The sequence below is a fragment of the Callospermophilus lateralis genome, unplaced genomic scaffold (genome assembly GCF_048772815.1).
Source record: "Callospermophilus lateralis isolate mCalLat2 unplaced genomic scaffold, mCalLat2.hap1 Scaffold_148, whole genome shotgun sequence".
Taxonomy (NCBI): Eukaryota; Metazoa; Chordata; class Mammalia; order Rodentia; family Sciuridae; genus Callospermophilus; species Callospermophilus lateralis.
Genome location: NW_027512614.1, coordinates 144,837 through 203,509, shown reverse-complemented (window position 1 = coordinate 203,509; position 58,673 = coordinate 144,837). Strand labels below are relative to the sequence as shown.

Here is a 58,673-nt window from a genome sequence, read left to right as displayed (position 1 = left end):
GTGTTCAAAAAATGTTTTTAACCCAATGCCAGTTTTCAACAGGTAAAGGAAAAATGAAGTGGCTAATAAATGGGAATTCATAGAATGAACTTATCCTCGAAGAATCATAATCATTCAGGCCTCAAACTATTTTTAAGTCAGAGTAGTAAAGATTATTCTGCCAGAAAAATTTTCCTTCTATAATCAAAATCACAAATTGATCAGCTATAATTTGAAATTTTTGATTTGTTAACCAAAACTAAAAACTTCTGCCATATCATATATGACACATATCTTAGGGTAAGACAGGTCTTTAATGAAAAATCTTATTTTGATCCAATGTAGAGGCAGCCCATGATGGACTGTTACATATTCTTGATATTTTTCAAAGCTCCCAGTACAAGCAATCACATGATATAGATTGATGTTTTTGATACCAATGTCACATTATAAAGAATAATGCTATTGTCCATTTAAAATACGTTCAATTTCTTCTAGTCTTTTTAAAGCAGCAACTCTCTTCTTCTCAATTTCTTTGATGTCTTTTGTTGTTTTTTGGGGGGTCTCTTTGTCTGCATTTTTTGCTAATTGTTTTTTGGATTTAGATTCAATTGTTTTCATTATCTGTGTTGGTCTGGATTCACTTCTGATTTCTTTTATATTTTCAGCTGGAAGTTTGTCTCCTTCTTCACCTGAAGTCTTATCAGCTGGGAATACTGGCCGTTCTACAAAACCAGATGAGGAAATTTTATCCCTAACTATACTCAAATGGCGTTGAATATATTCTTCATGTGGTGCTAATGCCAATGTTTCAACCAAGCATTTTTCAGCTTTTAATAAATCCTTATCTTCAAAATAAACAACACAAAGATTGTGTTTTCCTTGCACATTGCTTGGATCCATCTCCAAAATCTTTTCAAAACATTTTTTTGCTCCAAGTATATCTTTCTTTTGATTCATCAGAATGTCTCCTTTTAAAATGAGACCCTTGATATGATCAGGGTAGTATCTCAGTAACTCTTCTAAAATTGGCAAAGCCTTTAATTCTTTTGCAGTCTGAGAATACAGGAGAGCCAGATTAAACAAAGCACTTCTGAAATCAGCTTGTAATTTTATAGCTTTCTTCATCCAAATCTCTGCCTCAGTGTCCTTTTTGTCATCCATGGCAAGCATTACCAAATTGAAATAGCCATTAGCATCTTGTGGCTCTTCATTTACGTAGTTTAAAAGTCTTTTTCTAGCTTCAGGTCTGAGTTTAACTTCACCTAGGAATCATTTTTTTTAAAAAAGATAATAAAATATCATCATCAAATGAATTGCATCTAAAGAACACAGTCATTTTCAAATATTTAATTAGATTAAAAAAGATAGCACCAAAGCAACTAATTTCTATACCTTAAATAAAAAACTAAAAGCAAAAAATCTCTCTCTTCATTGGAAAGATAAATATGCTTGAAACACTGACATATTTAATGGTAGATCATTTCCTTTCCTTTAAAGTAGTAAGAGTGCTTCAGAAGCCAAAAGGGAAAAAAATCCTTTCAAAGTTAAGAATCTACAAGGAAATATCAAAGGAAGAATACAGAATTAAGAGGACAAAGGTGTATGAATTCCCAAAAAAAGACATCACTCTTGATTTTCTTAAATTATGATTTTATATACTGAACAAGTTACTTAACGTCTCTGGGTTAACTTACTGAATTTTACAAGAATTACTATGATATATATGTAAAAATGCCCAGCAAAAAGTAACTTATTGTTAAAAATGTTTCAGAATTATTAACTCAGTTTTCTGGCATATTATTTCAAAATTTTTAGGAAATTTCAAGGGCAAAAATAAACAATATCTATTAGGCTTTAAAATTAGGATCTGAAAAACAAATACTTACTGAGATAATTTCTATTGCAAATAAGATTTTTTTCAGTTCTACAACTATACACTTTAGGGTGCAATCTTATATTGTATAATGAGCAGCCTTCATGATCATTATTTTACAAACCATTAGTTTTACTAAAAATTATACATTGATGAATATGGAAAATTTGAAAATAAATCACTAGATTTCAGTTACTAATATAGCTATATGAAGTTGGGAGTAGCTTTATTTATAACTTAGTAAACAGAATCTGTTGGTCAAAGTGAGCATATTAAAAATATTATAATTTTATGATTCTTTCCTTTTTGTAAATGTTTTAAGAAAAACATTTAAGAAATAAACAGCAATTACAAATAAAAAGATCTTTCCAACATAAAGTTTAAAGAGATTATAATCATATATTCTGCCTTGAGAGGGACAACAAACATTTCTATACAACATATGGGTAAAAGATAGAAAATTATTGTGATTAATAATTTAGTTTTGCAGGATTGTAGGAAATATAGGAAATTATAATAATACCTCAAAAATAGCAAAACTAGATATATAAAATATAAGTATTTTATCTTGTAAATCAAAGTAAACTCTAATGTTATTTATGTTAAAGAGGTTATATTGTTAGGATCTGTAAACAAGTCAAGATGGCGCCTGGCATTTTGCCAGAGGGAAGTAATGTGAAGTAATGCCAGCGAGCCATTAAGTGTGGAGATTCCTTATTGGTTGACCGCCGTATCTGGTTTATGTTAATTTAGATAAGCTGTGTGTAATGTATATATACCCCTCCTGTCCTACAATAAATGGCTACACTCCTGCTGTAACAATGCACACAAGTTGCTCCTCACCCCCTGGTTATTTTGCTGCAGCCGGACTGCGGCATTATATTATGCTTACATGAATAAATTAACAAACACATTAATTAGATATTGTTTAACACACTGCCTAAAAATTAGTCTTAACACATACTGGAAAATGAATAATTAGTATTCTCATGTCAGTGCATTTTACTTGAAAAAGAGTCTAAAGTAAAATTCAAGTATTTTAAATATTCTTACTATGCCATTTATATACAATTTTGTTATAAACTACCTCTACAAAATGTTTATTATGGGTAATAAAGTTTAAGTTAATGTTTTACTGTATATCAAATTATAATTATAGAAATATTGAGAAAACATACCTGATTCTTGCATTAGTATAGCAGAATTGAATAATGCTAATTTGTGCTTTGGATTTAGTTCTAAAGCATGATTAAAGTTTCTTAGGGCTTCATTTGGTTCTTTAAGTTCAATATATACAATTGCCAGGTTATACCAAAGATCTACATTATTTCTGTCCAGTTCTAGTGCTTTAAGATATGCTTCCTTTGCTTTGAGAGGTTTATTCATTTTTAAAAGTAATTCTCCCCTATGTAAAAAAATCAAACATGAGGTTTATGTAAAACATTATATGTCAGTTAGTAGACACCATTTATTACAAGTTTGAAGCCTTTCCACATACAGCTTTCATTACTTCTTTTAATTTAGTCTCTTAAAAGTTCTCTTCAAAAACAAAAATAACATTTTGAAGCTGCTCTCAAGTCTGAACTCCATAGTTCGGCAAATTAGGCTGGATATATTTTCAAATATTATTACAGAAAGAAAACATATGCTTGACTTTAGGTTAGATGTGGAGAGGCACTCAAAAAAGGGGAACAGAGAAAATCTATTCTTTGAATATATCTTAAAATGAAACAGACTTGACTACATTAGAAAAATGAGTCTAATCAAGTAATAATAATCAAGTGTGGGAGATCAGTAAATTTTTCAGATAATGAAGAAAGCATTTGAAAAAGAAAAATAAATGTGATTGTAGAAAAAAATAATACAGTTTTCAAATCTATGATACAAATCTCACTATACAAATGAACAGAGCATTTGAAATTTGTAACTCCTTATATTAACTTACTATCCTTAAAAGTACACTATAAAATGAACATTAAAAGAAAAAAGGAATTTCAAAAAAGTTGATCTTGTAGGGTAGAAGGGAAATAGTGCCACCTGCAGATAACTAAGAAACACATCTAGAATTGGGGATCAGTTAGAAAATCATTGCATCAATTTTCTAATCTAGTTTTATTTACTGCTAGAGAACTTAAATTTAGTTTTGCTCAAAAATATTTTTACTAATATTTTCACTGAAACAACTTCTAAGAATTAATCTAAAATGTTATTTTTTAAATGCAGAGATTATTGAATAATTCTTTATGGATGAACACATGACAATGAATACTGGATAAGGCTGAAAAAGAGAACCTCCAATTTAAAAATAAATTATATCTCAAAAAGTTAAATTCTGAATGCACTTTTTCTATAAAAACAGTGGTTAGTTTTCCTAGTCTGGCTGCAAAACAGAGTTTAACAGTCATTTTCCCCAAAGTATACAAATGATAACACCTACATGAGAAAGTACATAAGACTGAACATGTGATGTTAGAAAACTACCAAGGTTTCTTTGTGGTTAAAGAAATCAATAACCAGTTAAATCTCAAAATTTACTTAAGAAAGTTTCTGAGAGTTGAATAACAGAAGGTGCTAATAGAAAATATAAGTTCTAGATATTTTAGATGGGAAAAAAAGAAAAAGATTTCAGTGATGATAAGAAAATGAAACAGAAGGAGCTTTTTCTACCCTTTCCTTCATATAAAACTTAAGTTAGCTATTTCAAAACAAGGGATTCCCTTGTCAATTTCAAATTAATCAAATTTGATTGTCATTCTCAAATAAGCTATAATCTCTCTATGTATTTGGAGTCAAGTAACTAAAAGAAAAACATGCCAAATTTAGTCAAGATGTACATGCAGATACAGCTTCAATCTTCTACATTGATGGCTCTAAAGTGAACTATGATACCTGCTAATGTAGGCCTGTTTGAAGTCTGGTCTCATACTTATTGCTTGTCGATAAAGTTGATCTGCTTCTTCTAACAGGGACTCATTTGCTCAGATAAGGTTGGCCAGATTGATATAAACATTTATGTGGTTAGGAGCAATTCTAGCTGCATACTTTTTACCAGGAATAATCTGTTTAGAAGAAAAGGCATTTTCATTATTTGATATTTCAGTACCAAATAAAGATAAAAAGTAAGTTTTCCTAGGGGCTTATTTAAAGTAATACAGAAAACAGTAACATTATGCTGCCAGTTTTACTAATGTATCAAATTAAATATAAAAATGTGAAAGTGAACATGTGTAATATTCATAAAATGTAAAATTTTGTGGCATTAAAGGACAATTTTTCATTCATGCCAGCTAAATGCAACCATTGATAGCTTTTTATTCATATCTACTTTTTCTTTCTTTTTTTTTTTTTAAAGAAAGAGTGAGAGAGAGTGAGAAAGAGGGAGAGAGAGAGAGAACTTCAACATTTATTTTTTAGTATTTGGCGGACACAACATCTTTGTCTGTACGCGGTGCTGAGGATCGAACCCGGGCCGCACGCATGCCAGGCGAGCGCGCTACCGCTTGAGCCACATTCCCAGCCCCCATATCTACTTTTTCTAAAGTCAGATAAATCAGATATTTTAGAGGACAAAGATTTCTTAAAAAACTGGCATCAGAACAGGAAAAAACCCAGATCTCCTGCCTCTCAGTCCAACTGTACACTTTGTCATTTTTTTTTGTCAGCAAAATATTTCCCGAGGACAGTTCATTTTATTTCAGAGTTATACTAAAAACTAACTTGTTTGATAAATACATGTTCTAGTCAGTTGATTATTCAGGTTAAATAAAGGTCATTACATATAATATAGATGGATCCAATTTTTTAACGAACACAATAAATTATCTGATTAAAAAACCTATAAGTATAAATTTAACATATCATTTCAGAATTGAAATAATCCTCAGGATATGTGGTCCAACTTTATTTTTAGAAAACTTATTAAAGTATCCAATCATTAATATTGCTATTTAATGAGAAATCTGCAGCACAAATTGTTTTCTAAACAGATCTTTCATCTTTGATACTATATTGTTATATCTGATGAATTTTCTGCTTGTATCATTCTAACAAGTGATTAAAACAATTTAGCAACAGAGACATTCTATTTTATCACATTTTCATTTTTTGGATAGGAAAAATGTTGAATTTATTGCTTAAAGTATACAAAATCCTCCTCATATAGATTATAAAAGACTATAAATAGACTATAAAAATAATTAAACATCAAGTTAGCTAGAAAAGTAAATGTAATCATTTATAACACTTTCTATAGAAATAGAAAATTCTGTAAGACACCTTACATTTTATATGAACAAACTGAAGAAAAAGATTTCCCATCCAAATAATACTATTCAACATGGACACAGAGGAGACATGAAACAATAGATTAAATTATGACAACTTACTTGAGGCATTAGTGATTTAGCCATCATGTAAGATTCTTCAGCTTCTCTAGTTCTATTTAAATTTTTGTAAGTTCTTCCAACATTCATGTGGGCTCCAATATCATCTAAAAAGAAAAAAAATCATTCATTGAGAGGTATAATAGTATTCAAGGTTACTGAGAAGACATGCTTCTAGAAATAAATTAGGTAAAAAATACAAAAGAGGGAAACAGATCTTGCTTTTTCTCTGCTCTGAACTTTTTTCTTTTTCTTTTTTTTGGTAGTAGGGATTTAACCCAGGGGCACTAACACTGAGCCATATCCTCAGCCCTTTTTATTTTTACTTTTGAGACATGGGGCTTGCTAAATTGCTTAGGGCCTCACTAAGTTGCTGAGGCTGGCTCACACTTATGATCCTCTTGCCTCAGCCTCCTGAGTAGCTGGGATTATAGGCAGAGGATGCCACCATGCCTGGTTCTCTGAACTTCTTTTAACATAACTTGGTATAACTTATGATGAATGGTATACTAAAAAATCATGTATAGCAATGTGAATGCAGAAAATGTATTTAACATGAAAAATCTATTTCAATCACTCTCTAAAGGGTTAGGACAACATAGGTCATGATGACATTACCTTACTACATTGTTCACTATATTTTACTATCTTATACTAAAGCTTATTTCTATTTCCTTAATCTCATAGTTTTGGAATTCAATAAAAACATATGGTTCAATTCTGCAAGTGAAAAGGATCATCATGAGTCCTAGAATTAGCTCAAGTGTTATAGCTAACAAATATGTATAAAAGTTAGAGACTAAAAGGATTTTGTGATAAGCTTTTTAAAAATTTGTGTGAATGTGACTGTAATGACAGAATAATGGAATACAGGAAAACAGTATTACATAAGATGCTGTGGCCCTTCTCTCTTAAATGATGATACAACACTATATAATTCATTAAAAACTTACAAAAAGATTATGTTAACTTTGGAATGCCAGGAAATTATGCCTCATTTTTCAAAATGGAAAAATAAAATCAATTTTTTTTCAGGAAAAGAAAAATATGAGGACTCAATGCATATTAGTTTTAAAAAGATACACTTCCCAGTAAATACTTCAAAGGTTTGGAACAAAGATAAAAGGAAGAGAGATCTTAAATTAGACAATTTTTATTCAACAAGAATATCTAACAGACATGACAAGGTTTCAATTGGTGAATACTACTTGCCTGTGACACCGACGATTTTGCAATTGTGGAATAATTCTCTGACTGCAACTCCCAGGACACATAGGGGCCAAGGCATATCTATTTTGGGTATTCCCCTAGGAGGAGAGCAACAGTCCTAAGATCTTGCTACATTATGCTTCAGGTTGGCAACTGTGTGTACTGTATAAAAAATGGCAGATGTAGTATAAATTTGGTTTGAGAACTGGGGGATAAAGTTGGAGGTAAGGGAGTTTTTCATTTTAGATGTACTGCCCAGTCTTATGGAGTCAGTAGGGTTAAGAAAGCAAAAACAAAACAAAAAAACTTCAGACTAGTCATTGCAATCCTACTTGCAAACTAGAATACCTGTTTTTAAAAAGTTTCAAAGGGAATTCTGCTTTACAGCCAGGAGTGAAAAATTATCTAATTATCAAGTGTGTATAAAAATACACAGTAGGTAATCTTTGCTTTTATAGAACTGATTTGTTTTTTAATTTTAACATCAATTAAATCCACAGTTTTTGTTATAAAGAAACATGTATAGTAAAAACGAAGGATATATAGAACGTGAAAAAGTTATACAGTAATGAATTTAATCTAACAAAAAGTTAAATGGGAAATGTATAAAAAGAAAATGTAAATAATGAGGTCAGCAGAGTACTTGTACTAAAATAAGTCTCAACCAGGTTTAGAAAAGAAAGAGGTTATTTACTTAAGATAAAAAAAATAAAACAAATTATAACCCACCGGAATTAGGTGGAATACTAAGAAGTTATTGCCATCAATGCAGACTTCAGATATTATAATAAAGTAGCTCCATTTTCTCAAAGAACAAAAGATAGCAATTAGATATCCTTTAGCAATAAAATGGCTACTTAATAAGACTTAAAAAATGACATAATTTGTGAGAAGATTTTATAAGTTATAAAGTTAAAACATCCCAAAGGATTTTGGGAATAGTATTATTTCTAAAGTAAATTTAAATTCAAAAAAAGGTAAGAAGATGAAAAAAATCAAAGATATTTAAATAACTAAGGAGCTATAGAGAAATCAAAGTACAAATTTGTTTATCTGAGTAAATTATTCAAATCAAGCATAGCATAAGTTAGTCTGCTTTTAAATCAATGTAAATGAGGACATTATAAATCTTAAATATACTCTCAGTCTGTCAATAACTGTTTTTCTAATAAACTCATTTTTTTTCAGAACCCTAGTTGGGTAGTATTTCATTCCTTCTTTCTCCTCAAATTTCTAATAACTTATTTTCATCAGGGAAATGAGAACAGAGAGGAATTTATGACTCATCCCATTATCGATGCTCTCAACCAATCTGTGTGAATATACATACTCAGTTTTCCCTTCTATACCTCCTCTCTGATCTAAGACCAACCAATCTACTTACACACTGAATCATGTTCATTTTCTCCATGTGACTCTGCTCATACTATCTTTATACTGCTAAAATCTCTGTTCTTTTATATAGTAAATCTCTTTGAAAGAGTTGTTTGTATAATTATTTGTACTTCTTCATTTCCAAGTGACTCATGGATAGAATTCAGGACATCCAAGAACTTGGAAGAGAATGTAATTACATTTTAATTTTCATTAACATGTATGAGTAAATTAGAATTTCCTTCAATTTGAAACATAGGCAAATCCTAATAAGTAGTAACAATACCTTGACTTTGTCATTTAGAAACCACAGATTTTTTATATGACATTACAATTGTAGATACTGTGAAATTTAATTTTCATTTACCATTCCTCTTAAATGACAAGTTATTAGAAGCACCATGGGCTTGCATGTGATCTCAGTCATCCTGTCTACATGTGATGTAGAAGGCAAATTATCAGGCAACTGTGTATGCCTGCTAATGCTTTAGCCAAAAGAATGCAATCAAGAATTCTCACACTGATGTCCAAACTATTTTGCTTCCCAGTATTCCCTGTCCACAAAATTGTCAATTAAAAATAAAATTTATAAGCAGATGGAAACTCCTAAAACTCTTTTAAAATTATTCCCATCCTGATGATATCAAAGTTAAGGAACAGGTCCACTATCTTTTCTGATTAAACAGTTTCAAAGATTTTTACTTAGATAAAAATGAAACCAATGCTCTCTCGGCAAAACAATACAAAACAAAACAAAAAAATTGGAGGATTCTGATGTATCTTAAGGGTAGATTATTCTTGACTTTTAAAAGGATTTACAAGTAACTGTAACTTTATTTACAAAACTGTGAACTGGGATTGTTAAAAATACACTTGCAATTACCAAAACAAGAAAAATAAATTGGTTATCTAACATGACATGCATGTGAAGACTATCATGTAATTTATTCCCATTGTATGCAACAAAAGCTTTCACATTTTTTTTTAATTGAAAGAGCCTTAGGATGTTATGGATTCCTACTCTGTGTGACTTAATGCTATTTCAGGGCTTAAATGATCATCTCTATACTTGTTACTATTCAGTCATTTGGGACAAAATCTGAGTCATTCTTTTTAGCTCTATCTTGGTTACATTCTCCCAAACTCCAATAACTATTCATAATACAGTGAAATAATGTCACTTCATCTGTCAAAATTTCTATGAACATAGCAAAAAACAAACCAAACCACACAAAGAATAAGAAGCCTCTGAATATCACTTTCAACTTATATTATAAGCTTTTTTTATTCATAAATATTTCTAATAAACTTGATTACCTGTCCTCCCAAGTCTATGACTTATTAAAACAGTAATTGTGAAAGTGTGATACTAATGTCATACATAGAGAGGTTCAGCAAGTATATCTAAAAAAACTATAAAGGTGACAACTGATAATGATGGAGAAAATTATTTAAAACTAAGTGCCCATACTTGCAACATTCTGTGATTAAATACACTGTTTACTAGATTAAACTGCACTTATGCACATTTATCAACATACACATTTAGTCTTCAGAACAATGCTGAGACAAAAATTATTATTCCAATTTAAAAATGAGAAAAACTTTGGCTGAAGGGGTCTAAATAAGAGTCTCAAAGTCTGTGTAACCTGACATCAAAATTTTCTCTAAAAACTCCTAGAATGAATCTAAAAGACTTCAAAAGTAATGAATTAAAACAACCACATTTAGTGATTCTTGATTGTGTATAGGATGCTACAAGATAATGTAGGAGTTAAAAAGATAAATCCAATGTTTTACATGCAATTTAATAAATATTTTGAGCAAATTAACATTTCAATAATAAAATATGGCACTACAGAGAATATATTTAAAAAAAGAGTAGTTGTAAGGGATTTTAAATGAGAAATACTTTCTTTAGGTGGAAAGATGGGAAGGTAATTTAGAATAAGAGCCTATTTTTTTGTAGGGTTATAAAAAATGGGTTATAAAAGATCATTAGTACTCATGTCTAGCAGGGATATGCTGGAAAGTAAATGGGAGGAAAGGGAGAAAGGAGAGAAGGTTCAAGAAGAATCTAAACAGATCATTACCCAAAGTACACGTATGAAGACACAAATTGGTGTGAATATACTTTGTATACAAGCAGAGACATGAAAAATTGTGCTCTATATGTGTAATATGAATTGTAATGCATTCCACAGTCATATATAAAATAAAAAAATAAGAAGAATATAAACAGAGCCAAAGTAGAAGAACAGTATGTGTACCCTATATTTCAAGAAAAACTAATCTTGATGAAAGAGTTATAGGAGATAAAACTGGAGGGAAAGACCAATTGTTCCATTTCTATAATCTTGTGTTAATTTTTCTCTAATTGAAACTTGGCTTTGTCTTGGAGACAAGGTTACCTTGCTTTTACCTATTCCAAGTGTTGACTGAGTTCTTTTTCTTATCCTTTGTAACACTGGGCCTGGAAGAAGATTAGATGTTCTCCTTGATCCCTGATGCCACTTGCAGACAATTATCACTCCTTTTAAAAATCACTCTTGTCTAAACATCAGGCCATTGAACTCTATTGTACATTATCCCTCAGAGTTGCAGTCACTAGTCCCTGTGTGCATATTATAGTGTACATACTAGATACTGGGTTCCTATTGCTCCCTCCAACATCATGACAGTCAAAATTCTTAGCCATTTCAAAATCTATACAGATTTAATATTGTGGCCTTGATGCCTTTCTTCCCATGATTTTCACCTCTTTCTACCAGTTTAGGTTGCTCCAACAGACACAATCATACCTCCTAGAAAAAACTGGGGGCAGTACCCAGCACTCTGTACTTCTGTGAGGACACTTAAGGTGGTGGGTTATTTTTGGTTGTTACTCTGAATTGAAAGTAATGGCATTGGTGGGTACGGATCACATTTGGTACATATACTATAATAAAGTTCTACACTGTTGAACATGTCCCTATTGAAAATATTGCTGCTGTAGCTACACTCTGATACTTAGACCATCCATTCTTCAGAACTGTAATCTGCTGATCCTGTAACTATTTCACTACCACTTACCAACTTTCTCATCTACTCTAAACCAATCTAAATTCTGCAACTCATCATTATAATCACTTCGTTATTCTTTTTTTTTTTTGCTTAGTTATACATGTCTGACAAAATTTTAACTCTTTTGAATCGAATTCTTCATTACCACTGTAGCTAAAAAGTAGTAGGAAAAAAACATGTAACTACACCAACTGGTTTAATTTTAAATTAATACTAATCTAAAGTAGGGTGTCAGAGTTGCCTGGTAATTATACTCTATTTTCCTAATCTACGTAATAGGAAACTATTTTCCTAGTTTCCTTGATCTTTGTTTCTAAGTGTGATTTGTAGACTAACATCAATGGGAACTTATGAGAAATGCAGAATTTTAGGCTCTATCTAACTCTTCATCAGAATATACTTTATAACAAACTCTCTGATTCATACATACATTAAGTTTATGAAGCAAATTCTTGGATCACTATTTCATATCTTTTCCTGTTCTTAAATCCCAAACACTTCTTCCTTTTTATTCTCTACTAATGATTTTACCTTCTATTTCACCGAGAAAACCGAAACAAACAAAAGAAAACTCCAGAAACTTCCTCCTTGTCATCTACTCTCTAGCCTCTTTCCACATCCATATACTGTGCCTTCTGTTACCACATTTACTATCAGTACCAATTTGAATAAATTCCTCATCTTTAGCACCAGATCCTATCTGGATACTGGGTCCCTATTGCTCCTTCCTCTCATCTATTCAATATCATCATCTAGTTATTTGTCTTTCCACGTGGCATTAATACTTTCCCCAACTGTACTGGATTAGCCCCAAAGGTACTTTTTTTCTTCCATTTCCGAATTCTCTCTAATTCTTCTTCTACTCTCTTAAAATCACTTCTACCAAGCTTGTGCATCCTGCACTCCATCAAAAAGCACATTTCACTGTCATCCAACAACTATGTTAACAAAGAAAAAATTCTCAAATATCTAATATAAATGTTTTCCCCCCAAAATGTTGTTTTCCTTCTAAAAAAACCCAAAAAAACAAAAACCATTCATCAGTTTACTAATAATGCTTACCTGGCTGAACATGAGTCGCCTGTAGAAAGTATTTCAAAACTCTCTCAAAGTTCTTTTCATTTTCCAGAGCATGACCCACATTATTCCATAATTTGGCATTATTTTTATTTACCTTAAATACAATTAAAATGAAGTAAATTACATATTAAAAAATGACTCCAAATCACACAGATATTTGAGTGGTGTATTATTAGGAATGGATTGTTTCATAGAGATGTTCCTGGAGATGAAGTCAAATGAAGACTGCTTCACCATATTTACTCTTCTTCCCCTAATGATATACTAAAACCACAAAAGTCTAATTTCACCTATTTTATGTTATTAGAATTGTACATATAATTTTACATAATCAAAACATAGTGCTGTGTGAAAATTTCTACTCTATTCATATTCCTTCAAGAAAGAAGGTATTAGAATATGAGAATGTTCTTAAAACATTGTATTGATGACTATTTTTATTCTTAACATGTTTAAAGCTATTTAAGTACTCTATTATGGTAAAAGGAACCCTAAGTTCTGAGTCAATGTGTGCTTTTAGAGTTCTCAGATGTGCAAGGTATTCTTGCAGGCAAAGGATGATACCCAACCAAGGAATTATCAATTATGACTATAGGTTTTATTTTTTTTAATTTTTTTTTAGTTGTAGAGTGACACAATACCTTTATTTTATTTACTTTTTAAATGTGGTGCTGAATATCGAACCCAGTGTGTCACACATGCTAGACAAGTGCTCTACCACTGATCTATAACCATGACTATAGGTTTTAACCATTGTTCTGAGAGTGAGAATAAAGAAATTTTCAAAAAATATGGGCTCAAGGTTCACTTGTCTGCAGAGCTCAGGGAGAAGGTGGAATTACTGGAACTACTATTGTGGTCCAGAGGACAGTCATCTGTTATGTACAGTCAGCAATTCCATAAAGCTAGGCAAAAGAGAATAAAGAAATAGACAAAATAAAGTAAGAATTATGAGATTTGAAGATGGGCATTGATAAGGAAGAGCTAAAATAATTCTTTGCTGATAACCTTTATAGAAAACAAATTTGTGGTTTTAAAAGAACTTTTTTTAGAAAACAAATTTGTGGTTTTAAAAGAACTTTTTTAAGATATTTATTGTCCATTCTATAAGAAATGCTTTACCACTACTTTCTATCAGTTCTGATCTTTTCCATATTAGTAACCATTGATTATCTTTTAGATAGCAGGATTCTATTTTTGTTTGTTGTGTTATTTTATTTCATTGAGTCTAAGGCACATCAACTATAGAACTCACCACTATTTAATGAACCATTAAGAAAAAAAAAAGTCAATAATTAATTTAGAGATAACTTTCAACGTAAGATTTATGCTTGTTCCAGGTATTCAGGTTAGGAAAAAATGTGTACCCTTAGAACCAATGAAATTCAGTACTACTTATCATGTGGAACTCCAACATGTATGTAGCACTGAAAGAAATATTAACATACTCTTTGAATATACAGCCATGTACTATGTAGATAATTTGTTTATGCCATAAATAATATAAAGAACAAATTATTTTCAATAACTTTTTGGTAAATGACTTAATATTGACAGTTAATGTCTGATTAAAATAAAAACAGCTAAGAAATGGCTAAAAAACAAACAAACAAAAAACCTCTCTCTATATATATCACTGATGACATACTTTCCTGTGATTCTGAACCATACTTTACCTTTAAGGCTGACATGAACAATGTATATTCAGACTCCCAATCCCAATTTCTGTGGAGTGTTTTTAAGGCATGAGTAAGTAATACCATGGATAGACACACCCAGGACAGTTTTTTAAATACACTGTTTAAGAGACCAAAAAAAAAATCATATCATCAAAAGCATTTAACTTTATAGGAAAGGTAAACATATGCTAAATGTTCCTAAAGATAATGTTCCTAAAGATAATTCTAACATTCACCCAACTTTGTAGAGAACCAACACAAAAAAAAGTATTATGAATATGAAATTCAGTGTTAAATTACATGACACAGTTGTTCCTGTGCAGGAATAGTTCTACCTACCCAGCTTTCCAGAGGCATTCAAGTCTTTTATATAAAATGTTTAGTACTTGAATATAACCTATGCTTACCTTGTACTTTAAATCATCACTAGATTACTTATAATACCCTATACAAGGTAAATGCTACATAAAGAGTCAAGAAAAAAGTCCCCACATGTCAATAATGATGTGACTTTTATTTTGAAATATATTAAATCTGTGGTTTGTTGAATCTGAAAATGAAAAACCTAGAGATATAGAGGACCAACTTCATACTGACATTTAACTCTTTCAAAAGCTTTTTTCAGAATGACAGTAAATTGATAAATCTAGTTTTAATTGTGACTTTATATATTTAGCATCCTTGGTACCATTACCTACAACTTGAATACTGGCTGTGTTTATAAAGGGTCAATCTTACCTCCTGGCTATATTTAAAGTATGTTTTGCTTAAAAATTATACCATAGGCCATTACAACATTCTTAGAATAATTTTATACTTTAAAATCTGAACTGTCTATTAAAGGGCATAGTAAAATTAACTCCTAATAAAATAGATACAAATTATTTATACAATATACAACTTCAGGCTATTTGAGACTCAATTCCTCATTTATACAAAGATGGTTATACATCATTAATCTCTATGATTCCATTTAGTATTAATGTTATCTGAGTTTGTGTTTTTGCTCCCATACCATGGTTCAATTTCTTGTATTTTGAAAGATTCACTTAACCAGAGTTAAAAAGTATGAATCATTTAGAAAATGGTCATTGGAAGCAGTAAGATGTAAATCTGAACCAAGACTGTTGTTTACTAGCTATGTGATCTTGGATAATTCAAGTAACTTATATAAGCTTCAATTTGCACTTCTGTAAAATAAAGTTAGGAAGTACTAAGATTAAATGAGAAAATAAATCTAAAGGGTAGACTCTTGGAAGATGGTAGGTAATCAAAAATCAGTAATGAGTATACTTGGATATATGGGTAGAAAGTAAGAGAAAAGGTTTGAAAGATGGTGGTGAAAACTGTAGATATGGGTGAAATTACCTATGAAGGATGTGCAGTAAAATGAAAGTGGCTATCACTCTTAAAAATATAAATATTCAAAGAGCACATACAGCAAGGAGTAACTGGATAGAAGTGAATGGATAGTGAAGATAATCAGAAGACCTTTTAGAGAAACCAGGGAAAATTTTTAAAATAAAAATGTTGACTGGATGTAAGTACTTGGAGATAATTTGCTAGAAAAATAATGAAAAGAGAAATCAGAATTTTTTGGGTTAGGTGACTAGAAAATGAAAGTGAGAGAAGTAAGCATTTCTATTTCAAGTTGCAGATCTAAATTTAATATTGTTAACATTAGTGTTTTTAACCATTAACAATTTGCTTGTTTTGACAATTTTAGTGATACATATAGACAATGGGTTAAAACTTATTACAATAATCATTTCTAAGTATACTGTTCCTTAATAGTTTAAGGCAACTAGGAAACTAAGCTTATGATGAAGATAGTGATAGCAAGAAATTATGAATTGCCTATTATATGCAGTTTATATATATTGAGAACTCAATAAGACTCACTTAAGAAGGATGACTATATGTTCATTGCATATGGAAGTGGAAATGGTCATTTGTGACTTCAGTTTCAATAATATCCTTGTTTTCAATTGGGTCTGACTCAAGTTTGTTCTGCCTCAGGCTGTAAAATAAAATTACATAAATATTGGGAAGAAGACAGAGTGAGTAGGTACTGTGGAGCTTTCCTAACTTGAATCATAGACAATGAGAAGAAAACAGTAAGATGAAAAAACCCAAAAGGTTAAAAAAGTATAATTTACAAAACTGAACAAAATACAGATTTAAAATACTTTAATGTCACATTTAATTCTATATTTAGCAAGCATTAAATGAACAAACATTTTAATTTACCTTTTGTTTAAAATTTTCTGCCACCCATGGACTACCAAAATACAGAATCCCATGCTAGGAACATACAGTACACGCTCAGCAACAACAAATCCAACAGGAAAAAAAAGGTTTGATGCTGGAATAAATGGCAATGCCATTAAACAAAGTGCCTAGAAAGAAAAAGATAGTTTAATTTTATTAAATTAAAAAACTAAACACTCAATACCTAAATCCAAAATTTTATCATTTCATTTGGATGAATGCATTTGTGGACCATTTAAAAATGATAATATGAAGAATACTAATTTAAACAGTACGAAGACAATTTAGGGGTGGTATAAACATCAGGATGTATGTAAGCAAGATGCAATGGAAGTCTTAAATTCTGGAACTTATAACTGGAGGATATCTTTGAAAATAATATTCCTAGGTATATTGTTTAGGAATGATTATTTTCTTGAAATTAAAACCTGAACCTTTAATAGCATTTTAAATTTGAAAAGTATATTTAGCTACACTGTTTTTTCACTGTCTTTTTTCTATGAGAAATATACTTGCCTAGTGAAATATATAAAAAAAAATGATCAATGGTAAATATTTACATCTTTATGTGAAAACTGAATAACTAGGTGTATCCTGTTAATAAAAAAAACTTTTTTGGGGGCTGGGGATGTGGCTCAAGCGGTAGCGCACTTGCCTGGCATGCGTGCAGCCCTGGTTCGATCCTCAGCACCACATACAAAGATGTTGTGCCTGCCGAAAAACTGAAAAAATAAATATTAAAAAATTCTCTCTCACTCTCTCCACTCTCTCTTTAAAAAAAAAACTTTTTTGAAAATATTTCTAAAATGACATATTCAACTCATAGTAAGAAAACAAATAAACCAATTAAAAAATGGGCAAAGGAGTTGAATATATTTTTCAAAAGCAAATATTCATATGGTCAGAGATATATGAAAAAATACTCAAAATAAGAAATGCAGATTAAAATCACAATGAGATATCACCTCAGCCTAGTTAGAATGATTGTTATAAAAAAAAGAAAATACACACAGGTAGGGATGGGAAGGGAAACTTTGCATACTGATGGTGGGCATGTAAAATATAACATAGTCATTATGAAAAAGAGTACAGAGATTATTCAAAACATTTAAAATGGAAATATCATATGATCCAGCAATCCCTTTACTGGGTATATATCTAGATGAAATGAAATTATTATGTTGAAGAGACATATACACTCCCATATTCACTGTGGTATTATTTACAATATGCAAGAAATGGAATCACATTCAATCAAATGAATTGAATGGATAAACAGATTTAAAAAATCAGAGTACTTATGTATAATGGGAATATTATTCAGCCTTAAAAAGAAGGAAATCTTGTTATTTCAACATACACCAGCCTGGAGGAGATTATATTAAATGAAATAAAGACAGGCACAGAAAGACAAATGCTTTCACTTATACATGAGATCTAAAAAAATCTCACAGTCAGAAGAGAGTAGAATGATAATTGCTGGGGGAAGAGGAAATGGTGCAGAACACAAAATTTAATTTAATTTACCAGAATAAAAAACTTTTTAAAAATTAAAAAAATGTTTACACATCTAACTTGTTTTACATATGGCCAAAATAAACTGATAGGAAAATATGTTAAAAAATTTTCAACAAAATTACACAAGTTGATAACATACATGTTTTTGTAACTTTATTACTCTAAGAAACCACATAATACTGGAAACTGAAGACTTTTTATTCTATGCAAGAATTTCTAAAATTATAATACATATACTGAGATAAAATGTCATAAAAATGCTCAGATTTATCGCCCTTGTGAATATGGAATGAAATGTGTTTTTTTTTTAATTATAAAGCCACAAAAATTTGTACAATTGTGAAAAATTAATTAGCAAACTTGTGAAAGGATTTAAGTTTGTCATCAGGACATCTTTCTATGGGCATCTGTTTCTATGTTATTTCCCTGATTTGTTTCACAGTACCTAAATAAATAATAAGTTAATCTCCAGCTTCAGAAGTTTGCATCTTTTCTAATGCAAAGAACTGTCTCTTCCTTATCAAACTTTATTAGTAAAATATAGATATAGAGATGCATATACTTAGAAAAGAATACTTTTTGCATGAATATTCTTTCATATATTATGACTTCACGTAATATTGAATCTGAGGAAAAGTACCATTCTCAAGCTGCTATGTATCACACTAATTTATGTCTGAAATTTCAGTATTATTAAAATAAAAACATAAAGTATTTAGAGTGCACATAATTTTTCACTTCCTAGATATGCTTGACAAAAATAATTTCCCATTAATTCATGGTTGTTCTAAAGCAATTTCATTTGTAGGAATTAAAAGTGTTAAATTCATTCAGAGATGCATCTTAGACTGATTTATAAGTTACAAAAAAAAAAATCTCTCAGGAAAAGTTTATTGGTTCTAGGATAAGAAATGTGTAAATGTTAGTCTAATGACTAAACTTATAAGTTCTATCAAGTTCTATTTAATGCTCTTTTCTAATGTATGCCAATCTAGTTAATTATGAATAATTTTTAATTTTCTTCTAATAACATACACTGTCTTGAAAAGGAAGGACAACAGAAAGAGCTACGAGTTTGAAATCAACCTATCACTTATTTCTTATGTAATAGAAAGTAAACTACTCTATCACCTTGAGACTATTTTTTCATAAGTGAAAAAAGACTAACTACTTAAATTGTTGTGACACACATGATATCTTATTTAATAAGAGTTAACATGGTATCTGTTGTTGAAATTATATCTTTGCTCTATTGTTCCTTTGTAGAGATTTTCAGAAAATACCATTTAAAAAATAGCACATTTAAAGCAGTTATACTTAAGGTCACAACTGTTCTTTTTAAATGTACATAATATATAATTTAGATAAATCTATTTCATTGGCATTATTCTCTTTTTAAAAAAAATAGCATATTACATATACCATCATTTTATTTGTCAAGCTTTAATTCAATCTCTCCTTTTTGTTTCAATCTTTCTTTTATCAGAACCCCAATTTTGAATAATTCTGACATTTATCTATGCTGTTTGTATTTGAGCAGCTTGAGTAAGTCCCAAAGCTGACTAGATTAACATCCTCATAAATTCATGACCACCAACTTCAAATTGATTCTTTTTTTTTTTTTTTTTCGGTATCAGGGATTGAACCCAGGGCCCTTAACCACTGAGCTACATCCCCAGGCCTTTTTATTTTTTGAGACAGGGTCTTTCTAAATTGCTAAGTTGCTGAGGCCGGATCCTTCTGCCTCAGCCTACTGAGTCACTGAGATTATAGGGTGTGCTACCAGGCCCAGCCTCAAATTGATTCTTAAGACTGCTTAGAATTTCTAGGTTTCTGACAGGTGTTATTCTATTCTCTCTGAATGTTTGAATCTTGATTGCTCTTCTCAATCTTTTGACCCATTTTACTTTCAGCAGGCAACCATACTAATTTACAGAGAGGGGTAAAGCCATAAGAGAAAAGTTCCTTTAATTTCTTGCTATTAAACCTACTAACATCCATATTCATTCCCATTTCCCTTTTTCCTGTGAGTTTCCTCCTCCTATTTCAGGTCAAACTTTTGCTTGGTATTTCCCTGCTTTTCCCTTCTACCATTTGTTTCAACCTTTTCTAATCACCTATATCCTCTGTAGCAAAATTTAAACATGCTCTTTCTTATCCAACCTTAAAAATTTTCTCAGTGACAATATATCTTTTAAGCTCCACCTTTGGAGCCACAGTAACATGTAGCTAGTATAAACTGATTTAATCAACATTTCAACTTTATTTTTAAGCCAACTCATTAGTGATATCTCCTAACTTCTAAAAGATAGCTGAGTACTCAAATGAAAATGTTTCTAAGTATCAACCAATCAAGTTTTTCACCAATATTATTTTTACTTTTGTATTTCCAAATCAAGTCACTCCACAGAAATAAATTTCATTTAATTAACTAATGGATCTATAAGAGGTCAAATCCAAGAGACATCACTTTTCAAACAGAGCTCACTTTTGTATTCAACAGTGTCTGTTAAGAGTTAAACATTCTGTCTTTTCTAATATACTTTCCTACTTTTCTGTTCCCTTGGTCTGTCTCCTATTCAAAATATGAATATGGGAGTTGCTTAAGATCTAGTTGTAGGCTTCTCTTTTCACTCTACTCAGTCACCTTAACTATTCTAGGGGTGAAATGAGATCAGATACTTTAAGGCATCTATAATGAACATGAATTAACTTTTGTTGTACGCATCTACAATGTTACCAGCTAGCAACTGTTCTTGAACTGAAAAAATCCTTGTTGACAAAGGTTGCTCTATAATCTCTCTAAATGCAATCCTACCTACATTCTGGTTTCAATTAATTACCACTATGCTAATGAATAAAAATTTTATTTTAAACTTTGGCAACTCTTTTTGACATGAAGTACTGTTCAAAATCTATACTAGGATGCTTTAAATAACCCTCACATTCAACATGTCCAAGGATGATGTAAACACGATCTCTCCCAAATCTTATATTCTCTCAGCCACTGGCTTCAAATTTCTCTAGAAGACAAGCTCCCTGGAAATGGGACCTTATATTTCCTCTTATTATCATATTCTGTGTATAAAGTGCTGCCTAGTATGCATTTAGTGGCTATAGCCAGAAATGAAATATTTTTGAAGCACTATATTTTCTAATCTGTAGTAAATGCTAAGAAAATGTTATAGATTATTACTGTCTTTAATAATTAAAAGGAAGAGGGAAAATAACTAGAGTGAGGAAGAACTGAGGGCACAGAGGGAAAATTACAAATAAACAGTTCAGAAAAATGACAACAACAAAACCTTTCCAACTAAACAGGATTCTCTGAAGATAGCAAGAGCTATCTCAGGAAGTAATGAATATTTTGCTAATGAGAACTTAACATATATTTCTCTAGCTGCATATTTCATAGGACACTCTTCTCTATGAGAGGAAAATGAACTTAAAAAAAAGACACATCTTGATTTTAGTTTCCACCTAATTAGGAAAATTACGTGCCTTGCTTTATAATTTTAGGATAAACTAAAATAAGTTTATAAATTAAACGTATTTGTTGACCAAGGAAAGACACTGCTTTAAAAAGATGTCTTTGATGAATTAAAGATAGTGTCAATCAACTGGATGCAACATTGCAGAAAAAGTGAAAGAAGTTTCTTACCATTAAAACTGTCTTGGAGGAATCACCAGGATATCGGAGACTGAATATTCCCAAAGCCCCCAGAAAGCAAAAGAAAGCAAAAATAGCAAGATTTCGAATATCTAGAAATGACTCTATAAGTGGTATTGTTCCCATGGTCCAATCACAGCATAGCTCTGAAGGATTTAATAGAAGCCAAGCATTCACAGGAAGGAGGTAGTTGAAAGTTAGCTGCCTTGTGGGAGTTGGGCTTACAGCAGCTGGGTTATCAAACCTGTATAAAGAATTAAAAAAAATAAAAGGTACTTATAAGAAAACACTTTTTAAACACAAATTTTATTCTACAACATATATAAATAAAATATTGAATATTGCATAAAATCATTACTAAAATTCAAACTATCTGAATTATATAAAATGTCTAGTTGGGAGAAGTGATATTTATGAAGAATTACTTGAAGAATAAGCAGGTCATCTCTTTCTAGTTATTATTAGAATAATTCATACTACAATATGACATTTGGTAGAATTATTTTCACTAAATCTCATTAAATGTTTCCCTACATAAGACATTTATTTTAGAGAGAACTGCTAGTAGTTAGTAAAGCTAAATGCTAATTTTTATTAAAAAAAATTAAGTTTTCTACACAAAATTTGTTTTTTTTCTTTCATGGACAGAGAAAACTATATTACCTCCTAACTTAACCATCCTTGCTTTGATTATTAGGAAACTAAAAACTAAATTTCTAGTAGAGAGTTGTAATTGTGTAGGTTTATGTAACATTCTAGTTGTGTTCTAACTTTTTTCCTAGTATATTAATAAAATATATATTAGTTTATTTCTCTGAAAGTTTCTCTGAAAGTTGACACTTTTTTTTTTGGATTTTTTTTTTTCCTGTGCTGCTAAGGATTGAATCCAGAGCCATGTGCATGTGAGGCAAGGCACTCTTTTAACTAAGCTATTTCCCTAACCCCTTCATCATATGTTAATTATGTATTTTATTAGCATAGACTATTTGATGTAAATTAAATTACTTTAAAATAGTACATTACAAATGAAAAACTTTTGATTTGTATGTTTTTATCTATCTTCCAATTCTTTTGGCAATGTTAAAATATAACAATAAAAACCCAATGTCATTTTTAAATAATTAAAAAAAACAAACAACATTTACCCCTTAGACTTGATTTTCTTAAAATGTTAAATAACTGAGAAAAAGCACATGTTGAATAATTTTTTTTAAATTTTCATATTTGAAATCTCTATACATATGAAGAATAATAAATTTTGTTAGTACTTTAACTTTCAAAAAATTTGGCATAAATGAATACAAAGCTTTTTTCCTATATTTATTCCTATATTTAGGATAGCTGATATAGAAAAAAAAAGTTAACTTTAAAATAGATCAAATCATATTATAATCAACGTAAAACAAATCATTAAAATCAGTTTCATAGGGTAGTGTAACAGAATCAAATTCATATAAATGCACATGTACATATTTTTAAATGCTTATATTTAGAAAATATATATTTAATGGTACATGTTCCAGACACAAAGAGCCACAAAGACAATATAAACCACATTTCAGACTGTAGAAACAGACACAGAAAACAGTTCATTTAAATTCTCTAAATGGAGTAATAATCAGAATAAAAACATTGAAACTAAGGGCTAAAGGATATATAAAAATATATATCTACAATTTAATCCATTTCCAATACTGTTATACCTGAATGAGTTCAGTTTTATATGGCTCGACTCGAGTTAAAAATTCTGCAAGTTGAAGTCATTCTTCTTTAAATAAAAAATAATACTGAGGTCAATTTATTATGTGAAAACACTATAAAATTTTGGACTTAGAAAATTATCTGAAAAAAATTTATTCTATTCACTGCCCACAATGCAATGACATGGAAAGTACCCTGGCCTATGTGCTGGAACACCACTGGACTTAGCTTAAGTTCAATCATCATCTTGTACCAACTTAAAGCTCTATCTAGGTATTAAATTTTCACTAGGTAGGTGCAAGAAGATGATGGAACTCAGGCTGAGTCCAGTGGTATATCTGAAGTTGAGAAGATGGAGCTTCAAACACCAGAAGCCTGAGGAGCTCAGGGGTCTATAGTTAGTTGGGTAGAATATCAGAGAGAAGAAAAATGATAAGAAAACTTAAGAGACTGCAGAGCGGCCCCACTATCTTTCAGTATTGAAGAGTTCCTGCTTGAATATAGATGAGAAGAAGTGTCTAAGGTTAGTGCGCTGAATCATGTCTCCCCCAAATGCATGTCGATCTAAAACTGTAGACTATGGCTTTTTTTGGGGGTGTGGAGTTTGCCAAAGTAATTAGTTAAGATGAGGACGTATTAGAGTAGGCCCTAAATCCAATGACCATGACCTTATACAAAAAGGAGAGGATAGATATACATGGGAAAGAAAGCCATGTAAAGACAGAATAGATTAGAGTGATACAGCTACAAAATCAAGGAATGCTGAAGCTTGTCAGCAATCAGCAGAAGGTGGGAGAGAGGCATGAAATATATTCTTCCTCAGTGCCTCCTCAAGAAACCAATTGTGCCAACATCTTAATTTTGGACGTATGGCTTCCTGAACTGTGAGGGAATACATTTCTATTGTTTTAGGCCATTTACTTTGTGACTGTTAAAATGATCTTAGGAAAACTAATGGGAAAGAACATTTTGAAAAAGGATAAAAAACAGGATGAGAAATGAAAGTCCCATAAAATTATACAGAGGAAGAAATGCCCTCAGCACCCATGTGAAATCTTCGTAATTCAGTCATTGGTATAAGTTAGAAAGATGTTAATGCGCAAATTTAGCTGATTCTAAAGCCTGCTGTGGTCCCACTAAGAGTTTAAAAGTAAGACAAGAAGATAAAACATTTTTTATAACTTACATGTATCCCAGAACAAAGCTCAAAAATATTTATATGGAAATACATGAAGATACAATTAATATATGGCATCTATTCAAAATTTACCAGACATGCAAAGAAGCAAAAAAATAAAAGTCACAATGAGAAGAAAATTTATTCAATATAAATTGATCAAAATGGCATGGATCACAGAAAAAGTATTGAAGGATAATAAAACAAAATAGATTATGTAGACATATGAAAGACATTAAAAAAATTTGAATCAAGACTTCCTTCTAGAGATGAAAACAGTTTCTAAGATGAAAAATAACTAGATGAAATTAACAACAGATACACACACACACACATACACACGCGTGTATGTGTACCTTCCAGCCGTACCCCCCCCCACTAACATGACATAATAATAATAAATGTTACAGAAGGCTAAAGATACAGGATGAGAAAGGATTTCTTACTGAAAATGTAAGCCAAAAGATGTAGGGCAATATTTTTAGAATACTGAATGAGAAATAGCAAGTGTAGTATTCTCCACTCAGGCTGGGGTTGTAGCTTAGTGGTAGAGTGCTTGCCTAGCACGTGTGAGGCACCAGTTTCAATTCTCAGCACCACATAAAATTAATGAATAAAGTAAAGGTATTGTGTCCATCTACAACTAAAAAAATAAAAAGATTTTTTAAAAAAGGTAAAATGAATACATCTTTAGATATAAAAGCTAACAGAATTATTGCTGCATACTAAGAAATGTGCAAGTCTTTCATGATAAGGAAAAATGTCACTAACAGAATGCAGAGCCCTGGGAAAAAATAATTTCATGAGTTAATATAAAAGACTTTTACCACTGAAATGCTTAAGGATAAGCATCTAAAGCAAATGTAACAACAATGCATTAAAATGTATGCTCAAGGGAAATATATACAAACAGCACAAAGGGAAAGTTCTAAGGAAGATGGGAAAGTAAAAAGGAAACAAACAGATGAGAAAAAGAGAAAACACTTAAGGTAGAAGATTTACATCCAATGTATCGATAATTATATTAAATATAAATGGACCAAATATTTCATTTTAAACACCTCAGATTATCTAATCAAACAAAAAACAATGATTAAGACCCAATTATATATAACCTACAAGAAATTATTTTAAAATATAAAAGCAGCCAGGATTGGTGGCACAAGCCTGCAATTCCTGACTCAGAAGGCTAAGGCAGGAGATTTGCAAATTTGGGTCCAACCTTAGCAACTCACTAAGTAACTTAGTGAGACCCTGTCTCAAAATAAATGGTAAAAAGGGCAGAAGATGTAGATTGCAATAAAGTGTCCCTGGGTTCAAACATCCAAACCCCCCCAAAAAGCAAAACACACACACACACAAAATATGTGTAGATATAAAACATATGTATACGAGGGGAGGGGGAGATAGATAAAAAGAAAAAAGATGGAAAAATATGTATTATATAACACTAATAAAGGAGAGCTGGCATGAGAATTTTTTTTCCTCAGTAGGTAGCTCTACCACTAAGCCACATACATCCTTAGTACTTTTTTTTTATGTTGAAATAGTTTCTCATTAAATTGCCAAGGCGGGCCTGAAACTTGTCATCCTCCTGCCTGAGTCTCCCAGGTTGCTGCAATTACAGGTGTGTGCCTTTGTGACAAACTAATATAAGACAGAGTGAATGTTTAGGTAAAGACTATTACTAGCAATGAAGCTCATTTAATAATGATAAAGATATTAACTCATCAAGATGATGTGGAAATCCTAAGCATTTATGCGCTTAAAAACAGAGCTTAAAAAACACATGAAACAAAATTGAAAAAACTGCAATAAGACAAATCTACAATTACAGTAGAGATCTCAATATTCTTCTCTCAACAACTGTTAAACAAAAATCACTAAGGATAGAGAAGACTCCACTTTAACCCTAATACTTAACTAATTTGTGGGTCATTATCCTTGATGTGGTGGTTTCTTGGATGTACAAGTATGACAGAACTAATGAATTTGTATATTTTAAACATGATCTGCAGTTTTAAAAATATATAGACTATACCTCAATAAAACTGCTAAAAAAATTCAGTGTAAATCAGACTTTCCCAAACATTTATGATCACTTAAAGTCCAAAGTTAAAAAGGCAAAATGATTAAAAATAAAAAAGAACCAGAATTTCATACCTTGTAAACACTGGAAGTTGGGACTGAATAACCTGGACTCTAATCACAACAAGCAATAACGTACTGAACATCAAGACAATGAGTTTTATTAGTGTCTGCAGCATAGAAAATGGAATGCTACCCTTTCCACGGAGAAACTGTCCAGCAGTCAGAATGTGAAAAAAATCATGAGCAGAACATCCCAAGATTTAGGGGATAACATAAAGAAACCAAACCTAAGAGTGATTGGGATACAAGAGGGTATAGAGGTCCAAACCAAGGGAATGAGCAATCTATTCAATGAAATAATACTAGAAAACTTCCCAGACTTAAAGAATGAAAAAGAAATCCAAATACTAGAAGCCTACAGGACACCGAATGTACAAAATCATAAGAGATCCACACCAAGACACATAATAATGAAGATGCCCTACATACAGAATAAGGAGAGAATCTTAAAAGCCACAAGAGAGAGGAAGCAGATTACATTTAGGGGTAAACCAATCAGGATAACTGCTGATCTTTCAACACAGACTCTGAAAGCTAGAAGATCCTGGAACAACATATTTCAAACGCTGAAAGAAAAAGGGTTCCAACCAAGAATCATGTATCCAGCAAAATTAAGCTTCAGGATTGAAGATAAAACAAAAATCTTCCACGAAAAACAAAAGTTAAAAGAATTTGCAGCTAGACAACCAGTTCTTCAAAACATCCTTGGCACATTCCCTCTAAAATCTGGAACAAGACAGGGATGCCCTCTCTCACCACTTCTGTTCAACATAGTTCTCGAAACAGTGGCCAGAGCAATTAGAAGAAAGAAAACTCAAGACGAAAACTCAGACACAACATATCGAAATCTTTGGGACACTATGAAAGCAGTACTAAGTGGAAAATTCATTTCATAGAGTTCATTCTTTAAAAGAAGGAAAAGCCAACAAATAAATGACCTCACACTACACCTCGAAGCCTTAGAAAAAGAAGAACAAATCAGCAGCAAATACAGTAGAAGGCAAGAAATAATTAAAATTAGAGCTGAAATCAATGAAATCGAACCAAAAGAAACAATCAAAAAAATTGACAAAACTAAAAGTTAGTTCTTTGAAAAAATAAATAACATTGATAGACCACTAGCCACGCTAACAAAGAGAAGAAGAGACAGAACCCAAATTACTAGCTTACGGGATGAAAAAGGCAATATCACAACAGACAATTCAGAAATACAGAAGATAATTAAAAATTATTTTGAAACCCTATACTCTAATAAAATAGAAGATAGTGAAGGCATCGATAAATTCCTTAGGATATATGAAGTACCTAGATTGAGTCAGGATGACATAAACAACCAAAACAGACCAATATCAAGTGAGGAAATAGAAGAAGCCATCAAAAGACTATCAACCAAGAAAAGCCCAGGACTGGATGGATATACAGCAGAGTTTTACAAGAAGTTTAAAGAAGAACTAATGCTTACCCCGACCCACCCTCAGTGCCCAAAGCTGCTGGTGAGTGGGGGACAGGCACCTGTCCACCCTGTGGCCTGGGTTTTTCCCACTGCCCCATCCCTCCAGTGTCACATCGGAGTAGAGGGGGCTTGACCTCTGCAGGAGAGATGTCCTCCTCTCCTTTGGAGTGGCCTGCTGTCAAATCAAAATAGATTACATGTAAGACTTGAAATTATGAAACTACCAAAAGAAGACATGGGGAAATGCATTAAGATATTGGAATGGGTAAGGATTTTTTGGACAAGACCCAAAAGCACAGGTAACAAAAGCAAAATAGATAAACATTTGCAAACTACACATTGCAAACTTGACAAGGGAATAATATATTGAATATATAAGGAATTTCTAAATTTAGTCAGAAATAAAAAGGCCCCACTAAAAAACATTTAAGACAGATTTTAAATAAACATTTCTCAGAAGACATACAAATGGATAACAAGCATATGAAAAGATGTTCATCACTAATTGTCACACAAATGCAAATAAAAATCACAATGAAATATCACCTCACTCCAGTAAGAAGAATGGCCTTTATGAAAAACACAAAAGATAATGAGTGCCAGCAAGAAGGTGGAGCAAAGGGAACCTTACACTCTATTGGTAAAAATGTAAATTAGTACAGTCATTATGGAAAATAGTATGGATGGCTCCTCAAAAATTAAAAATAACATTATCAAAAGAAAATAAAATGGAAAAAAAAGGAACTACCTTATGATCCAGCAATCTAGTACTAGGTATATATCCAAAGAAAATAAAATCAGTAAGTATAAGAAACACGTGTGTTCCCCTGTTTATTCACAAGAGCCAAGAAGTAGAAATAAACTAAGTGCCCATGAACTAAGGAATGGATAAAACATGGTACATATATGCAAAAAAATGGAAATTATTTAGCCATACACAGAATGAAATTCTGTATTTTGTGACAACATGGATGGAAGTTGAGATCATCATGCTAAATGAAATAAGTCAGGCAGAGAAAGACAAGTTTTGCATAGTATCACTCATATCTGGAATATAAAAAAGTTGGTCTCATGGAAATTGAGAGTAGAAATGGTGGTTACTAATGGCTGAGGAGACTCGGGGGAGGTGTAGCAGTTAGATAGACCCAAGAAGTTCTACTGTGTTAAACTGCACAGTAGGGTGCCTACAGATAACAATGTGTATCACATATCTAAACAAGCTAGACAAAAGGATTTTTGTCTAACAAGAAAAGTACAGGGCTGGGGTTGTGGCTCAGCCACAAAGACATGATAAACATTTCCCAATATAGGTATGTTTAACCTAATCACCCAATATATATGTGTACTGAAATAGCACATGGTATTCCATTAATATTTTGAATTTTTTATTATACATCAGTTAAAAACAAATTTAAAGAGGGGAAAAAAAAGATAAAAATAAGTAAAACTGAGGATAGATGAGGGATACAACTTGTATACAAAAAAAAAGTGGGGAGGCAAAGTGACCAATTACCCTTAGGTAGTAACTTCCATGTAGTTCCTCTTAAATTCAGAGGGATGGTTGACTAGTCCTTTTCTGTGCTAATTCTTTTTAAGAGACTTTAGGGAATATTTGATAGAACTGTTAGTAATATGTACCAACAGTGGTATGGAGAACCTGGAACTCTCCATCCTGGGTTTTAATTCCTGTCAACTTTTCAAAAATCACAGGATAGAAACACAGCAGTCTTGGCATTTTCTATAGGCCAAGTGGTTGATAACTTTAGGAGAACACGGGGCTTGAACTCACAAGGCAAAATAACTAGAAAAAAATAATAGAATTATGAAGAATAAAAAAATCAGTAAAAGAACTGAGTAAAATTATTAGAAAGAACAGCAGGATACATAGTTAGAAAAGTAGGCAAAAGCCTGATCATGGTATTAAAGATCACAGAATTTTTTCTATCATTCATGCTTTGTTTTAGAGGCACTTAATAAAACTGTTTTATAATTCCATATTAATTGCTGAACTACCTCTTACTGGATGATGGACTGCATAGGTAAAGTTATTATTAACCACATTTTACAAATGAGAAAACTAAAGCACAAAGGTAATTTGTCCAAGGTAGTAAATAGCGCTAGTAAATAAATGGTGAAAGTGGAATTTGAAAACATACTCTCAAGTCCATACTTTTACCACTATGCTATGCTGTCACTCAAGCTATTTCAAGAAGGTATTATACATAGCAGTAAAAGGCAAATCTATTCATATCACATATCTAAAAGTTACTAAGTTGTTTGGCTAAATTGTTTTTTAACCTTATTTTCCAAACACACAAAATTAGGATGCTTATCATGAGTATATTGGGACAATAGTGAGAAAATCCCCTAGGAACTAAGGAAAAAAAAACTTTAATCAAATAAAGGTTAAGACAACTATATGAAGGGGTTGGGGTTGTGGCTCAGTGGCAGAGCGCTTGCTTGGCATGTGTGAAGCACTGTGTTCAATTCTAAGCACCACATATAAATAAATAAATAAATAAATAAATAAATAAATAAGATAAAGGCCACTGACAACTTAAAAAAAAAAAAAAACTCTACATGAAGTCCTTTTCGTGCCCTCAGTTTCTGCGCTCTTAAAAAAAAAAAAAAATCATTTTTATTGCCTGAACTTTTTTTTCTAACGATGCCAAGCATCATTAAGACTACTGAGCTAATATATACAAAATACATTCCAAAGAAGAACACATGGTAGGGGCTCAATAAATAACTGAAGTATAATCAACACACATAAAAGTCAAACTCTAGCAGGCTTTTAATGTTGCCTAACTGAAGCATTGGTACCTTTTTGTTTTGTTTTGTTCTTAACAAATAACAAAACAATTTGGCCTGATTCTAATTATATCCTAGTTTTATAGGATATAATTTGGTTTTCAATATTAGATAATATAGAACCTAATGGCTCATGATAAAATACAAAATATACATAAATTAAAAAAAAATATTTGCAATGTTATATACTTCGTATTTCGATGTGTACTAAGGCAGAACAATACACACGGATAAACCCAATGTGGCAATAATATTTTATAAGAAGCACTTGCAGTAAATAAAACTTATCTGATACAGTTTTATAGTGACAGAAATAAAAATCAAATGTCAGGCACTTACCTATGGTATTATCTGGTCCTTTTGATTTGGTATATGACAAAAATGCTGCAAGAAAAAAGATAGATGACAGTAGTTCTGCTCTTCCTACGACACCAGTTACCTAAAAAGGGAAAGAGTTGGGTTTGTATTAATGAAATATATCTTGAAAATTTACTGTATATAATAGTAACAAACATTTAAGCTGGAAACTAAAGTCCCATAACACTTCAAAAGCATGTTTCTGTTTTGTAAACATTCTTTGAGTGCCCTCAGATGGTGAATTTATGTATTTTCCATATATGGAAATCAGTGACCCTTTTTAACAGTTCTTTTATGATTATTTTAACTTGCTTTGAAATAATTATAGATTCCCAGAAAGTTGTAAAACTAGTATAGAGATGCTGCATATTTTTACTGATAATATCTTACAAATTTAAGGACAACATTCAGAAAAATTCTCTAAAAAAGCTAAGTACTTTTTATATATTTACTTAAAATATGAACATTTTAAAAGTAAAGGTATCATAAACTTAGTAAGCCATATGTCAATAAATCTGCAAAATAAAAGGACAATAAATTTTCAAAAGACCTTTAAAAAAATGTATATAAAACTCTCAAAGCTTTTCCTTTGGAGCATTCTGAACTCACGATAAAATTTTAAAACAAATCTATCCCTTTTGTAAACATATGGAAAAATTATTTGGCTAGATACCATGTGGTTTAAGAAGTTATATGGGAGAGACATGATCTTCCTTTAAAACACAAATTAACTTTTGCTTCGAAGGAAAACTTGTAACAAAGCAACTGAACATAATATTCTTAGCTCTTGCTGGGAGGCAAATGTGGAATTTTAAAGCAACCAAGAAAAATGAAATAATAGCTTGTGTGTTTCTTGGTAGGAAGGGACTGATGGATAATACTGGCAATAGCAGAGATGGCTCATGATTTTGAAACACATGGCAACAGCAATATAAAGCTCCTGAGTATCATCATTTGTTAGGATGCCTGTTCAGCTACTTTGATGTATTCTCAGCCCTTGAATTTGCCTTACTATTTTCTAACCTTTAAAATACAAAATTGACAAGTTGACAAATTGTATTTAAAATCAATATCGATAGAAAACCATTAGCAAAGAAAAAGAACTATACCTCTACATTACTCAAGTTAAGAGATTAGACATATCATATATTCTTGAATGAATAAATGTTATAGCTCCAAAACTATTCTAAATGTAAAAAGTTGATGCAGTTTGCAGATTTTGTACTTGAGGGAGTTAAGACCTATACTAATTTAACAGTCTATAAATACTTGGATTAAAATCCTGATTAATTTTTTTTCTTGAACATGTGCCATAGTCTGGCTGGGCACAAATCACGAGCCACTCACAGCTTTGTAGATTCAAATAGCAATTCTTTATTCCTGATCTCACACCGGCTGTCTACAAACACGCTCTGGGGAAATCCACGTTCTCTGCCCAAATCCACACCACTTGGGCTTCTGTCTCCCATATATATTCTGAATCCCCTGAGAACTCAAGGGGAACTCAGGCAGCAGGATACGCCCTATTCTAAATGGGGAACGCCCTAAACTCGGATTATCCTAAACCCAGGAACACCCTAAACACTGATCCGCCCTGGTCCTTGAGCAAGGTCACCTTACATGCAATGTCGCTGCAAAATGTCCTATTTCCATGAGTCCTTCCACTAAAGAAACATGGGGGTATGCTGGCAAGGAAATTGTCATACCTACTTGGCTAATGGCTCCCAGCAAACATGTGATAGTATAATCATGATATGGGATTTGTAGGATAAAATAATTTTTAAAAATCAATTTACAGTTAAATAAAATCAATTTACAGTTTTACTTACTGCTTCTGTGTGTATTGGGTGCACTGCAAAAAGCAGAGCAGCAATCATGCTACTCTGATTATCCAGAAAAAGTTTGCAGACTTTAAGGAATATCACACTGACCACAGCATGAAAAATCATATTTAAGAGATGATACGACATGAGTTTTAGTTCACTGAATAGATAATTTAAGCGAAATGTCAATACGGTTAAGGGTCGGTAAGACTTGTGGCTTCTTTCCTAAAAGGAAAAACAACCATTAATTATTAAAGTTCTTTGGTCTTTCAGGTTACAAAACCTAATCATTTCTTGTACTATTAAGGATATTCATATTTGGCTGAGAAATTGTAAAACATATAGAAGACGGCTTTATATTCTGTTTTTCTATGTCCTTACTCCAAAAAACAAGGTGAATTCCTCCCTTTCATATATTGATTATCAGACTGTGGATTGTTAAAAACATAAATTTTTTAAAAAGGTAGAACAATGGTGGCATTAGTCATATGGGATTCTTTGTAAAGCCTGCATTTCTATTACCAATGCAAAAGGTTATACAACTGCTTGCCAGATCTTCAAAAGGAAATGTAAGATCAGAATGTTTACCAGTTAAGTTTGAATAATGATAATTCAAAAAGATACTTAAGTTATTTTATGAAAAACTTCCATAATGGATAGATATGAGCATATTAAAGTAAAATTATCCAAATATTATGCAGGGAGTAACATTAACAGCAAAACTGTTTTTTTTTGGGGGGGGGAATAGAAGAATAAAAACTTTTGTGGTGAATTTTTGTTGAAAAGAAATCAAGTAATTAGTTTCTCTATAAGGTAGAAGTTACATTCAACCAAAACCACTTTTTATCAAAAGACAAAATCAAAGTAGATTTAAGAATAAAATACACAGTTCAAAAATATATATTATCTACTTACTTGGTTTTAGTTTTACGTAAAGGATATTTACATTTAGCTTCTTTTATTTTTTTTTAAATTAAAGGTGTTTTTTTTTTCCATTTGTAGATAGACATAATACCTTTATTTTATTTATTTATTTTTATGTGATGCAGAGGATTGAACCCAGTACCTCACATGTGCTAGGCAAGCACTCTACCACTGAGCTTCAACCCTGGGCCCACTTAGCTTCTTTTCTACATCTGATATTCTGTTTTCTCTGTCACAAAGGTATAGACTCAACCTTACTCTTCCTTACTAAGGATTATCAGTAGATACAAAGAACAAACATTCTCTATTTTGAAATTAGGAACATTTTTAACATCGCTGTATTGATGTATTTAACATCATACATATTCTATGATATGCCACCTATTTAGAATATTCTTTGTTGCTTAGTTATTCCAGTACATACTTCAAGCTTAACCTGAGGCATCTAAAATTGTAAGGTACTGTGCTGAATTAACAATTTTACTAGAAAGCAGAAAAAGACAAGAGAAACCTTCTAAGTACCTATAGTGTTAGTATGACAAATATGTAAAACTTATTTGCCACATGAAAGAAATCAGAAAGCAGAAAGATATACATAAATTAAATTGCAGGAGACATAATTGCTTGGTTAGTTCTATTAGATGTACATTATGTTACAGGTAATGATCAACTAAAAGGTTTATAATTGATATAACTAATTATTTAAATAATTCATTAGAAATCTACTAAAGATTCCACTATCACAAATAATAATCTTCTTATTAGACATCAGGTTTTGTGAAAATGCAAAATAGCTAAGGCCACTATGAACAAATCAGGTCATTATTAAATTTAGGTATATTAAAGAAAAACTGAATTACTTTTGATATTTGGTTGACAGCAGAAACAAGCATGAATATAATGAATGAATAAGCTCCCTGTTCCTCAACGTAGAATGGCAAAAAAGTTCTGCAGAGGTTACCATAATAAAAGTTATCTTAATATAAGGTACTTTATTGATCAAATGCCAAAAGAGTATGTGGCTCATTAGCTCAGTGGTTCCAAGCTGTAGCTATACCATAGAACATCCTGGATAACTTACTGAAAAACTACTCAAATCCATACAAAAACAATCACCAAAAGATCACACATGTGTACAAGCAAAAGAAGATAAAAAATACCAATGTATATGTACACATCCAAATCTGAAAAATATCTAAGTAACTACATATAGCCTTGGTAATGATTTTTAAAATATTTTGAACATATTCCAGGATACAATGTTGTGATCCACTGAATTATCAAACGGATCCTACTACATAATCATACAATGGACCCACTAAAGATATAATCCAATCATTAAGAACCATAATGATCTTCCATAGTGATAATCCACAGTGATCCAAAGGTCCCTAATAAGGTAGTAGTTGTATTCATATGGCTCAAGAGATTGCCCTAAGCCCAAAATATGTCTTTAAATGTATCCTGGCAAAAAATTCTTTTTAAGTCTGAACACACACACGTACACAGGCATTACAAGCTATCATTACTTAATATCAATCATTTTAGATATTTGGATGTGCTAATTTCAGGCTTATTGTGAAACCTCATATAACAACTCAATAATCTGTAGAAAAAATTTTCTGTAGTGTCACATTTACCTACAGGATAGGAGAGAATATGTCCATCAAAATAAAGGAATAAATAAAATAAACTATATTATTTTTTAAAATATTTTTTTAGTTGTAGAAACATCTATTTTATTTATTTACTTTTATGTGGTGCTGAGGATCGAACCCAGTGTTTCATACGTACAAAGCAAGCACTCTACCACTGAGCCATATCCCCAGCCCTCAAACTATATTCTTGATTATAAATAAACTGTTATTCTAGTTTGTTCATCATTCTGTTTGAGTATATTAATGAGTTCTTATAGTCTGCCTACTTCTGGGCACTCTGAACAAAATCAAATTTTCAGTTTGCAATGCTGAAAAAATAAAACCACAAAACAGCATCAACACCATGACACGATAGTTTTTTATGAACTCCTTTATCTGGCCAGCTAAACTTCCAGTTCAAAATCTCAACCACAAAATCTCAACTCAAATCATAAAATATACCAGCACAGGTTGGGGAGATGGATACAAATTTTTAAGAGTCTTTGGGGATAAAGGGCAGGGATAGAGGAAAATAAATTCTCTAGAAATAATTTATGACATAATAGGGTCATACTTTCCTCTTAATATCAAAAATATTTTTAAGGAAGGATGGAGGAAAATAAGGTCAGCCTATGTAATAAAAAATTTATTATATGTTTATGACTAAAGTAATGAAGTACCCAGCCCCACCTTTGAGAAGCTTTCAAATTTGGAGAATGAGAAAAGAGGTTACAAATAATGACTAAGAAACAAATAGAGTATTACATATGTTTCAATAACAATTTATTTAAAGTCTAAATGATAGGCATTTTAGATAGATAATTTCATTTATTTTTCTCAAGGTATTTAATAAAACTAATATTAGATCATCTGTAAGATCCCAAGCTGATAAGGGTTTAATCCTGAATAGCCTAACACTGACCTTCATAATAAAGGCAGAGTAAAATATCTTCAGGAAAATGAACACAATTTTAAAGTTCTGAATATAAAATCAAAATATGAGATATGACATAATTTTGTGAAACCGGCAACATATGTACTTATTATTTTTACCCTTATAGTCTAATCTATTTATACTGAAGTTACTATATTTTAAAATGGTTAAATATATCACAATTACAAATCATCTCTTCTGCCTGACTTAACAAGACAGAAAAAAAAGAGACCTACTCAGCCAGAAACAGACTTGTATTTAATGTTCTCCTTAAACATTTGGTTTTCACATACACATATTATATTTTTAAAAAGTAAATGAAGGTATACAGCCAAGAAAAGAATCAAATACCACTGTAATCACATCTTCAACTTCCTGCCCAATTTAATACAAGTACAAATCATGTCTCATATAATAAGTATTTACTTACCTCAGACATAGGAGTTCCCCAGAAATCATTTTGAAATAAAGTTTTTAAAGGTGTAGATGGATGCAGGTCTTTATTATCCAATATTGCTGAAACATCATCAAAAACAAAAGCACAGAAGAGGCTGTTCCAATAGCATGCAGTAACCACACCTACTATTAAGGTTACTTCTTTGAGATTAATATCAGCCATCTTTTCCACAAGAACTTTTGGGCAAAACTGGAAACAACAACAACAGGGAAAATTAAATAAAACAGGCAACACTTTTTATTTTTTAAGTAAGCACAATTTGGTAGATGGATAATATGTAAGGAGTGTTAATAAAGCATGTTAATCCTTCTAGAGAAAAGCTCAACTCAAATGCCTTTCACCTCTAAGAAGCATAAATTGATTATCTCTTTATATTTCTAACCTAGGGCAAAATTAAATGTTTCTTCAAGAGTGCTTTCATACCCCTAGTATAGTTCTTTATCATACCACTTAATCTTTGATCTGTTTCTAGCTAACTGGATAATGAACTCTATCAATTGTCATAGGTCAAAACACCTGGAAAGCAGATATATGTAAGGTAATTATAAACAACTAGCAATGGATCTTCCAGATGTGCCTAATTTTTGTGGGAAAACAAATACTTGAAAAAACAATGAGCAATTGGTTTTTCCAAAGTGTCAATGAAACTTTCAATTTAGTACTTTGTATCTAAAACCCAATCTAAATCAGAGGTACTGCAACCTAGTTTAGTTGGGCAAAAATCTTGTAAAAATACTTGTCCTGAATGTTCTAAGTCAGTTACATGGTAGTTGGTTAACTACAGTCCTACTATTTCTTCCTGTCTTTCCCCAGATTTATTTACTTATATTATCTGCTTGGCCCTTTGGGCATATGAGATTATGACACAGATCTTTATCACTTTTTTCTTTGTCCCATTACAACAAAAGTTTTTAGTCTGGCGAATAGGTTTCACAGATGACAATTTTTTAAAAATTAACATAAAATACAAGAAAAGATTAATAAAAATAAAATGCTTAGAAAGGATTCAACGAAGGAATAGTTTAGAGAAGAAAGAACTATATTAACTGGATGATACCTGGGGAAAAAATCAGCTTCATAATCAAGATAAAGTTGGAAAGTACTCTCAAAAAAACAAACAACAATAGGATTATCTGGCCTGTGATGTGTCATTACCATTAATTTAGTGTTACTTCCTGAAGGAGGCAGAATAATGACACTCCAAATTATTCATGTTCCAATCCTCTGAACCTGTGAACCTTTTAGGTGGCAAAAGAGACTTTACAGGTGTTAAAGTCTCACTTAAGGATTTTAAGTTCAAAAGATCATCCATCTGAGTGGTCCCAATATAATGGCAAGAGTCCTTAACAAGTCAAAGAGGGAGATGGACAAGTCAAAAAACAGAGCTCAGAGTAAATGATTTCTGGTTAGGGGCCATAAACCAATGAACGGTCCAGTTCTAGAAAGTGAAAAAGTCAAAACAAACAAAGAAACAACAAAAAGCCCATATTCTTCATTAGAGCCTGTAAAAGGAGAACAACCCTATTGATACCACAATCTTAGTCTACTGAGACCCATTTTGAATATCTCACCTCCAGAAATACAAAATAATAAAATGAGTTTTAATAATCTCTTACATTTTTTGATAATTTTTTTTACAGCAGCAATAGGAAACAAATACACCATCCACAGAGCCAAACCATCTAAAATTTGAGATATATCTTTGGAGTTCTGGCCAGGTCAGAGGAAGAATATGAAATAAAATCAAAACTTCATTCGGCAGTAAAAGTTCTACCTGTATAGGAAGAGTAGGTGCTGATTTAAAATCAGATGTAAACTTTAAAAGGATACATAAACACAAAGAATGTATAATACATGAGAAGGAATTAAAGGATTTTTGTGATCAGATAGTAAGAACTTAGAATGTACTAGACTTAAAAAAAATGCAAAATCCTCTTTGACAAAGTAGAAGGGAAGTCAGCTGTATCCTTTGGGCAAGTACAGTTTTCAACTAAAAGAGAAATTACATAGGGTTCATCTTGAATCCAGAAGTGCTTAACTATGTTTCAAGGTATGGACTTGTACACCACCACTAATCCACACAAAAAAGTTGATGATGCTTTTGTTTGAAGAATGTGGAGAGATTGAAAAAGCATTTGCCTTATCTCCTGTCCGACCCCACACTCTAATGACAGTGAAGATATTTTTAAAAAGGGCAGGTGTAAATATGTAAAGATAAAGACAACTGCAAAGCAAAGTGGGAAAGAATCCAAAATGAATGTGGGAGAAATTGTAACTTGTTTTTAAACATTCCCCAAGGGAACAGGAGAAAAAGGGAGAGAGGTGGTCCTCTTAGTGTATGTTATGTGCTCAGTTGTGAAGTCAATATAGTCCCTAAGAATCATCTGCAAAATAAAGGTTGAGGTGATGGCAAGAGGTTACAAAGGGGATAGAGGAGAGATGTACATGATTCATTGGAGGCCATACTATAACAATGTAATTGACCACTGCTTTTAGTTGTAGGAATTTGTGTTTGTGTTTTTTAACTAGCATATAAGAACACTTGTAAGTGCATGTAGTTTAAATGGATGACTGATTTAAGATTACTTACAAAACTGAAATGTCGTAAGATCCAACTGTAATTAATAATCACTCATGAGATACATAAAAAAAATTCAAAATACAATTTTTCCAACAACAATATATTGGTGCTAATTTTCTGTCAAAATCTAATAGTATAGTGGGGGGAGATGAATCTATAGGAAAATTTTATATGAATTTGGCAATACTTAACACAAAGGATTAAGTCCTCCCAGTTCATTTTTTTCTTTTTGGAAATTGAGTTATTCTCCCAAATTTCATTATTATACCATCACTAACAATAAGAGTAGTCTACTGTGTTTTATTATTATCTTAAACTTTGAAAAACTCTTCTGGCATGTGCTGTGGGCCATGACTATTCACACTGAACCCTATTAATCTTTCTAGTCTACTCATGCCGAAGGAAGACAAGTAGCTTCTTGTTGAAAACTTATTCCTCTCCCTGAAAACAAGGTAAAACAAAGCCTTTGCTATATACAATAGTATACAAAATTTCTAAAGATCATTTATATTTTTGTTAAGTCAGCAAAAAGGAAGTAACATCTAAGGAACATAAGTTGTTTAGAACACAGAATCTGGTTAGCAATTATAAAAGGCAAGGCTTTCTTGTCAAGTGATTTTGGCTAGATAAAACTATTCATAAAAGCCTAGGAAAAAGAGGCAGGTCCAGGCAAGTGTTCCTGTAACAAGGCTATTTACAAAATTGTCACATAAATATATCTGTTGGCAAAAACTGATGCAGAAAAAGTGATGAAAATTAATGGAGAGTTTTAAGCCTTTTCCTATACTGTCCCTGAGTTAAATTTCCTCATTTACAGTTAGATACACATTACAAAGCATAAGAACCTAGACCACAGAAAAATTAATTACTGCTGTATCCCTGTAGTGCAGTGTACGAACTCAAAAATATTAGGATGAGTTAAAGAATTAAACTTAAGATAAGACTTTGCTCTTAGTTGAATGCCATTGAGATTTACAATCTTAGCTTCATTCATTATTAGGAAATTACTGAATTTCTCTGAACCTATTCTCATTTCTAAAAAAATAAGAATAAAACTTACCATTAGACCAGGCAATATGAATTGTTGAGAACATAAATACTAAGGAGAAAGTGAGGGAAGCAGGATAGAAAAGACCAATACAAACAAATCTAATACATGAGTAAAAAGAAAATAAATGAAAATAAAAGCAAAGTGCTGCTGTAAAAATAACAAATTCCTAATATGAAATATGCAGTAGTAAATACATACATGACATTACATGTGATCGATAAATATTGACTTTGATCTCTGCCAAATTACAAAGATACTTATTTAAGTTTCAAGAATTCAATTCAATTTCTTGAGCAAGAAAGTTAAAAAATGAGAGTAATATTTAATAAAGCAGCAAGTCTAAAGAGCAAGTACACAAATATTGCTCTCCAGAATGTCTGAGGAGGCCTCGGTATGTCATTCCTCTAGCCAGAAAGATCTGTACTTAATTACATTTTTTAAGTCACAGCAGAGAAATAACCTTTCTAAGCTTCAACTTCTTCATTTAAATGAAAAGTGAGAACAATGTAAATATTAATTTTACTGGACTGGTTCAAAGAATAAATGATATATTTGACATAATCTTTCATAAAAGTAAATACATAATAATTCCTACAAATCTGATAAATATTTTAAAAATTTATTTCACAAAATTGGTATGTTTTTATTTTTTCCTGAGCTGTTTTTGTTTTACCCAAACACGCGGTTTAGAGACAGTCTATTATCCACTTTTGAAAGGAATATTTACTGTCATTTATAGCATAAAAATGTGCTTTAAAAAACATGGAAAGGGAAAACATTGGTCGACACAGTTAGAAATGCCACTTAGATTTCATGCCTTCAGCTTCCTAAGAAAAGTTGCCTACTTATTATATTACAGATAGTTGAAAGCAGCAAGATGATCAAAATTTGGACAAGTAAGATTGTTAAACACCTGAGAAGGCACTATCATCCTCAAGAACCAAGCCAAGAGACAGCAGCAGTACTGGTGAATCTTGGGGGCCTTTCTCTTTCCAGCTCCCACAGTGGCCCAAATAAGTACTGCCTTTCCTTTCTAGAACCTTCACTCGTACTACCTTTTCAGTCTTCATTCCGTGAAGCCCCTCAATCCTTGAAGGCAAAGGTACTCTGGGGGGATAAGACCGGTGGAGTCGAGGATGCAGCGTCCTCTGAATTCTTCACTCGCCCTAAACCATGATCGCTGCGCAGCCCCTACTTCAACGCATCACGGCAAATCCCATATTAAATGAAGCTAAAACTTTTCCCACCCGTTTTCTACAGGAGACACTACCCTGAGCGCCCCTTGCACGTGCTTAAAAAGAAGGTGGTGCCTTCCCACCTCTCCAGAACCGGGTCAGGCCCTTCAGCCCCAAGGGTTGGGGCTTCTCTAAACCGGGATTGCAGCCCTCAACTCCTCCCTAGCCACTGACCCACAACCCGACCTCACCTGGGAGCGGATCCACCAGGGCACAGCTTAGGGAAATCTCAAGAAGAGCGGCCCAGCGATTGACGCCATCGAAGACACAGTCATGTTCTATCTCCTTCAGGCCACCGGCGAGGACACACTTCAGCCACCGCGCCTCCCGGTCTTTCCCTCGTCTCCCCAGTACCGTCGCAGCCTTCCGCATTGCACGCCGGGAACTCCCTATCTTCTCCTCTCAGTGACTTCACTTCCCAGCATGCACTGTCGCAAGGTAGACCTGCACTCTGGAAGCTCGAGTCCTCACTCTGGTCAAATTCCTCGTCCTCAACCCGGAGTCCAGGAGCGGGGCGTGAAGACTAAGCGTAAAGCATCATCCACCGTCGTAAAATGTAGGCTCTCCAGGCATCCGGGGCCTTGTTCCGGCCTTGGGTGGGTGGGGACTGGTGTCGCTTAGCCCCCGCCGCCGCGTTATCTTGCTCACGACCAGTTGGCGGGACCTAAAGTCGTCGTGGGACGGCGAAAAGGAGCCATTACGGGCCACAGCGGGGCCCGTCGTGGTGGGTGCGGTGGATGAGGAACTATACCTGGTTGCCAAGCTTGGTCTAGGTGGGTGGAGCCTCTTAAGCGGTAGTCTCTTTGAAAGCGACTTCTTTAGCTTGAGATCCCACGCAATAGCCTGGCCACCACCCTGCCCCTTCTATCCTCTGGTTTGCAATCCAGCCTTCTTGCCTCAGTTCGTTTCTGTGGCACAGCTTCACTCATTTCAGTTGTTTATTTGCGCATTTGAGCACTTTTAAAACCCTCGATTCCTGCTTCTCAGAATCAGGGATCATTTTCATCCTTCCAAACACCATCGGGTGCTCACAAGCTTCGGTGTTGGGGTCGTGGAGAAGAGGACTCAGATTGTTCTGACCTAGATTAGCTTTATCAAAGAAGTTATGTTTCATTTAGCCGGTGCGGAAAGCTATCTTTTTGGTCAAGGCTGCTTTGCATACTTGTATGTTTTACGATGAAAGGGCCTTATAGCTTTTTGCTAAAGCATTGTAGAGTTACATTTATACCGTAAACACAATATTTCCTTTTACCTGGAAGATGCTAATTCGCACCTGTTTTGTTACAGGTAGTGGAGCACAGTAAAAGAATTCAAGATGTCACCTAATATAAACTGGAAAGAAATAATAAAAATTGACCCAGATGACCTGCCTCGTCAAGAAGAATTGGCAGACAATTTATTGATTTCCTTATCCAAGGTGGTTAATAAATAAATGATACAGAGACAATTGTGATAAATTTAAGTTGCCTCTGAAATCATTGAATGCTAAAATTGGAAGAGTTCTTATATTTTGCTTAAAGGTTATAAAATAGTTGCTTTTCTGTTTGCTTAGGTGGAAGTAAGTGACCTAAAAAATGAAAATCAAGAAAATGTGATCCATCTTTTCAGAATTACTCAGTCATTAATGAAGGTTTGTATGCAGTATATTTTAATAGTAACTTTGACTCTTAGATTTCAGTGTCTGTTATTACATAAGGTAATCTCTATGAAATTACTTAGTAATGTCTAGAGCAACACTCAAAAATAAGTTAACAAATGTGAATTGAAAATTTTATATAAAAGAGAATTTTTTACTCTAAATTTCCTAAAAGAATGTGTTAGGGAAATGGAATAGGAATGTTTAAAAATAACATAAGAACATACATCTTGAAGTCCAAATGAGAAATGCAGACATTGAGTGTTGTAGGGATTTGTTGGAAGGAATGGTGATTTAAATTGTATCAGAAGATTTGGTAAAATGATGAAGACTGAGGAGTAGTTTTAGATAAGTGAAAGGCAGTGGTGAGATGCTAAGAGGATTCTAAAGCTGGAGGTTATAAGTAAATATTAGAATAGGAAATATGTTTTTATTTGAGGAAACAAGTGCAGGAAGTTTGTAGCAGGTTGTAGAGAAAGCAGATGTTGTATGGACAGGTTGCGATAGGTTATTAAGGGTCTTAAAGGTGTACTGTATGCTACTGGCAAGGAAGGCTTTTAAATCATAATTGACAAGATACAAAAATATGCCTTAGAAAAGAAAAAATTGGCTGTTATATAGGAGAAAATGAAGGGAATTGGAACTGAACAGCTATAACATCTTGAAGGAGTTCAGACATAAATTTGTGAACTAGAATAGAAACAATTGAATAGACAAAATATTTGTGAAGATATCTCAAAGGAAGAAGTTTCAATCTTGCATTTAAGAGTTGAGGTTAAAAGAAGAATCAAAAACGCTTCAAACTGTTGCAGCTCTATGCATTATAACCTTAGGATAGAAAATCATTCATTTATTCATTCAAATAACATTTATTGACTGTTCCCATGTGCCAGCCATTGCAGGCACTAAGGATTAGAACAGCAAATAAAACAATTTTTATTTTTAACACATTTTAGTATAAAAGTATATTCAAGTAACTTTATTTTTTTTAATATTTAGATGAAAGCTCAAGAAGTAGAGTTAGCTTTGGAAGAAGTTGAAAAAGCTGGAGAAGAACAAGCAAAATTTGGTAAGTGTCTTGAGAAAAACTTTATTGTGTTAACCATTCTATTTATTTGTTGAATAGTAGAAAATCAAATTTAATATATTCTAGGAAATAAATAAATTAAATTTGTTTTGAAGACATTTCTAGATCTATTTTGTGGATATGGTATATAATGGTTACTTTTACATAATCTTGTTATAATGTAATATTTTTAAATAATCTTATTGTTTTATTGAAATGCATTTCAAAATTTGTTTTGAGGTAAATCTAACCAGTTGAACCATTTGCCTTTTTTTTTTAATAGAAAATCAATTAAAAACGAAAGTAATGAAACTGGAAAATGAACTGGAGGTAAGTCCTTTTTTATTTCCTAAGGAGTAGTTGTCATTAACTGTATTATTTCAATATTTTTTGATTATTATTTCTTAAGAAAAATCAAGAAGTTGACATTGTACTCAGTTGTTTGTTCAGTGTAATAAATACTTATGTGTTGTGAATTAAATACCCAATTATGATAATATAAATATACTTAAGAGCTAGATGGAGCTTCTAGTTTATAGAATACTCCAGAAGATTACTAGTAATTGAAATAAAGGGGAGGATGTGAAGGTTTGAGGAACAGTGACAAAAGGATATGGTAGAAGTCACTTTTGACAAAGCTAAGTGCTAAAATATGAACATATTGTTGAAGAACTAAATATGTTAAGGTTTCTGAGAAGGTACAAAGGACTGACTTGGAAAGGAGGAAGACCCTCTTCCTTTGTATTAGGAGGGAAGGAAGAGTGAATGTACACAGAAGGTCTTATGTTTGTAGGTTTATTTAGAAGTTGAGAGATTGTAGATGAGATTGTAGATGAGAAGACAAGAGATAGGAAAGGGGAAGTAAATTCAAGGGATTATAGTATAGAGTCCTTTGAGGTCAAAGGACAGGTCTGTTGGGGATAATTGAGAAAATGTTCCTGCTTAGACAAGGATTTGTTGTAGGTATGGCAGACTGAATTCAAGAAACAAGTTTAAAAAAAAGAAAAGACTGGTCGAAGTTATGTGAATATGTAAATTGCTTAGGTCAGCTTTTGATGGGAGAGTATGAGTTAACTCATACATAAAATTCCAGTGAATTTTAAGGATCAACTGGGAACTTGATGGTTTGCTGCTATTGTGAGTATGTAGAGATGGAATAGTATCTTGTGACATCTAAAGCAGCTGGAGTTTTTACAGGATGGTGGAGGAATGTTAGGGATGATAACATGGAAATTAGTTGCAGGATAGAATAAATTTAGGAAAATACCAACATCTGTTCTTGAAAGAAAGAGCAACTTCCTGTGAGAAGAGTTCCAACGAAATTAATATCCTAAGAGAAGCAAATCACAGAAGATAAAAAGGTGGAAAAGAGGATTCTGTAAAGAAACAGAAGATGTAAAATATTAATTTTTCTTGAGTGAAACCTTAGTGGAAAACTTTTTGAGGGAGAGGAAGAAAGAAAATTTGGTGATGGGAGAGAGATGGCAAAAGTGTATGTTGAAGATGCAAAAATGGGACAGGCTAGATAACCAGTGATTTTGATGTTTTGGGCCAAGACCTAAAATTAATAGAAATATCAGTCAAACTAGATTTGGTTTACTGCAGGTTTTTAAAGCTAACCTAAATCTGGTTGTCCAGTACGTTAGGATATAGCACTTGTATGTATTTACATTTATGTTTGTTAAACTTAAAATTAAAAATTCATTTCTTTAGTTGTGCACAGCTGAATTTCAAATGCTCACTAGCCAAATGTAGGTAGAGACTGCTGAACTAGACAGTGCAGATAACAGTTCTGATCTAAATACTCCAGGTATGAGAGAGGGGGCAAGTCAGGAGCACTAAGATGTGCAGGAGGATCGGAGCCTGGTTTCAGACCTCTAAGGCTTAGAAGATGTCTTGATAATTCATTGCCTACATTCTATGCCTTTGTAGTTTAGTCTGGTGCCTGTGCTTTAGTAGCTGTAACAGACTCTAAGTAATTAAATTAAGAGTCCTTTCTCAGTGGCTTAGTGGTTCAGGATGTGCTTAAAGTGTTGTCTGCCCATGAACCACAGAGTAAATAAGTTAGTGACTTTAAAAAATGGTCCTCAAGACCTAGGAATTAAATAAGAGACACTGCGCCTATTAGAAAAAAAAGTAGACCCATATCGCCATCATGTTGGATTAGGCCCCAACTTTCTTAATAAGACTCCTGTAGAGCAAGAATTAAAATTAAGAATAAATGGGATTAAAAAAAAGAATTAATGGGATGGATTCAGAATAAAAAACTTTTTTTCAGCAAAAGAAACAGTCAGTGAGGTGAATAAAGAGCCTACATCTTGGGAGCAAATTTTTACCATTCACATATCAGATAGTGCACTAATCTCTAGGGAATATAAAGAACTCAAAAAGCTAACACCAAAAAAACCCAAATAGCCCAATCAGTAAGTGGGCTAAGGAACTGAACAGACACCTCTCAGAAGGAGATATACAATCAATCAAAAATATATGAAAAAATGTTCAATATCTCCAACAATTAGAGAAATGCAAATCAAAACTACTCTTAAGATTTCATCTTACTCCTGTCAGAATGGCAGCTATTATGAAGTTAAACAACAATAAGTGTTGGCGAGGATGAAGGGGAAAAGGCACACTCATACATTGCTGGTGGGAGTGCAAATTGGTAAAACCAATATGGAAAGCAGTATGGAGATTCCTTGGAAAGCTGGGAATGGAACCGCCATTTGACTCAGCTATCCCACTCCTCAGTCTATACCCAAAGGACTTAAAAACAGCATACTGTAGGGACACAGCCACATCAATGTTTATAGCAGCATAATTCACAATAACTAAACTGTGGAACCAACCTAGATGCCCTTCAGTAGATGAATGGATAAAGAAAATGTGGTACATATACACAATGGTATATTACTCAGCAATAAAAGAGAATAAAATCCTGGCATTTTCAGGTAAATGGATGGAGTTGGAGAATATAATGCTAAGTGAAGTAAGCTAATCCCCAAAAAAACAAATGCCAAATGTTTTCTCTGATATAAGGAGGCTGATTTACAATGGGGTTGGGAGCAAGAGCATGAGAGTATTAGAAGAACTCTAGATAGGGCAAAGAGGTAGGAGGGGGAATTGGGGTAAAAGAGATGGTGGCATGAGATGGATATCATTACCCTAAGTACATGCATGAAGACATGAATGGTATGAATATACTTTGTATACAACCAGAGATATGAAAAATTGTGCTCTATATATATAATATGAATTGCAATGCATTCTGCTCTCATATATATAACAAATTAGAATAAAAAATTTTTAAAAATACAATAAAAAATTATTCTTTAAGTAATGTTATTCTAAATGTATGGTACTAAAGCATAATGGAAATTGTAAATCAGGATAATTATTTCCTTGTTGATGGACTTGAACACCCAAATATAATGCAATTAATTTAAGCATTTGGTTTATTACTTTAAGATGGCTCAGCAGTCTGCAGGTAGACGGGACACTCGATTTTTACGTGATGAAATTCGGCAACTTGAAAAACAATTGGAACAAAAAGATAGGGAATTGGAGGACATGGAAAAGGAATTGGAAAAAGAGAAGAAAGTTAATGAACAAGTAAGGCATGTTTTTTTCAATGAATCTTAACTGTTCAAGTTAAGATGTCTGTAGAACATCTGGTTTTGCTTTTTAAAAATATTGATAATATTGTCTCTAAGGTTTTATATCATTATTCATTTTGTCATTGTATCTTTAACATGTAATGGAAGCTGGGTGCAGTAATACATCCCTGTTATCCAAGAGCCTTCAGAAGCCGAGGCAAGATAACTGTAAATTTGAGGCCAGCCTCAGCAACTTAACAAGACACTGGCTCAAAAATAAATAAACAAACAAACAAATAAATAGGTCTGGTCATGTAGCCCAGTGGTCAAGTGCTCCTGGATTAAATCCCCAGTACCAAAAGAAAAAAAAAAAGTGTGTGTATATGTATACATACACATACACACCAGGCACTTTAGTGACTTTGAGGATTAATTCTTTATATTTGGAGGCACATATTTCTGAGGACATTAGAATTATATTTATGAAATGGATGCTTTGATCTTGAAGTTTTGTGTGAAAAATTAATAGGCACTGGGTTTCTTTGGCAGTTTCTACTTTGCCCTTAACCATTCATTCAGTTTTATTAAGTATTTACAGCATAGCAAAGACTGCTAATTACTCGAGTCCAGTGAGTTTCTATTATCTAACTCTCAAAGATTTTCACAATCAATAATAAAAATACCATAGGGAAATATATAAAGTTAAAAAAAATACTCTGGGATACTCTCTGGAGGGATTTGTCACTCAGTGTTGAGATTTGGGAAGTGATATGAGACCTGAAGTAGGAATTAATGTAGCAACAGGAATAAGCATTCTGGGGTAGAAAATACAGCATTTTTTGAGATCTAGATATAAGGTATGTAGTATGTTCTGGAACTACTATTGTTCATTTTTGCTTGAATATAGATAAAACAGTGCCATGTACTTTATATACATCAATTCATTAATTATGAATTATTATGTTAATTCATATATATTATGCATTATTCATTAATTCATTATTCTTCATTTGAAAATTTATCTCGTATGATGTCATTTCTACCACGTTACCAATAAAGAAATTAAGAGATACATAAAGGTTAAGTAATTGCCCATGGTTACAGAGCCAATAAATGATAAAGCCAGGATTTGAATCTAGACAGTCCTACTCAAGTGTCTGTGCTTTTGTCCACTGTATTTTCCGACCTTCCTAATTTTAATACTCAAGAGTCCTCTGAAGAAGTAAGGGCCAGTTCCTAAGGAATTTGTTTATCTTTTCTAAAAGTACTCGAAGGAAAATTTTTGAACACGATATCAAGATCAGGTCTATATTTTTAAAGTTTACTCTGCTTTGTGGAGAGTAAATTGAAGACTACCAAAACTAGTAAGGAGACATTTGTGTTAATTCAGGCAGATGCTAATTATGGCTTAATTAAGGTAATGGCTGATGGGATTAAGATGCATAGACATATTTGAGAGAAGTAGATGTATTTGCACATGGTGAATGATGGTGGGAGAAGACAGATAAATGGGACAGTCTGCCTGTTTTTATGTGTTAGGCTACTGGATAGGTAGGTAGATAGTTCCTTTTACTAAGAAGAGACACAAAAGGAGTTTAGAGATTTTTTTTCTACTGGAGATTGACCCTAGGGATACTTTTCCAATGAACTACATCCCAAACCCTTTTTATTTTTTTGTTTTCAGACAGTATCTCACTAAGTCACTGAGGCTGACCTGTAACATTTGATTCTCTTGCCTCAGCCTCTCAAGTAATCCCTCTGTGGGATTCCAAGTGTACATCACTTGCCTGGCCAAGATTATTATTTTAGTTTTATATGTATTAAGTTTGAGTTCATATTCAAAAAGGATACTTGTGGATCTGGAATTCATGAAAGACATTTGGCAGATGATGAGGATTTATTTTCATCAGTACAGATACTAACAAAGCCAGAAAAGTGATTATAGAATGGATTTCAGAAATGCCTAATAAAGCAATGAAAGAGGAATAGATACTTTGAAGGAAATCCCATTAAGAGTGTGACATTTGAGAGGCTGAGGGGGAAAAAACATCAGTAACATTAATACTTTATTATTAAGTTCTTGACTTCTCTCTTGTTAAAATTTTCCAATTCAGAATACAATAGTTTATTTCTTAATTTTCAGATGAAAATAAAAGGATAATAATAACAGGCAAACTTCTAAGATCTGAATTGTACTTTGCATTTTATTATGAACTTTCTTTAAATTTTTTATTTTGAAAAATGTCAGACCTTCATGAAGATTGTAAGAAAAACAATAAACATCCATAGTCCCCACATATAGATTCACCAGTTGATAACTCTGAACATTAGCTTTATCTTTCTTTCATTGTCTTTATACACACAGAAATACTTCTCTTTCACTGCCTTTTTTTCTACTGAGCTATATGAGAGTTAATTGTAGAAACTTCACACTTAAAACATTTCAGCATGTCTCTGTTAAAAAGGATATTCTGCATAACCACAGTATAATTATCATACTTGGGAAATTTAATATTGATTCTGTATTATAATTTAGTACATAATCAAATTTCCTCTTTTGACCAATAATATCTCTCTCATAGCACCCCCGCCTACCTGTCAGTATCCAAGGTTCCATTAAGTTTCACACACTGCATTTGATTATTTATTGTAGATTTTCAAATGTGGTTGTACAACGTTATCATTCTGTCTTCTCAAGAAGGAGAAAATAGAAAAGTAAAGTATCAGATTGTTTATTGAAGAGTAGGTGATAAAAATTATCATGGCAATTATAATAATATTTGCTTATTTGAGAAAACAAAACAGTCAAAAGTAAAATCATTTGGATGTGAAGAAGAAAACTCTATAGATATATACATATTATTTTAAAATTCTATTTACTGAGTATTATATTAAGGGACTTTATCTTATTTAGTTTTATGTCAGCATATGAAATGAAAAAAACTGATTTTAAGAGGTTAAATGCCTTGTGTACATTTTATTGGAAATCTATGGGCAAGAGATATTAGCCTAGGCCAGTCTAATATCAGGTTGCTTCATTTAACTATTAATGCATTGACATATATTTCTAAGTAATTAGAAGCAAAGAGTTTTCTAGCTATGAATGACATGAAGAATAGTAAAATATAATGATCTTTGGCAGAAAACTACTAATTTTATTAGAGATTTTTTGGGAATGGGGAAGAAAAAAGGAGAATAATTGTTTAAAATTTTTAATTTATTTACTAATTTATATTTTTTTGTTTGTTCTGGTTAGTTTTTAAGTTTGCATGGGTTTTTTAAAAATCTTTTAACCTGAGTCTTCCTTGTCCTTTCTAATCCTTAGTTTGAATAGATTTTTGTCTTATTTGTGTTAGGTTGATTTGAAGTCCTTATAGTTAATTGTTTTTTTTACTTTATTTGAAAGGATTTAGAATTTAGATTGACAAACCAAAAAAACTTGTTTTTGTATTAAATTGCTGTTGAATTTTATCATATTTATTTTTTTTTACCATTTTAGTTGGCTCTTCGAAATGAGGAGGCAGAAAATGAAAACAGCAAATTAAGAAGAGAGGTTGGTAAAAAATTTTAGTTGTGATGGTTCAATAAAGATACTTGTTAAAAAAAAGTTTACATAAATTTATATTGTAAACAGAAATGGAATCTTCCAAGTAACTTATGCTTTTAAATTGGTTGATCTTATGATACCATTTTGTGTCAAGGAACTAGAAGATAAATCAAAATGTCAGGTCTTTCATCTCTTAGATCTGTGTTGAAAATCCTGCTTTCTATTCAATAATCCATTCTTTGCTAATTTGCTAATTGAATATAGGAGTGGATTTCTGTTCTTATTGCTCTTATTTTATTCAGCATTTTTTAATAATTTTTGTTCTCACAAAGTTTTGTAAATTCTAATTATTATTTGGTTCTTCGGAGCCAAATAATGTTTGTATATTGCTTATTCTTAATGTAGTAGCATAATCAAAATATTTCATTTCATTTGATAGTTAATATTCTTACTTTCTTTGATTATCCAAAATAATGTACTCAAATCTCCTAAAGTTTCTTTATTTTTGCTTTCTTTAATTTCTGTCTATTATTTTTAATTATATATTGCCTTTCTCATTCCTAATTACCTTTTTTCTGTCCTTTTCTGGAGAACAAACGTCTAAAGAAAAAGGTGAGGCTTTAAGGGTGGTAAAACCTTGGAAATTTAAAGATATGTTCTGAGAGCAATATTTAGAGGATATAGTTTTGTTGTTTCGGATAATTTCTTAAAGGACTGTTGTTTTTGATCTACCTTCAGAATGAACAGCTTCGTCAGGATATTATTGACTACCAGAAACAAATAGATTCACAAAAAGAATCACTTTTATCAAGAAGAGGAGAAGACAGTGACTATCGATCACAGTTGTCTAAAAAGAACTATGAACTTGTCCAATATCTGGATGAAATTCAGGTAAAATGAATAAAGTCAATTTAAAGCAATTATTCTTATAAACTTTAGTTTCACTATAATGAAATCTAGTATTTAGCCCTCCATGTAATTCTTCATTATAAATTGGCCATCATGTACTTATAAATCATGAAATAAATTGCATCTTTGAAGTTCCAATTCTTCATTCATTCTTTTTGTATAAGCCTATCTTCTATTTTGGGAACAATTGAAATCCTGTGTACAATATTCTTGATGTTTAATGTAATTTAATTGATTAATGTCAATTTATCCTAAAGGTACATAAAGAATTTTCTTTTGTGCAGTGCGTTATTAATGTCTCCATTTAATTTTAACTTAGATTAAGTTTGACTTTATTTAAAACTTTTTTGAAAATTATAGTGTCTCTTAGGGCAGGGGGTTTAGCTCAGTGGTAGAGCACTTACTCAGCATGTGCAAGATCCTAGGTTCGATCCCCAGTACTGCCAAAAAATAAAAATAAAATCATAATCATAAACTCATAATAAAATCATAAACTTTTTTAGACTTTAACAGAAGCTAATGAGAAAATTGAAGTTCAGAATCAAGAAATGAGAAAAAACCTAGAAGAGTCTGTACAGGAAATGGAAAAGATGACCGATGAATATAACAGAATGAAAGCTATTGTTCATCAGACTGATAATATAATGGACCAGTTAAAAAAAGAAAATGATCATTATAGACTTCAAGTAAGAATTATTGTCAAGATAGTTTATTTAAAACTTCATGTTGTTTCATTACTGTTTATTGGAAGCACTTTAACTTTCTAGGATGTGAATTTTGTCTCTCTTCTTAATATTGTAATATGTTGTCCTCATGATATTCTTGTCCATATGTGTTTTGAATTTCCCTCACAAACATCTTGTAATTCTTGCCATCTAGGAATATGTAAGTGACATTTTAATAAACATATAGATGGAAGTCCTGTTTATGCATTTTAGACCTTAATAGGTAATTTTCCCTTGATACTTTTGAAAGTCATATCATTTAGCTTTAGATCTTAAAATGAATATAATATAAATATATATAAATGTATTAGAAATCAATACATTGTTTACTATTTATATGGGCATAAACTTATTAAAAAAAGTAGAATAATGTTTAAAAAATACAATTCTCTAGTAATTAAAGAAAATTGTGCAACTATAGGTTGAGTATTCCTTATCTGAAATGGTTGTTAACAGAAGTGTTTCAGATTTTGAATTTTTTCAGATTTTGAAATATATGTATATGTGTAAAGAGAAACCTTGGAGACAAGATCCACATATAAATATTAAGTTTATTTATGTTTCATACCCCAAAAATGTTAGGCAATATTTTTAGTGTACTTGCCTTTCAATCGACATATATCACATGAGGTTCAGCATGAATTTTCCAGTTGTGGCATTCCATCATTGCCAAAAAGTGTATAATTTTGGAGCCTTTTAAATTTCAGAATTTTGGATTAGTATTGCTCAACCTGTATAAAGATACAGAAACCATCATATGTTACGGGCTACTCTAGTAATAGATTATGTAATGTGGTACATCTGAGTATATATAAATATTCATATGTAATAAATATATTTATGTTACAACAATTAGTACCATTTCTTGAAATAATTATTACCTTTTAGGTGAAGGAACTTACAGATCTTCTGAAAGCAAAAAAATGAAGAAGATGATCCAATCATGGTAGCTGTCAATGCAAAAGTAGAAGAATGGAAGGTGCTTTTCTCAACTTATATAATAGCATTTTCATTTTCTATTTTAGGTTTTAAATTTAAGTTTTATTTTTGTATAAAGGACTTATAAGTTAATAAAATTTTCAAGTTTTTTACTTATTTATTTTTTAATTGATGGTGTTATAAGTCTCAGAAAAGCTTTGTAGTCTTTGCTCATTTGTTATTGAGTGAGTGCTTTCAAGTCAGGGTTAATCAGTGGGATTAAGAGTAGGAGAAGAGATCTATCAGAATCACTTGGGAAGCCTTTTCAAAATTCACCTCTTTCTCCTTACCACCCTCCAATCTCAACCAATTCCGCAGCCTTTCCATGTCAGAAGCTGGATTTTTGATAGTTATATATTTGAAAAACATGAGATGGCTGAATGAGTAATTCTTATTTTAAAAACTCTCTTCTTGAGTCATTGCTTTTAATAGGGATCATGTAAATGTTGTTGGCAATGGGAATTGGTTATCATCTAGGAAACTCATATAATTAAGTATTTTAAATGAAAACAGTGGCAATGGAAGTGAGGCCTGAAAAAACAATTAGGGGTCACTAAATTTTATGTAAGGGTCTAGAGAGTAAATATTTAAGTCCATCTAGTCTGTTTGTAACTGAACACTGCTGTTAACATGTGAAAACCACCATAGACAATACACAAATCAATGAATAAGACTGTTTTCCAGTGAAACCTTTTTTACAAAAACAAGTGGCATATCAGATTTTATCTGTGAGCTATAATTGACCAATTCTTGGAAAAACTAGTTTGTTTTTTTACGAAATTAAATTTTTTGGTGGGGAAATCATATGATAATATGTGTAACATAATTTTTTGACTTACATCTTTAAATAATTATTTTATCTCAGTATATATAGTATTGCTTTGTTGTTTTTAATGGCTGTTTAAATTTTCTTTGTCATATGTGTATTTATAATTGATTCCTTTGTGTGTAACATTTAAGTGGTTTCCAATTTTTACTGTTAATAACAGTGTTTTAATAAATATCCTTGTATGTATTTTATTTTTTAAATATACATGTATGGTTGGTAAAATAAATTGCCATATGTAATTGTGATATTTGTTGCTGGTATATTTCTCCAGTTTGTTGCTTATGTATTGGCTTAAGTATTTTTTTAAATATGAAGTACAATATTTTGCTGCATATTTTCACAGACTTAATGCCAAATTATTTTTGTAAAAAAAAAAAATGGGATGCAACAATATGTGAAGCTTCTTTCAAAAAATGTGCTGGTATTACTTAGAAATAATTTATTACTAAACTTTCTTTGGTGCAAGATTAGAATATACAGACTACTCAAGTATGTTATTGAGGTGGTGACAATTATTCAATGAAATGGTATTTCTTTGAATATTAATTAGTTAAATTTATGATTTTTCTAATGGTTTTTGACCTTTGTGTCATAATTAGAAAGGCTTCTAAGTACTTGTTTTTGAATTTCTTTTCTTTTTTTTTTCCTAGTGTCTTTTGGTTTCCTTGTTCGAATTTAAGTCTTTGAAGCATATATAATTCATTTTGGTATAAAGATTGTAATATGGATTCCACAGACCTATTACTGAAACATCATTTTTTGAATATTTCATTTCATACTGAAATATAGTTCCATTTTTTACCATACAAAAACTCCTGTTGACTTTTAGATTTGTTTGGACTCTCTTTTATGAAATTAATTTCACCTGTTATCTAAAATTATTGTTTAATTATTTCATGTATAAGTAAATGCTGTTCTCATTGTTTTTTTGTTTTTAGACTTTTATGAGCAACTTTTACAAGAAATTTAGAAGTAGCTTGTTCAGTTCTTTTAAAAAATCTTACTTTTTTATTGGGTATGTATAAAAGGTATAGATTGATTTAGCATAAACATTTTTATGATATTCAATCCCTCTAAGAAAAAAAACCACTTTTATGATACTTTATTCTTCTCAGTGGCATTTTAATGCTAATTTCATAGATAAGTTGTATAAAACTTATGTAATAATGTGGAAGAACATATAAGTTCTGATTTAGGAAGGAATTATGAGTTGAGTTTTTAAAATTTGAATTCTGAAAATGTAAAAATTACAGTGTGCATTTTTAAATCTTTTTTATTTCAACTTCACATTAAAGAGAATTAAGGTCATACTTTCTTGTTCAAAGATTTGTATTTCCTATGTTTTTTTAAATGTGCTAATGGTGTTAACCGTAAGTGAGGAATAGTTTGTCTTTTGTGTCACAGATATTTTGTTTATTTCTAGTTAATATTGTCTTCTAAAGATGATGAAATAATTGAATATCAGCAAATGTTACATAATCTGAAGGAAAAACTTAAAAATGCCCAGCTTGATGCTGATAAAAGTAATATTATGGCTCTACAACAGGTGAAACCTTCTCAGATTTTCATTTGTTAATCCCTTTTATCAAAGTTAAAAGTGTGAACGTTTGTTTATTTTATCACCTGTGTCTAATTTAGTGACTTCCACTACTAGGTGTATGAGAAAGTCTTGTAATTTCTTGTTTCAGCTCAAGAAAAAAATTAGAGTAAGGGTTAAAGTTAGAATCATTTTTTTTTTTTATTTTTCTATGTTGATGTAGATAATATAGCCATTGTTTTAGTCAGGAATTAAAGAGAAACTATTCAAAACGTTTAAAAAACATCTTACTACTCTGTTATTAAGATTTATTATATAATATTTTAGTCCTGATATACCCTATTACAATGTGAAATGAACTCAAAGTGTGGTAATAACTTTAATGAGCTACCTAAAGATTTTATTTTTAATAAAAATGTTTTAATAAAATTTTAATAAAAACTTGCATGGAAAAAAAGCACACTTTCATAAACATAAAATAAAAATTCTAAGTAACACTTTCCTTGTCATTGTATTCCTAAATATAACAGGCAAAGATTTCCTGCAGCCCTCTTAAATGACAAAAGTCTATTGTGGGGTAGTTATACACAAGCAAAACTACTCACCCGGCGAGGTCAGGCAGGAGGCTGGAATCTGCAAGGGCGGCAGCGGCAGCAGCAGCTTCGTTCCACCTCGAGGTAGGCAGCGGGTCTGGGCTCCTGTGGGTGGTGGAAGCGGCTGCTTCCTTCTTGCCAGGAGATAAGGCAACGGGGGCGCGGGGGTCGGCGCCGGCAAAGTCCGCCTGGTTGGTTCCTGGCGCCACCTCGTTCCTCCTCCTCCTCAGGTGGCCGCCTGGTTCCTCCTCCTCAGGTGGCCGCCGCTTGGTTCCGGCCGCCGCCTGGTTCCTCCTCCTCAGGAGGCCGCCGCCTTCCTGCCACCGCTGCCGCGTTCTTCCTCCTCAGACAGTCGCCTCGTTCCTGCCGCCGCCTGGTTGGTTTCTGCCGCCGCCTCGTTCCTCCTCCTCCTCAGGTGGCCGCCGCCTGGTTCTGGTTCCTGCCGCCGCCTCGTTCCTCCTCCTTCTCAGGTAGGCGCCGCCTGGTTCCGGCCGCCGCCTCGTTCGTCCTCCTCCGGCTGCGGCTGCCACCTCGTTCCTCCTCCTCCGGCGGCCGCCTTCCTCGTTCCTGCCGCCGCTTCGTTCCTCCTCCTCAGGTGGCCGCCGCCTCCTTCCGGCCGCCGCCTCCTTCCGGCCGCCGCCTCCTTCCGGCCGCCGCCTCCTTCCGGCCGCCGCCTCCTTCCGGCCGCCGCCTCCTTCCGGCCGCCGCCTCCTTCCGGCCGCCGCCTCCTTCCGGCCGCCGCCTCCTTCCGGCCGCCGCCTCCTTCCGGCCGCCGCCTCCTTCCGGCCGCCGCCTCCTTCCGGCCGCCGCCTCCTTCCGGCCGCCGCCTCCTTCCGGCCGCCGCCTCCTTCCGGCCGCCGCCTCCTT

At 32.3% G+C, this 58,673-nt stretch overlaps 1 long non-coding RNA gene and 2 pseudogenes across 1 annotated transcript; 1 reads left to right on the top strand and 2 right to left on the bottom strand.

The window, feature by feature from the left end:
- Positions 1-265: 265 nt before the first annotated feature.
- LOC143387689 (protein O-mannosyl-transferase TMTC3-like) lies at positions 266-27,262 on the bottom strand (annotated as a pseudogene).
- A 6,320-nt stretch (positions 27,263-33,582) lies between these two features.
- On the bottom strand, positions 33,583-42,667 carry LOC143387690 (uncharacterized). Its single transcript, XR_013089900.1, has 3 exons — positions 42,585-42,667; positions 37,500-37,715; positions 33,583-33,799 (listed from the first exon to the last, which is right to left on the bottom strand). It is a non-coding gene; the product is annotated as an uncharacterized LOC143387690 (long non-coding RNA).
- Positions 42,668-43,792: 1,125 nt separating this feature from the next.
- Positions 43,793-58,280, top strand: LOC143640256 (centrosomal protein of 290 kDa-like; annotated as a pseudogene).
- The last annotated feature ends 393 nt before the right edge of the window (positions 58,281-58,673 follow it).